At 46.3% G+C, this 72,089-nt stretch overlaps 1 protein-coding gene across 1 annotated transcript; it reads left to right on the top strand.

Annotated features, from left to right (window-relative positions):
• Window positions 1-18,093: 18,093 nt before the first annotated feature.
• On the top strand, window positions 18,094-51,964 carry LOC141271284 (interferon-induced protein with tetratricopeptide repeats 5-like). Its single transcript, XM_073681402.1, has 2 exons — window positions 18,094-18,286; window positions 50,250-51,964. Exons 1-2 carry the CDS (start codon window positions 18,282-18,284, stop codon window positions 51,694-51,696), a joined length of 1,452 nt encoding a protein of 483 aa, XP_073537503.1. The 5' UTR covers window positions 18,094-18,281; the 3' UTR covers window positions 51,697-51,964.
• The last annotated feature ends 20,125 nt before the right edge of the window (window positions 51,965-72,089 follow it).

Below are 72,089 nucleotides of genomic sequence, written 5' to 3' on the forward strand. Positions count from 1 at the left end.
CTGTCTTCCACACGGTCAAATCTTAGTAGCCATGAGTCTTGACCGCATACTCCTCCTCACCCTGATGCTCCTTCCTCCCACCATGCCGAGTGTCGTCAGACAGCAACTGATCCCACACTTGGACACTCTGAAGAGCTGTTCACTGATCCATTTCCAGATTTGTGCCCCTCGCATGCTCCGCTTGAAGTGGTGGAAGAGGAGATCCCATGTAGCGATGCCCAAATATTTGAACAGCCACAGCCACAGGAAGTTGACGCTGGCAATTTGTCACAAGAGGTGGACGATGACGAGACACAATTGCCAGGAAGTGAGGAGGAGGATCGTGGTGCGCAAGTGGAAGAGGAGGAGGTGCTGGATGATCTAGTAACTGACCCAACGTGGCAGGAGGACATGCAGAGCGAGGCCAGCAGCACACAGGGTGAGGGAGGCAGAGTACCCCAACAGGCAGGAAGAAGCAATGTGGTGGCCGCACACAGAAGGCAGGCAACAGTTCTCCATAACACCAACACGAGGGACGTTGCCAGTACAACCTGTAGGTCTTCCAGAGTCAGGAATTTTTTTAAAGACTCTGCTGATAACCCCCAAAAGGCCATTTGTACCACCTGCCATGCCAGCATCAGCAGGGGTGACAAAACTACCAGCCTGACCACCACCAGCATGATCAGGCACATGGCAGCAAAGCACCCGACTTTGTGGGGTGAACCCCAGGGTCCACGACCAATGTCAGCAGGTGTCACCACTGCTTCTTCCGCTGTTGTGCGTGCAATAGAACCCCCTGTTGTGTGTGCAAGGCAATCCCCTGTCCATACTGCATGCAAAGATGCCCCCTCCTCTCAGTCTTCACTTGTTATGGCAGTTTCTTAAAAAACAGCATCAACGTCCACATCCACGTCCCACCGCAGCGTTCACTTGTCCATATCCCAGAGCTTTGAACGAAAGCGCAAATTTGCAGCCAACGCCCCACAGGCCACAGTCCTAAATTCGCACATTTCACGACTGCTTGCGTTGGAAATGCTGCCTTTTAGGCTGGTGGAGACGGAATCCTTCCACAACCTTATGGCGGTGTCCGTCCCTCGATACTCGGTCCCCAGCCGACACTATTTTGCCCGGTGTGCCATCCCCGCACTACAAAAGCACGTGTCCCAAAACATCTGCCATGCCCTCAACAACGCAGTTACTGGGAGAGTCCACCTGACAACGGACACATGGACAAGTGCTTGTGGCCAGGGACGGTACATCTCCCTGACGGCACACTGGGTAAACATAGTGGAAGCCGGGACCCGGTCGGACCTTGGGATGGAACACATCCTCCCCACACCGAGGATTGCGGGCCCTATGTCAGTCAGAGTTGCCCACACAGTGTACAGCTCCTGCGCATCATCCTCCTCCTCCTCATGTTCAGCCTCCATCTCAGATATCACCACATCAGTTACAAACTGGAAGCAATGCAGTACTGCCTCCACCAAGCGGCAACAGGCTGTGCTGAAACTCATAAGCTTAGGTGAGAAACCTCAAACTGCTTGTGAGTTGTGGACAGCTGTGAAAGAGCAGGCAGATCTGTGGCGGCTCTGAGGCGAGGCCAGATCACACACATACCATGCCTGGCTCATGTGCTTAACCTCGTGGTTCAGCGGTTTCTTAAATCGTACCCCGAGTTGTCATTTCTGCTTGTCAAAGTACGCCACCTGTCAACTCATTTTCGCAAGTCAGCTACAGCTTCCGCCGCCCTTGCTGTGTTGCAGCAGCGTTTGCAGCTTCCGTCACACCGACTGGTGTGTGAGGTCCCCACACGTTGGAACTCTACCCTCCACATGTTGCAAAGGATTTGTGAGCAGAAGAGAGCAGTTGTGGAGTACCAGCTGCAACAAGGCCGTCGATATTCAGGTCAGACTCCACACATAAGACCTCAGGAGTGGACCTGGATGTCTGACATATGTACCATCCTGACAAACTTTGAGGAGGTCACCAAGATGGTGAGTGGCGATGACGCCATCATTAGCATCAGCATTCTACTTGTCTGTCTTTTGCAACGCTCTCTACAGAGAATTAAAGATGAGGCATTGCAGCCAGAGTATGATGAGATGGATCAAGAAGCCATAGTGGTCGATTACAGACAGCCCAGCCTCATCTCATCCCAACGTGCATTGGGGGACAATGAGGGAGAGGAGGAGGAGGAAGAACAGGAGCTTGTATCATGCGCTGTAGACGGTAGTACCTGTACAACTGTCATACCGTCGGTTCAGCATGGGTGGCCTGAGGACAGGGGGGAGGAGGAGGAGGAGGAGGAGAGCATGGTCAGTCGTCATCTTGGTGAGGACCCGGAAGTCTTGCCCGTTACCAGTCTGGCACGCATGGCTGACTTTATGTTATGCTGCCTTAACCGTGACCCTCGCGTTGTCAAAATGTTGGGTGATAGTCATTACAGGTTGGTGATACTTTTAGACCCCCGCTACAGGGAGAACTTTCACTCTCTTATTCCTGAGGTGGAGAGGTCTACAAAAATGGGGCAGTACCAGAAGGCCCTTGCTGCAGAACTGTTAAAAAAATTCCCATCTGAACACGCTAGCGGCAGAGGTCACAGTTCGTTGCCCAACCAAGGCGTACATGCGAGAGAGACGCAACTCCAATCCAGCAGAGGCAGGGGAACACTGTCAACGTTCTGGGACAGTTTTCTCAGACCCTCCCTTCGGACAAACCCTGCGGCGTGTGTTACTCTCACAAGGAGTGGAAAGTTTCAAAAGATGGTGAAGATGGTGAGGGAGTACCTTGCCGACCGTACCAGCGTCCTCCATGATTCCTCTGTGCCTTTTAATTATTGGGTATCCAAGCTGGACACTTAGAATGAACTCGCTCTGTATGCCTTGGAGGTCCTGGCCTGCCCTGCCGCTAGCGTGTTATCGGAGCGTGTTTTTAGTGCCGCTGGGGGAATTATAACTGATAAGCGCACTCGCCTGTCAACTGACAATGCTGACAAGCTGACCCTTATCAAAATGAACAAGGGCTGGATTGGACCAGACTTCTCATCACCACCAAATGACAGCAGAGTAACATAAAGTCAAATCCACTGCGTTATTTCGGGAGGTGTATTCACATGCACCGCTTCACACCCACACATGGATATACGCTTCCTCATTTCGGCTGTTTTATGTTCTTCTCCTTATCCTCAGCCTCCACCACCACTATACCACCAGGGTGACCGTGGTCCATGTTGCCATTATTGAAAGTTCCTCCGTCCTTATTTTTGTCAGCTTTTGCTTGGAAGACATAAGCAAAGACTGTGGGAGACCCACTCCCCAATAATGGGAATAATATTTTTAAGATGCTGTACTGTATGGCTCTTGTAGGGGGCATTAAAACCGTCTTGTTAAGCTACAGCGACCTCCACCACTTTTCCAAGGGGCATTAAAACCGTCTTGTTAAGCTACTGCGACCTCCACGTCTCTTCCGAGGGGCATTAAAAGCGTCTTGTTAAGCTACTGGGACCCCCACGTCTCTTCCGAGGGGCATTAAAACCGTCTTGTTAAGCTACTGCGACCTCCACGTCTCTTCCGAGGGGCATTAAATCCGTCTTGTTAAGCTACTGTGACCTCCACCACTTTTCCAAGGGGCATTACAACCGTCTTGTTAAGCTACTGCGACCTCCACGTCTCTTCCGAGGGGCATTAAAACCATCTTGTTAAGCTACTGTGACCTCCACGTCTCTTCCAAGGGGCATTAAAAGCGTCTTGTTAAGCTACTGGGACCTCCACGTCTCTTCCGAGGGGCATTAAAACCGTTTTGTTAAGCTACTGCGACCTCCACGTCTCTTCCGAGGGGCATTAAAACCGTCTTGTTAAGCTACTGTGACCTCCACCACTTTTCCAAGGGGCATTAAAACCGTCTTGTTAAGCTACTGCGACCTCCACGTCTCTTCCGAGGGGCATTAAAACCGTCTCGTTAAGCTACTGTGACCTCCACGTCTCTTCCGAGGGGCATTAAAAGCGTCTTGTTAAGCTACTGGGACCTCCGCGTCTCTTCCGAGGGGCATTAAAACCGTTTTGTTAAGCTACTGCGACCTTCACGTCTCTTCCAAGGGGCATTAAATCTGTCTTGTTAAGCTACTGGGACCTCCACGTCTCTTCCAAGGGGCATTAAAAGCGTCTTGTTAAACCACTCTGAACTCCACAGCTCTTCCAAGGGGCATTGAAATGTTGTTTTTAATTAACTCTAACCTCCACGACTCTTCGAACGGGCATTGCATTTCCTCCTAATTTTAGGCAGCTTTTACTTGGAAGGCATAAGCAAAGACTATGGGAGAACCACTCCCCAATAATGGGAATAATGTTTGTAATATGCTGTACTGCATGGCTCTTGTAAGGGGCATTGCAAGTTCCTCCGTCCTAATTTTTGGCAGCTTTTGCTTGGAAGGCATAAGCAAAGACTATGGAAGACCCACTCTCCAATAATGGGAATAATGTTTTTAAGATGCTGTACTGTATGGCTCTTGTAAGGGGCATTAAAACCGTCTTGTTAAGCTACTGCGACCTCCACCACTTTTCCAAGGGGCATTCAAACCGTCTTGTTAAGCTACTGTGACCTCCAGCACTTTTCCAAGGGGCATTAAAACTGTCTTGTTAAGCTACTGTGACCTCCAGCACTTTTCCAAGGGGCATTCAAACCATCTTCTTAAGCTACTGTGACCTCCACCACTTTTCCAAGGGGCATTAAAACCGTGTTGTTAAACTACTGCAACCTCCACGTCTCTTCCGAGGGGCATTAAAACCGTCTTGTTAAGCTATTGGGACCTCCACGTCTCTTCCGAGGGGTGTTACGGGTCCGGAATCTCTGTGCCGTGGTGCAAGGAGGGACCCAGAGGGGCGTGACTAAGTATCATCTCAGACCGACCCTGGTCGTACAGCGGCTAACGACTCCGTGACCAGGGAGGGACCGAGCCGAGGGACCAGGTGCTACTCTGGGGACGACCTTGTAAGAGAGCAGGTGGCTCCCACGGGTCAAATGACTGGGACTGACCGGTATAGCGGGTAGGCACGACAAGCAGGTAGAAATCTCTGGGTTAGCAGACGGGTGGTCACGGCAAGTGACAGCAGGAGCCTCCAGGTAGGCTATCAGGAGGTCTCGGCAAGTGACGGCCAAGCAGGCAGGAGTCTCTAGGGTTAGCCGACGGGTGGTCACGGCATATGACGGCAGAGCAGGCTGTAGTCTCAGGGTTAGCAGACGGGAGGTCACGGCAAGTGACAGCAGAGCAGGCTGAAGTCTCAGGGTTAGCCGACGGGTGGTCACGGCAAGTGACCGCAGAAGCCTCCAGGTAGGCTAGCTGGTAACAGGCAGGTAACAGGCGAGTGCTCCCAGGTGAGCAGGCTAGCAGGCACGGCAGGTAGCAGGCAGGTAACTGGCAGGTGCTTCCTGGTAAGCAGGCGGGCTTGGCCATAGACAGACTGGCGAGTAGAGCGGAACGCAGACTGTCGGGCTGGAGAGTAGTCAGGCTGGCGGACTGGAACAGTAATCAGGCAGGCAACGGGACTTGAGGGCTGAAGCAGAGGTAATATACTGTGCAACAACTTTTGCTCGGGCACCTCCATTTTGGAGGAGGTGCCTTATATATGGGAGGTCCTCCGGCAATTGGCCGGGGACTCCTTAGGACGGCGCGTGCATCCCCTTTAAGAGAGAGGGAGCGCGCGCGCCCTAAGCACAGTACCAGGGAAGCTGCGCGCGCCGACAGCAGCAGGAAGAGGAGTGCGGGACGACGCCGTGCGGGGAGCGGGGAGGTGAGAAGGACGGCGTCTCTGCCTGGCAGGGGGCAGAGGCGCCGATGCTACAAGGGGCATTAAAAGCGTCTTGTTAAACCACTCTGAACTCCACAGCTCTTCCAAGGGGCATTGAAATGTTGTTTTTAATTAACTCTAACCTCCACGACTCTTCAAACGGGCATTTCATTTCCTCCTAATTTTTGGCAGCTTTTGCTTGGAAGGCATAAGCAAAGACTATGGAAGACCCACTCCCCAATAATGGGAATAATGTTTGTAATATGCTGTACTGCATGGCTCTTGTAAGGGGCATTGCAAGTTCCTCCGTCCTAATTTTTGGAAGCTTTTGCTTGGAAGGCATAAGCAAATACTATGGGAGACCCACTCCCCAATAATGGGACTTATGCTTGTAATATGCTGTACTGCATGGCTCTTGTAAGGGGCATTGCAAGTTGCTCCGTCCTAATTTTTGGAAGCTTTTGCTTGGAAGGCATAAGCAAATACTATGGGAGACCCACTCCCCAGTAATGGGACTTATGTTTGTAACATGCTGTACTGCATGGCTCTTGTAAGGGGCATTGCAAGTTGCTCCATCCTAATTTTTGGAAGCTTTTGCTTGGAAGGCATAAGCAAATACTATGGGAGACCCACTCCCTAATAATGGGAATAATATTTTTAAGATGCTGTACTGTATGGCTCTTGTAAGGGGCATTAAAAGCGTCTTGTTAAGCTACTGTGACCTCCACGTCTGTTCCAAGGGGCATTCAAACCATCTTGTTAAGCTACTGGGACCCCCACGTCTTTTCCAAGGGGCATTAAAACCGTCTTGTTAAGCTACTGCGACCTCCACCACTTTTCCAAGGGGCATTAAAACCGTCTTGTTAAGCTACTGTGACCTCCACGTCTCTTCAAAGGGGCATTAAAAGTGTCTTCTTAAGCCACTCTGAACTCCACAGCTCTTCCAAGGGGCATTGAAATGTTGTTTTTAATTACCTCTAACCTCCACGACTCTTCCAACGGGCATTGCATTTCCTCCTAATTTTAGTCAGCTTTTGCTTTTCAATGCAAAGGCGAAAACTAAGGGAGACCCACTCCCCAATAATGGGTAGAAAGTTTTTAGTACGCTGTAATCCACGTCTGTTTCAAGGGGCATTGCAGCTCCTCATAATTTTTGGAAAGCCTTCCATTCACTGCTTAGGCTAAGAGTGTACAGAGACCCAGTTGCTATAAATGGAAAAAAAAGGTTTAGTTAAGGCCCTCTGACCTCCATGTCATTTCCAGGGGGCATTGGAGTGCCTCAAAATTTTTGGTTGGCATTGCACTCACTGTATGCCCTATAACTGTGTAGCCGAACCGCTCCTTTTGTTACAGAAACATATCCTACAAGACATATGTGGTTGACTGGCCTGATATTGATGTGAATGGTCCCTGTTCCTCCTGCTCTTTCTCCTTTGCCACTACCTCATCCATCATTTATCACCTGAAGCTTTGTTTTAACGGGAGTCATAGAACTGGAATAGTAGCAGGAAAACATCCAGCAATCCTCGGAGGAGGTAGGATATGCGCCAAAACGCTGACCACCTCAGGCCTAGCCGCTACTACATACGTGCGCTTGCATTCCAAGAAAACAAAGCAGATGCTAACTTGTATCATCATCATCATGGTCCTCACCTTGACACTCTCAACTCCCCTGATGGAGAAGCCAGGGCCCACCGGAGGAGTCTGGTTCTCTGGTGGGCTCGTCCAATGCAGCCCTAAAGCAGGCCGGGCTAAGAAAAGTGTGTGGGGGGATGTTCCAAGGAGAAATAGGGGCAGCTGGGGACCATTTATGGACACCCGGTTGCCCCCAGGCGGCTGGGGATCGTGTGTGGACACCCGGCCGCGGGGCGGCTGGGGACCAAGTATGGATACCCGGCCGCCCCCTGGCGGCTGGGGACCGAGTGTGGACACCCGGCCGCCGGGCGGCTGGGGACTGAGTATGGATTCCAGGCCGCCAACACAGCCATGACGTGGTGGCCAGATTCCGCCTCCACATGCTTAAAAGGCCCAATTTCAAGTGCAAGCAAGCAAGCAGTATGGTATTGCAGCCTGGGGGTGGGTGGGTGGCAGGCTGCATACTTGCTCTTGCATTGCAAGGAATGGGAGAGGTACAATTGAACACTGCCCTGGGACAAGGACTTGAACGGGGATAGTTGCAAGTCTGCAACGACAGGTGCAGGTTGGGAGGCATCTTCGCATGTACCATGAACAGGGGTTTGGCATGCACACACTACAGCGGAATAGGCTGTCTTTCCCACTAAATGCACTGGGGAGGGCACAGGTAATGTTTTGGTATACACGCTTAATCTTATGTATAAGGCACACCGGGACAAATAGGGGCGGCTGGGGACTGAGTATGGATACCTCGCTGCCGAAGCAGCCATGAGGTAGTGGCCAGCTTCGGCCTCCTCCAAACTAAAAGGCCACATTTCAAGTGCAAGCTAGCAGTATGGCATTGAAGCCTGGGGGTGGGTGGGTTGCAGGCTGCACACTTATATTGCATTAAAAGAAAACAAAGCAGATGCTAACTTCTATCATCATCATTATGCCCCTCATCTTGGCACTCTCAACTACCCTGATGGAGAAGCCAGGGCCCACCAGAGGAGTCCGGCTGCCCCCAGGCGGCTGGGGACCGTGTGTGGACACCCGGCCTCGGGGCGGCTGGGGACCGAGTATGTACACCCGGCCGCCCCCTGGCGGCTGGGGACCGAATGTGGGCACCCGGCCACCGGGCGGCTGGGGACTGAGTATGGATTCTAGGCCGCCAACACAGCCATGACTTGGTGGCCAGATTCCGCCTCCACATGACTGAAAGGCCCAATTTCAAGTGCAAGCAAGCAGTATGGTATTGCAGCCTGGGGGTGGGTGGGTGGTTGGCTGCATATTTGCACTTGCATTGCAAGGAATGGGGGAGGTACAATTGAACAGTGCCCTGGGACAAGAACTTGCACGGGGATAGTTGCAAGTCTGCATCTTCTGATGCGGCAAGGATGACTTCTGATGGGTACACTTTTAGGCAGTGACCTGGGTGTCAGAGATGCTTCCAGGGGTCTTCCCCATGCTGTTCCCATGTCTTTTCAGCACTGTATGCATGTGTCACACAGCACATGGCCAGATAAGGTTGTAAAATGTTAAAATGACATTTCCCGGTAAATGCATTTGTCACGGTTGAAAGCAATACAAAAGTGCAAAAACGCATAAAAAATGCTACTTGTGAACATAGCCCAAGGTGTGAAGGAGTATTTTTTGGGGGGGGGTTATTTATTTTACCTTATACACAAGTCTTCTTTACCCTGGAAAGGAAGTTCCTTAACATATTTCACAGGAAAGCAGTTTCAGTTTTGTTTTTGAACGTTTTATTAGGAGCCCTTAAAAGTGGCTTAATACCTCTGACCACGTTGTTGACAGCAGTGACCTGGGCGTCAGAAATGCTTCCTGGGGCGATCCCCATGCTGTCCCCATGTCATTTGAGCACTGTCACTATCGTTTTGGGCACTTGTTAGGCTTTTAAAAGACTGCCGAGGGAGCCGTGCCAAAAATGCTCAGGTCTCCCATAGACTAACATTGGGCTCGTTGCTCGGGTCGAGCACCCGAGTATCACGGCGAGCTTGGCCCGAGCTTCGAGCACCCGAGCATTTTAGTGCTCGATCAACACTAATAGATATATATATATAATGTGATACTGACATATATCATCTGCCAAGTCAAGTACCTGTTCTAATTTACTGCATGGGTGAGCAATATAATACCGATACATTTTTGAACAATCTTTTGAGGTTTATATACCATCAATATGTAACCAAGGACAAGTAATACTGTATGGATGATCAATATAATAACGATACTATTTTGAAGTGTTACATATCACAAAAATGTACCCCAGAACACGGAATACTGTATAGGTGACTAATTTAATCCAGAAACAATTTTCAATGCTTTTTGGGAGTGCTATATGGCACAGAAATGTACCCCACAGCACGGACTATTGTATGGGTAAGTACTTTAATGCAGCCCAAATTTTTCAACACGCTTTTGGAGTGTTATATAACACAAAAATGTACTACAAAGCAGGTAATATTGTATGGATGAGAAATTTAACCCAGGAAAATTTTTGAACGCTTTTTTGCAGAGTTAAACATCACAGAAATGTACCCCAGACCTCGTAATACTGTGCATTACAATGTTTTATAACAGCGATAAAAGTGAAAGTCCCACAGAGGAACTAAATAAAAAAGTAAAAATAAAGCAAAAAAAATTGGAAAAATATAAAAAAAAAAAATCAGAAAATAATAATAATAATAATATATATATATATATATACAGTACAGACCAAAAGTTTGGACACATCTTCTCATTTAAAGATTTTTCTGTATTTTCATGACTATGAAAATTGTATATTCACACTGAAGGCATCAAAACTATGAATTAACACATGTGGAATTATATAGTTAACAAAAAAGTGTGAAACAACTGAAAATATGTCTTATATTCTAGGTTCTTCAAAGTAGCCACCTTTTGCTTTGATGACTGCTTTGCGCACTCTTGGCATTCTCTTGATGAGCTTCAAGAGGTAGTCACCGGAAATGGTTTTCACTTCACTGGTGTGCCCTGTCAGGTTTAATAAGTGGGATTTCTTGCCTTATAAATGGGGTTGGGACCATCAATTGTGCTGTGCAGAAGTCAGGTGGATAGACTGTTAGAATTTGTATTATGACAAGAAAAAAGCAGCTAAATAAAGAAAAACGAGTGGCCATCATTACTTTAAGAAATGAAGGTCAGTCAGTGCGAAAAATTGGGAAAACTTTGAAAGTGTCCCCAAGTGCAGTTGCAAAAACCGTCAAGCGATCATTTGTAAAATGATCGCTGCATTTTACAAATGCAGCGATCACAAATATGTGTATTATTTTGTTTGTTTTATGTTTAATGGGGCAAAAGGGGGGTGATTTGAATTTTTTTATCTTTTTCCTTTTTTTAAAAACTTTTTTTTACTTTTTACTGTATTAAACCGTCCTCTTAGTGGACTTGAAGCTGTGATTGTCTCATTGCTTGTGCTATACATAGTAGCGCTTCAGCTCTGCTATGTATATGTGCAATCACGATCTCTTATGAACCCTGGGCACGGGCTGGCTTTCACAGGAGGATCGTAATGACAGGCATGAGGGTCATCAGCAGGACACTGGCTTTCATGTCAACCCACTGCTGATGGGCGTGTGGAATGATGCGTTCCCCTGCTAGTGTGTGTTAAATGCCGCTGTCAAAAATTGACAGCGGCATATAATGGGATTGTCTGGTCCAAACCAACAAATTTGCAGACACTCTGTGTGACTGTAGACTTATGACTCCCCCCAGCGCATGCACTGTGCACTGCGGGGATTTGCCGGTTTCAGGCCCGAGAACGAAGGGTATGTATGAGTTATACATACCCCCAGCTAGTGGGCGCCATCTTGCTCTCCATACATTTGTATTGAGCCAAGGACACGCCCCGTCTAGTGACATGGCCGTCTCGTGGGCATGGCCAACTAGAGGGAGTGGCCTCGCTCCATACAAGTGTATGGAAAGTGAGGCCGCGTCCACTCACCAGGGGTATGTATAACTCATACATACCGTTCATTCCCGGGTCTGAAACCAGCAAATCCCAGCAGTGGACAGTTCGTGCTCTGGGGAGATTCATAAGTCTGCAGTCACACAGTGTCATGGGTGTGTCAGAAGTGACAGACAGTCGCTCTTCAGTTGGTTGCAGGAGATCTCTATGTTTGAAATTACAGACATCTTCTTAGAGGCTGTCTCTAGGACCCAGCGGCTACCTTCCTCGGGCTAATTAACTCCCTGGCCTGGATGTATAAATACTTGGAGTGTTCTAGAAGCAGGTGCAAGTTATATTCATTACTACTGGTGAAGGCTTTAGCAAGAGCAGTACTTTATCCTCTCTGGAGCTTGAGGATATGTGCGCATTTGTCTGGAGTCGTCTAAAGCTAAGCAATTTCCCCCTGTTTGTCCTTCCTTGTTGTCTATAGTGTTTAGTGGTGATTGACTAGTGCTCATCTCCTCCCTTCCCTAGCCTGACCCAAATGTCAGAGAAAGACAGGGCGAGGTACGCGTGCGGTGATTGGTGAAGAGCCAATACTGGGACGTTAAGGGAGACAGGGTGATGCTAGATCAACCTTGAAGGTCTCTACTTCCACCTATTTCCCTAGAGTCTGGGCTCCCTTTCCCTCTTTCTTTTGTGTTGCAGTAAGTCTTTCCCACACCTTGCGTGACAGTTAACGCCGGCTGAGCACATTTTGAAAGGAAAAAAACTGACACTTTGTTTTTTTTTTCTGTGTTTTTAGGTGTGGACTTTTTTTTCCCTTTCTCCCTTGGTATGGGTTCAGTTGCAGAACTCGCTGAGCAGTTCCACTGTCTGTCTCTGGAGGTGAATGACCTCCACTGTAAGGTACAGCAGCAGCATCAGGGGTTACAGGTCGCCAATGTGGGGGTCTCTGCAGGTAGGCCTGTCCAGCCTGAACCCAAGGTTGCCCTCCCGGACAGGTTTTCAGGGGGTATGGACAAGTTTTTTGTATTCAAGGAGGCATGCAGACTGTATTTTAAACTTCATCCTTATGCCTTGGGAAATGAGGAGCAACGGGTTGGTATTGTGATCTCTCTACTGCAGGAAAATCCTCAGTCGTGTGCGTTTTCTTTCCACAGGACTTGGTTTGTCTTCAGTCTGTGGAGGGATTTTTCGGGACTCTGGCCCTCATCTATGATGACCCTGACCGAGTCGCCTTGGCTGAGTCTAGGCTACGTCGCCTTCAGCAGGGGAATCGGTCAGTGGAGACGTACAGTTCGGAATTCCATAGATAGGCAACGGATTCCAAATGGAATGACTCAGCCCTTAGAAGTCAATTTTGTGAGGGGCTTACTGAAAGGTTGAAAGATGCCTTGGCTGTATATGAAACCCCTCAGACATTGGAGGCTGCCATGCCGTTGGCCATACGTCTTGAAAGACACATTCAGGATAGACGGGTGAGACCACCTTCTCCGGGGCCTTCTTGTCGGGGTTGTGTACCTCTGCCGGGGGAGCAGTCTGGGGTTGAGCCAGTACTGGGGAAGGTGGAGGTACCCATGCAGTTAGGGGGTGTCTCTACATAATATATCTCCATGGGGATTTGCAGGAAAAAAGGCGTATTTCTTGTGGGAGAAAGGGACATTTTGTTGGGACCTGTCCTTCAATTCCAAACAAAAAGGAGTCTTGATTAACTCTTGGTAGTCTGGAGTTGGATAAACAAGGGGTGCATTTGTTACCAACCTGCAGTTCCCACTTTGTCCTGTCAGCAGAGGGTGCTAGAGAGCAAAATCAAGAAAATTTCTGTATTTGTTTACAGTGGAGCAGGAGTCAGCATGGTTGATGCTGAGTTTGTGAAAACTCATGGTCTAGCTTGCTATGCTTTAGCTGAACCTATTTCCATTTTTGCCATCGACTCGGCGCCACTTGCACAGAAAGCATTTACTCAGATTGTACATAATGTAAAACTGAGGATGAGGTCAGTTCATTGTGAAATAATCCCTTGCTATATCCTGGACAATCTTCCCACACCGATTGTTTTGGGTATTCCTTGGCTTGTTAAACATAATCCATTGGTGGATTGGCAAGACAGGGAGATTATTGAATGGGGAGATTATTGCCATGAGAACTGTTTCGATATTTCCCTTGCTACTGTCTGTACCAAAATATTTCCTGCTTTTCTGTCTGGTTTTAAGGACGTTTTTTTCTGAGATGGGGTGTCAGGATTTGCCTCCTCATCATTCTTATGACTGTCCTATTAACCTGACCCCTGGAGCTAAACTACTGAAGTCCAGACTGTATAATCTTTCTGGCCCTGAGAGACAAGCCATGAAGGATTTCATTGCGGAAAGTCTGGAGAAGGGACCTATCAGGCCCTCATCTTTGCCCGTGGCAGAAGGGTTCTTCTTTGTGAAGAAAAAAGATGGAGGTCTACGTCCCTGTTTAGATTTCCGGGAATTCAATCAAATTACCATCCATGATCCATACCCTCTCCCTCTGATTCCTGATTTGTTCAGCCAGGTTTTAGGAGCTAAGGTATTCTCCAAGTTGGACTTAAGGGGAGCCTACAATCTGGTTACAATCAGAGAAGGGGACGAATGGAAAACAGCGTTCAATACCCCGGAAGGACATTTCGAGAGTCTGGTTATGCCTTTTGGTTTTACCAATGCACCTGCGGTATTCCAGCATTTCATAAATGATATTTTCCATCATTTGGTGGGGAGGTTTGGGGTGGTCTATCTGGATGATATTTTGGTTTACTCACCTGATTTTGTGACACACCGGGGGCATGTTAAGCAGATGCTCCAGATATTAAGGGATAACAAACTTTATGCCCAACTGGAAAAATGCATTTTCGCTGTACAGGAGGTACAGTTTTTGGGGTACTTGCTGTCATCTTCGGGTTTTCGGATGGATCCGGAGAGGATCAGTGCAGTCCTTGATTGGGAACGTCATGAGAACCCAAAGGCTCTACGTTTTCTGGGCTTTACTAATTTTTATCGGAAATTCATTCAAAATTTCTCTGTTATTGTGAAACCCTTACTGACATGACTAAGAAGGGGTCTGATTTTTCCAAATGGTCGGATGCTTCCCTCCAGGCTTTTTCTTCCTTAAAGAATCATTTTGCAACTGCACCTATACTTAATGAACCCGATATTTCCCAACCCTTTGTTGTGGAGGTTGATGCGTCAGATGTCGGGGTTGGGGCTGTGTTGTCTCAGGGTCCGTCCCCTAGTAAATGGCGTCCATGCTCTTTCTTTTCAAAAAAATTGTGTTTAGCTGAGAGAAATTATGACGTGGGTAATAGGGAACTTTTGGCGATTAAAATGGCATTCGAAGAATGGTGACATTGGTTGCAGAGGGCTGTCCATCCTATTACTGTTATTACTGACCATAAGAACCTGTCATATCTCCAGTCAGCTAAACATCTTATCCCTAGGCTACCCAGGCGGTCCCTGCTTTTTACTAGGTTCAATTTTGTTGTCACTTTTCGTCCAGGGGTCAAAAATGTCAAGGCTGATGCTTTGTCCCGGAGCTTCCCTGGTGGTGGTGACCATGAGAACCCTGCCCCGATTTTACAGAAAGGGGTAGTCATTTCGGCACTGTATCCTGAACTGGAGGGTGAGGTGTTGGAGGCTCAGGGGGACGCCCCTGCCTCCTGCCCATCAGGAAGATTATTTGTATCATCTAATCTGTGCCGCAAAGTAATTAAGGAACATCATAACTCTGTGCTTGCTGGGCATCCACGTGGTAAGGCAGCCGTGGACCTCCTCTCTCATTGTTTTTGGTGGTTGGAGTTGCATCGGGATGTGATTGAACACATAGCTGCTTGTAGTATTTGCGCACGTTCTAAGGTTTCGCATACCCGTCCATCTGGTACTCTTCTTCCATTACCTATCCCTAGTAGGCCATGGACACACTTGTCCATGGATTTTATTTCTGACCTACAGGTTTCTGCAGGTAAAAAGGTGATTTTGGTGGTAGTAGATAGGTTCAGTAAAATGGTTCACTTTGTCGCATTGCCTGCACTTCCAAATGCCAAGACACTTGCTCAGGTGTTCATAAATGAGATCGTGAGGCTTCACAGGGTTCCCTCCGATGTGGTGTCAGATCGGGGGACCCAGTTTGTTTCCAAGTTCTGGAAGGCATTCTGTTCTCAACTGGGAGTGCAGCTGTCCTTTTCCTCTGCCTTCCACCTTCAGTTAAATGGACAGAATTTGGAGATAGATGCTGGGAAAGGAAGTTGTTTCTGCGCTCTCTGGAGTCACGACAAACCATTAGTATGGATAAAAATGTAGGTTTATTGTCTACGCGTTTCAGAGTCCACCGATTCCTTCCTCAGGACAACCATACATAATACAATTCACCTTACTTTCTGAGCTCAGAGTGAGGGGCTCCCAGCCCCGATGCAATGTCGTTCTGCTTGATTCGCTGCCTCCTGTTCCACAGGCAGTGAAGTCTGAACCTAGAATTCCCTTCACTCAAACCAGTGTGTTTTTTTTTTAATTAAAGGACAATATAAATAAAATTAACATTATTTAGAACAAAAAAAGGTTATGTATGGTTGTCCGGAGGAAGGAGTCGTTGGACTCTGAAACGCGTAGACAATAAACTAACATTTTTATCCATACTAATGGTTTGTCGTGACTCCAGAGAGTGCAGAAACAACTTCCTTTCCCAGCATCTATCTCTGATATATCCATAGGAAGCTGCAGCATTTGGAGTCCAGGCTTTATAGGTGTTGTGTCCCACACAACCCTACTAGGTGAGCAGTTTTTAATACTTCTATGTAACATTTATTATTGGATAAGACCCTATTGTGCTCTTGCATTTTTCCATAAATCAGAATTTGGAAACCTACCTCAGGTGTTTTGTCTCCGAAAATCAGGAGGATTAGGCATCCTACTCACCGCTGGTAGAATTTGCCATTAATAATCATTGTCAAGAATCCACTGGCAGGTCACCGTTCTTCGGTGCATACGGTTATCACCCACAGTTTGGTACCTTTAGTGGGGGAGGAGCTTCAGGAGTTCCTGAGGAGGAACGGTTTGCTCCGTTGCTCTCCTCGGTATGGCAGGGTGCTCTGAGTAATTTAAAGATCATGGGAGACAGGTATAAACGTATGGCTGACAGAAAATGCTTGCCAGGTCTGGACCTGAATGTGAATGACTTTATGTGGTTGTCTACCAGGAATATAAGATTGAAAGTTCCTTCTTGGAAGCTGGGACCTAGGTTTATTGGTCCCTATAAAATAACCGCCGTCATTAACCCAGCAGCGTTACGTCTTGAACTTCCTCAGGCCCTTAAGGTCCACAATGTGTTCCACGGGTCCTTACTCAAAAAGTATGTGGAACCTCTTGAGCCCTCACCTCTACCACCGCCCCCAGTAATGGTTGATGGAAATCTGGAGTTCCAGATTTCGAGGATTGTAGATTCTCATCTCCAACGTCGTTCTCTACAATACTTGGTGCACTGGAAAGGCTATGGTCCAGAGGAGAGGATGTGGGTTTCAGCATCAGAGGTGAACGCTCCCAGGTTGGTTCGCTCATTCCACACCTCTTATCCTGAGAAACCCGGTCCTGAGTGTCTGGAGGCCACTCGTAGAGGGGGGGGGTACTGTCATGGGTGTGTCAGAAATGACAGACAGTCGCACTGCAGTTGGTTGCAGGAGTTCTCTACATTTGTCATTACAGACATCTTCTTAGAGGCTGCCTCTAGGACCCAGCGGCTACCTTCCTCTGGCTAATTAACTCCCTGGCCTGGGTGTATAAATACCTGGTGTGTTCTAGAAGCAGGTGCTGGCGATATTCATTACTACTGGTGAAGGCTTTAGCAAGAGCAGTACTTTGTCCTCTATGGAGCTTGAGGACGCGTGCGCATTTGTCTGGAGTCATCTAAAGCTAAGCAATTTCCCCCTGTTTGTCCTTCCTTGTTGTCTATAGTGTTTAGCGGTGATCGCCTAGTGCTCATCTCCTCCCTTCCCTAGCCTGAGCCAAATGCCAGAGAAAGACAGGGCAAGGTACGCGTGCGGCGATTGGTGAAGAGCCAATACAGGGATGTTAGGGGAGACAGGGTGATGCTAGATCAACCTAGAAGGTCTCCACTTCCCCACCTTTCCTTAGAGTGACTGTAGACTTATCAGTTTGGACTGGACAACCTCTTTAACAGGTTAACAGCTGGGAGTGGAGCGACGCTCCATCCATGGCTGTTAAAGGCTGTTTTCATCAGCCATCAGCTGCTAGGAATGATGAGGGCTCGGTGTTTAAGTGCATCAAAGGCATGGAAAAGACATATGACGTACCTGTACGTCATATGTTCTTAAGGGGTTAAATAACTTTCCTTGGGACAAACCAGGCGGCTGCACCACTGTCTAAAAGACTCAGTGTGGATATAGCCATAGTAGGTGCTGGTCAGTTTTGTTTTGTTTTTTTTTAAGTCTGCAGGTTGATATTGTGTTAAGATTGCGAGCACTCGCGGTGGGTCCTCTCTCCTCTTGTACCTGTAGCTGACTGGTATTGTTCAAGATTATTGTAATTATAATTGTTTTTGTTACGTATACCCCTTTCACATGTAAAGTACCATGGAATAAATGGTGCTATAATAACAAATAATAAACAATAATAATAATATAGTTATGTAATATGGCATTGTTCCAAGACAAGACTAAGATCATACAAAAAGTAAGAGTTAGCCATTAAATCACTGCAAGAATGAATACCCGCACTATCCTCAGTTTAGAACTAGCAGTTAGTTTCGTTTCCAGTCTTTGCTGAATAACATCAGTCTGTTTCTATTTCTGTGTCTGAGCAGTTTCGTTTCTCCCTCCTCTCCTCCTCTTACCAGTGAGGTTGTGCTCCCATCCAAGAACTATCGGCTTTAGAAGCATCAGAGCAGAATCCCTTCATTGGAAAAAGAAAACTTCCTCATCAATTCACAAAGTGACAACAAACAGAATGAGGTAAACTCTGTCACACTTCCCTGATTGTTTTCTTTATTAACTCCCAAGATGCTGTAGGTAAATGAAATGCTAATGGAATTGTGCTTTGTATTTTTCTTAAATCTTATTCAATGTTAACTTTCAGGAATCATATTTGGAAGATATTTTTGCCATGATTATAGAGTTTAGGTCCAGGTTAGTGAAGAATAGATTTTCTGCTTAAAAAAAAAACGACATTATTCAAGAAATTGTAGATTGGTGACAATAGACGGAGCTGTGTTGGTTATGAATCACTTGCCCTTGATATTTATGGAATGTGGAAAGCAGAAGCTAGGCACTAGTCTGGTAACATTTAACCCCTTCTCGCTGTATCCATTTTCTGTTTTGATTATTCTTTCTTTTATTCATCTCTGCTTTTATATATTTGTGTTGTCATAGCCATAAGAGGGCATATTTATTTATTAAACCATTTTATTTAAGATATATTATACTGAAAATAGAAAAAAAAAATCATTGTGAGGTGCAATAGAGGTCAAGGCAATCCATCCCCGGACCGCGATCATGCCATTGGCGCACCTAGGGGAGTGGAATAACGCTCATTGTGCCAGCGTATATTAAATGCAACTTTCAGAGATTGACAGTGGCATTTAGCATGTTACCAGCCATGGGTGGAGCTCCTCTCCACCTGCAGCTGTTAAACGCATATGATGGCTGATTAAATCTGACTGCGGGGTCTGCGCTGGTCTCTGCAATCCAGGTACCTTGACACCGCTCTCTCCTCTGTGTTTCCGGCTCGTTATTACTGATCTGAGCCAGCAACACAGTTTGCACACTGTCACTGTGCACATCACACAATGACAGTGCACAGGCACAAAGTAGGGACTAGCCCCTGATGACGCTTCACTTCAGGGAGAGGGCAAGCGCTGTGACAGTGACCGCAGCCTCTGCCCCTTGCTCTAACGCTTTGTTTGAGTGTCCAAGCATGCACTGAGATTCTTAAACAAAGCGTCCTCACACAGAAAGTAGGGAAAAAATACAATAGCTATTAGATAGTGTAGAGAGGGAATGATGGGGAATTTTCAATGCAAGTACCGTATTTTTCGGACTATAAGACGCACCGGACCATAAGATGCACCTAGGAGGAAATTAGGAAAAAAAATTTAAGCAAAAAATGTGGTCATGATGCCCTGTTATGGGGGAGGGGGTCTGCTGCTGATACTGGTATTGGGGTAATGTCCCCCAATTCTATTAATATCCTCCATCCTGGCATGTATGGCCCCTCCTTCCTGGTATAAGTGGCCCCCATCCCATCCTGGTATGCATGGCACCCCTTTATCCTCCATCCTGGTATGCATGGCACCCCTTTATACCCCATCTTGTTATGCATGGCTCCCTTGAGCCCCCATCCTGGTATGCATGGCACCCTCTGAGCCCCCATCCTGGTATGCTTGCCACCCTCTGAGCCCCCATCCTGGTATGTATGGCACCTTCTGAGCCCCCATCCTGGTATGCATGGCACCCCTCTGAGCCCCCATCCTGGTATGTATGGCACCCCTCTGAGCCCCCTTCCTGGTATGCATGGCACCCTCTGAGCCCCCATAACGCTGCCTACAAAAAAAAATAAACAATCATACTCACCTCCTGTCTCTTCCAGAGCTGTCCCGCTCTGCTGCCGACACTCTCACTGTGTGAGCCGCGCATGGCAGGGCACGATGGCGTCCCTGTCATGCGCCCTCACACAGTGTGAGATGCTGTGCTGGAATAGTCACTGCTCCCCACGCACAGAGTCCCGGCTTGGGGAGCAGTGACCAGTCAGTCTGTTCAATAGCCGGCACACTGTACCGCAGCGCGGCTCCTGCTGCCGCACTGTGGTCAGTGTGCCTGCTATTAAAGACCATGGATATTCACTACAACCCATGGAAGTGGGTTGCAGCGAATATTCATGAGCTTTAATAGTGGGCACACTAACCATAGAGCGGCAGCAGGAGCCATGCTGCTGCTCCAGTGTGCCGGCTATTAAGAGAAATGAATATTCATTGCTCTCCACGCCCATGGACGTGGGGAGCAGGGAATATTCATTTTCTTTAGTAGCGGGCACAGCTAAGCTGCAGCAGGCGGCTGCTGCCTCCTGTGCCCCGATGATCCCCGTTGCCGCTCCTTCACACCCACCACCATGCAGCCATACAATAATATAGTATTCGGACTATAAGACGCACCCCCCACTTTCCTCCAAAATTTTGGAGGAAAAAAGTGCGTATTATAGTCCGAAAAATACGGTATATTAAAGAATAGTAGAGATGAGCGTTGTTCTACTCGAACTGTTCGCCAATCTCAAATTCGAGCTGTTTTGGGCGGTGTTCGAGCCGTTCGGCGAACACGAACAATTTGAGAAAAATTCGGCTGTTCGAGGTTATGTTCGATAACTGTTCGTGCACCAAAATCATAACTGGATTTTTTCTCAGTAATGATGAAAATTAATGTTAATACGCAGTTTGAGTGTACAGCGGGGTGGGGGGAGGGGCAGGGGATAGATCTCTGCAGGAACAATGAAGATCTCCATTTTTTTTTTTTCTTTCCCGCATTTACAGTGGGGAGGTACAATCTGTCAGCCTATCAGCAGCGCACACACGGAGCGAAGTGCTTTTTTTCACACAAGCAAGGGCATGTGTCATTGGCAGTGTATGTCACATGTCCTTGCCCTATAAGACCAAGCCATTTTCCCCGTCGCCACCATTTTCTCACTGCTGCAGCTGCGTGTTAGACGGCACCGCTGTTGCTGTGTGCGCTATACCTTGTTAATTTCAAGCCAATTTTCGCACAAATCTACAGATAGCTTGGGAGTAGGGAATAGTTGTGATTGCAGTCCTTTTAAGGACTAGGTTACAGCATTTACTATGACTTTTATCAGGCAGGTCTGTGCTCTTAAATAGATAGATTGTGGTAGTAAAGACTAATTGTAATTGGAGTCCTTTTCAGGACTAGGTTACATCAGTTCCTATCAGTTTTTGCCAAGCAGGTCTGTGCCAGTGCTGTGCAAGTTTTTTTCACAGCATTTGGCTGAATCTAGCAAAGCTAATCCTTTTTGGCCTATTGCAGAGTGTGTTAGTCAGTGGAGTAGCCTATCTGTGTTGCAAGATATACCACCTGTGTATAGAATACCAATTTTTTTACTGCACCTAGTGAAGTAAAATCTTTTGGGCATAGCATCATTCTATTAGTCCATCTATACTGACCTCCATCAGGTTGCAAATTGAATATAATTTTTTTCTGCATCTAGCTCTGAAAAAATATTGGGCTTCTAGCTGTGTGTGGGACTTGTTGTATTAGTCCATCTATACTGACCTCCATCAGGTTGCAAACTGAATATATTTTTTTCTGCATCTACCTCTGAAAAAATATTGGGCTTCTAGCTGTGTGTGGGACTTGTTCTATTAATCCATCTATACTGACCTCCATCAGGTTGCAAACTGAATATATTTTTTCTGCATCTACCTCTGAAAAAATATTGGGCTTCTAGCTGTGTGTGGGACTTGTTCTATTAATCCATCTATACAGACCTCCATCAGGTTGCAAACTGAATATATTTTTTTCTGCATCTACCTCTGAAAAAATATTGGGCTTCTAGCTGTGTGTGGGACTTGTTGTATTAGTCCATCTATACTGACCTCCATCAGGTTGCAAACTGAATATATTTTTTTCTGCATCTACCTCTGAAAAAATATTGGGCTTCTAGCTGTGTGTGGGACTTGTTCTATTAATCCATCTATACAGACCTCCATCAGGTTGCAAACTGAATATCTTTTTTTCTGCATCTACCTCTGAAAAAATATTGGGCTTCTAGCTGTGTGTGGGACTTGTTGTATTAGTCCATCTATACTGACCTCCATCAGGTTGCAAACTGAATATATTTTTTTCTGCATCTACCTCTGAAAAAATATTGGGCTTCTAGCTGTGTGTGGGACTTATTCTATTAATCCATCTATACTGACCTCCATCAGGTTGCAAACTGAATATATTTTTTTCTGCATCTACCTCTGAAAAAATATGTGGCCTTCTAGCAGTGTGTGGGACTTTCTCTATTAGTCCATCTATACTGACCTCCATCAGGTTGCAAATTAAAAATAATTTTTATCTGCATCTACAGTACCTCTGAAAAAATATTTGGGCTTCTAGCTGTGTGTGGGACTTGTTCTATTAGTCCATCTATACTGACCTCCATCAGGTTGCAAATTGAATATAATTTTTATCTGCATCTAGCTCTGAAAAAATATTGGGCTTCTAGCTGTGTGTGGGACTTGTTGTATTAGTCCATCTATACTGACCTCCATCAGGTTGCAAACTGAATATATTTTTTTCTGCATCTACCTCTGAAAAAATATTGGGCTTCTAGCTGTGTGTGGGACTTGTTCTATTAATCCATCTATACAGACCTCCATCAGGTTGCAAACTGAATATATTTTTTTCTGCATCTACCTCTGTAAAAATATTGGGCTTCTAGCTGTGTGTGGGACTTGTTGTATTAGTCCATCTATACTGACCTCCATCAGGTTGCAAACTGAATATATTTTTTTCTGCATCTACCTCTGAAAAAATATTGGGCTTCTAGCTGTGTGTGGGACTTATTCTATTAATCCATCTATACAGACCTCCATCAGGTTGCAAACTGAATATATTTTTTTCTGCATCTACCTCTGAAAAAATATGTGGCCTTCTAGCAGTGTGTGGGACTTTCTCTATTAGTTCATCTATACTGACCTCCATCAGGTTGCAAATTAAAAATAATTTTTATCTGCATCTACAGTACCTCTGAAAAAATATTTGGGCTTCTAGCTGTGTGTGGGACTTGTTCTATTAGTCCATCTATACTGACCTCCATCAGGTTGCAAATTGAATATAATTTTTATCTGCATCTAGCTCTGAAAAAATATTTGGCCTTCTAGCAGTGTGTGGGACTTTCTCTATTAGTCCATCTATACTGACCTCCATCAGGTTGCAAATTGAATATAATTTTTATCTGCATCTAGCTCTGAAAAAATATTTGGCCTTCTAGCAGTGTGTGGGACTTTCTCTATTAGTCCATCTATACTGACCTCCATCAGGTTGCAAATTCAAAATAATTTTTATCTGCATCTACCTCTGAAAAAATATTTGGGCTTCTAGCTGTGTGTGGGACTTGTTCTATTACTCCATCTATACTGACCTCCATCAGGTTGCAAACTCAATATATTTTTTTCTGCATCTACCTCTGAAAAAATATTGGGCTTCTAGCTGTGTGTGGGACTTGTTGTATTAGTCCATCTATACTGACCTCCATCAGGTTGCAAATTAAAAATAATTTTTATCTGCATCTACAGTACCTCTGAAAAAATATTTGGGCTTCTAGCTGTGTGTGGGACTTGTTCTATTAGTCCATCTATACTGACCTCCATCAGGTTGCAAATTAAAAATAATTTTTATCTGCATCTACCTCTGAAAAAATATTTGGGCTTCTAGCTGTGTGTGAGACTTGTTCTATTAATCCATCTATACAGACCTCCATCAGGTTGCAAACTGAATATCATTTTTTTCTGCATCTAGCTCTGAAAAAATATTTGGCCTTCTAGCAGTGTGTGGGACTTGTTCTATTAGTCCACCTATACTGACCTCCATCAGGTTGCAAATTCAAAATAATTTTTTGTCTGCATCTAGCTCTGAAAAAATATTTGGCCTTCTAGCAGTGTGTGGGACTTTCTCTATTAGTCCATCTATACTGACCTCCATCAGGTTGCAAACTGAATATATTTTTTTTCTGCATCTACCTCTGAAAAAATATTGGGCTTGTAGCTGTGTGTGGGACTTGTTCTATTAATCCATCTATACAGACCTCCATCAGGTTGCAAACTGAATACAATTTTTTTCTGCATCTACCTCTGAAAAAATATTTGGGCTTCTAGCTGTGTGTGGGACTTGTTCTAGGTTGCAAATTGAATATAATTTTTTTCTGCATCTAACCCAGCCAATAGTTTTGGCCTAATACCACAGTTTGGCCACTCAGCTCTGCTCGGTTCCCATCCATTGTTTTTTTGTGCAAACAACTCCAGAGTTGTGAATTAGTTAACCACCAAAATGAGTGGAAAAAGGCCTGCTGCTGGTGGAAAGGGGAATAGGCGTGTTGGGAAGGGAAAAAAAGGTTGTGTTATTGGGGTAGGTGTTAAAGCAACAGTAACATCTGCAGAAGAAAGACCATCTTCCAGCCAAACTAAAATGTCTACTTCTTTTAGCGGACAATGTGATAAGATCCCTTTCTTACGGCCACGCCAATCGCTACAAATTCCAGATGAGGCACAAAAACAGCAGGTGCTTCAACGGATATCAAGTGCTCCTTTAAGTGGGCTCTCCTCCACATCAACTTCAACATCACAAATACTCCAGTCCTCAAAGGTGTCACCCCAATCGCACTTGCTTCCTCACAGCTCCCAAATCTCCAGCTGCCCGTCTGAGTATGAGGTAGAACAGATGGTTGAGTCTGCAGAGCTGTTTACTCATACTATAGCCTGGGAATCAGAGGTCGACTCCAGCGCTTCTGTGAATCCAGACGAGGAAATGATCTGCACTGATGCCCAGAATCTTTATGAGTCGGATCCAGGACCAGACGCAGAAGGTTCTGACCATAATGTAGACCCTCATTCCCAAACTGTAACTCCTGTTGGTGGAGACAATGAGGAAGACGATGATAAGACTCAAATACCTGATTGGAGCGACAACTTTAGTTTTTTGTCAGGGCAGGAACAGGTTGGCTCTGAGGACGACGGGTGTGATAACGCACAGGGTGATGATGATGAGGTTGGAGATCCCACTTACTGTCAACCCACAGTCAGCCAAGAGATGAGGTCAGCAGAGGAGGTGGAGGAAGATGCTAGTGACGACGAGGTCAGGTTGCGCCTTCCTGGACAGAGACGTAGTACTGGAAGCACGTCAACAACTGCATCCTCAAACACAACTCTGCCTCTCACCACAAGTCGTGGTGGCTCTTCAGGTCGCATGGGTGCTAAGCCTTGCATAGCCTGGGCATTTTTTCAGATCGATAAAGATGACCCAACTCGTGTTATCTGTAACATTTGTCAGCAAAAGCTAAGTAGAGGCCAAAAAATACATAGTTTGAGTACTTCATGCATGAACCGGCACATGGACATGAAGCATAAGTTGCAGTGGGAAGCTCAGTGTGCTACAATGCGGCCTAGCCGGCCGGGCCAACCACCGTCTGCCATATCTTGTGCATCCGCGGCCTCTTCATCCTCTGTGACTGGGGGGACAGCAGTCACACCTGTTTTGGGGCGCAGACCTGCCACCTCTTTACCCGCAACAGCCAGCGTGATTGGCAGGTCATCATTTTCTTTGGAGGTGGTAACACCAGCTGGTGTTGAGCGCTGTCCGACATCGATAGCACCACCTTTGGATCAAGGCAACCTAACATGTCCGCCTGCATCTTCCTCACAGACCGGTAGTTTGCCGGGGACACCCTTATCAACCCCGTCTAAGCACAATAGCCAGCCCTCGGTCCCTCAGATGTGGACAAGTAAAAGACCATTTCCTCCTAGCCATGAGAAAGCTAAGAGGTTGAATTTCACCATCTGCAAGCTCTTGGCTACAGAAATGCTGCCTTTCCGCCTGGTGGACACAGAGGATTTTCGAGACCTTATGTCCGTCGCAGTGCCCCAGTACCAGATGCCCAGTCGGCACTACTTCTCAAAGAAAGGTGTGCCTGCGCTCCACCAGCATGTCGCACACAACATCACCGCTTCTTTGAGAAACTCTGTGTGTGACGGTGCATTTCACCACAGACACTTGGACGAGTAGGCATGGACAGGGGCGTTACATGTCGCTGACTGGGCACTGGGTAACTATGGTGACAGCAGGACAAGGGGCTGCTGTCCAAGTCTTGCCGTCCCCACGAGTTGTGCGTCAATCCTCTTTATGTCAAAGTTCCTCCACTGCTTCTGCCTCCTCAACCTCCTCTCGGTCTTCCACCTGCACCCAAAGCCTGTCTGGTTATGCCACAAGCTTTCTAACTGCGCAGAAGGGATCCTGCACACCTCCTTACTATGCTGGCAGTAGGGCTCAACGTCATCAGGCGGTTTTTACATTGAAATGTCTGGGAAATGTGAGTCACACAGCTGAGGAGTTGTGGTCAGCTCTGGAGAACCAATTTCATGAATGGTTGTCTCCACTGGACCTGAAACCAGGGAAGGCCGTGTGCGACAATGCTGCAAACCTGGGTGCGGCCCTTTGCCGGGGCAATGTCACACACGTGCCTTGTATGGCTCACGTGTTGAACCTGGTTGTCCAGCAATTTTTAGCCCACTATCCCAGACTAGATGGCCTTCTGCAGAGGGCACGGTCGCTGTGTGCTCACTTCCGCCGTTCGCATCCCGCAGCTCAGCGACTTACATCTCTACAGAAGTCGTTGGGCCTGCCACTTCACCGGCTAAAATGCGATGTGCCTACCCGGTGGAATTCAACTCTGCACATGTTGCAGCGACTGTGGCAGCACCGACAAGCCCTGGTGCAATACGTTCTGACGTATAGCCTGGGCCAACGAGATCCAGAGGTGGGGCAAATCACGCTGGAGGAGTGGTCTCAGATCAGGGACCTATGCACCCTTCTGCACAGTTTTGAAATGGCGACGAAGATGTTTAGTGCTGACGATGCCATTATCAGCATGACTATTCCGGTGATTTACATGCTGGAGCACATGTTAAACAGAATTCGGAGTCAGGTGGTGGCACAAGAGGAGGTGGAGGAAGTAGAGGAGGAGGAGTTGTATGCGGAAGGGCTAACATCTGCAAGGTCCAGACGGTCGGCAGCACCAAGGCGGCAGGCATGTGAGGGTGGGGAGATGGTTTTACCAGGGCGCATGGTAGCAGCCAAACTAGTGAGGAAGGTGCAGGAGCCCAGGAAGAAGTGGAGGACGAACTGATGGAAGACTCATCAGATGAGGGAGACCTTGATCACATTTCTGTTGTGCGAGGTTGGGGGGAGAGGACAGAGGAAGGAAGCATGATTGTTACCTCGCCACCAACACAACAGGGACTTGGTGCTCCTGGATGCGCAACAGACATGAGTGCCTTCTTGCTGCACTACCTGCAACATGACCCTCGAATTGTGAGAATTCGAAATAATCCTGACTACTGGGTTGCCACACTGTTAGATCCCCGGTACAAAAGTAAATTTGCAGAAATTATTCCTGCCATAGAAAGGGATGCACGCATGCAGGAGTATCAGCAGAGACTGTTGCAGAATCTTACATGTGCTTTTCCACAAAATACCAGTGGTGCACGTAGTGAATCTCACAGTTCCAACTTGCCAACCGTGGGACCGTCAAGTGTTCAGCACTCAAACCGTAACAGAACCACAGTATCTGCTGGTAACATCAATTTTGCGGAATCATTTCACCACTTTTTTAGCCCATCCTTTGCAAGGCCACAGGAGACAAGAAGTCTGACACATAGTCAACGCCTAGAGACGATGGTACAGGAGTATCTCCAAGTAAACATTGAAGCCATGACTGTGTCACTGGACCCTTGCTCTTTTTGGGCTTCCAATCTGGATAAATGGCCGGAGCTAGCCACTTACGCCTTGGAGATCTTGTCATGCCCCGCAGCCAGCGTTCTGTCTGAACGTGTGTTCAGCGCTGCTGGTGGTGTGCTGACAGATAAGCGCACGCGGCTCTCCACTGATAATGTAGACAGACTCACGTTCATAAAGATGAACAAATCATGGATCCGAAACGACTTTTCTACCCCTATGTCATCCTGGGGAGAGTAAAAGCTTGATGATTGGTTAAAATCACCCTACCAACCGTTTTAAGCTTTCAAATTACTAATCATGTTTATCTGTATCTTGGCTGGAAAATAATTTGGGCTTTGTAGCAGTGTGCAGCACTGATTCTATTAGGCCATCTATAATAAGCTCCACCAGATTTAAAATTACTAATCATGTTTATCTGTATCTTGACTGGAAAATAATTTGGGCTTTGTAGCAGTGTGCAGCACTGATCCTATTAGGCCATCTATACTAAAGCTTCACCAGATTTAAAATTAATAATAATTTTTAGCTGCATCTAGCCCGGAAAATAATTTTGGGGCTCCGAGATGCGCAAGACACATAAGTGCCTTCTTGCTGCACTACCTGCAGCATGACCCTCATATTGTCAGAATTCGAAGTAATCATGACTACTGGGTTGCCACACTCTTAGATCCCCCAAACTTTTGATCAACCTTTTCATTTTTAATAAAGACCAAAAAAATGGTCATTTTTGAAATTATAAGCATTAGCAGGTTGTTAGAAACTGAAATCAAACAGTTTTCAACTCAAAACTTTATTCTAGGTGATGTTACATTTTCACATAGGACCCCTTGTTCGAAAGGAGCTTCTGAACTCTCTCGTCCATTGAATTTGTCAGGTTTTGGATGGTTTCTGCTTCAATTGTTTTGCATGAGGACAGAATACCCTCCCAGAGCTGTTGCTTAGATGTGAACTGCCTCCCGCCATCATAGACACTCCTTTTAATGATGCTCCAAAGGTTCTGAATGGGGTAGAGGTCAGGGGAGCATGGGGGTCACACCATAAGTTTGTCCCCTTTTATGCCCATATCAGCCAGAGATGCAGATGTTTTATGTGCAGCATGAGATGGTGCATTATCATGCAAAAAAATGATCTTGCTGTGAAATACACGGTTCTTCTTCTTGAACCATGGCAGGAAGTGCTGTTTGAGAAAATCCACATACATTATGGAGTTCATCTTTAGCGCCTTCAGGGATCCTAAAGGGGCCGACAATCTCTCTCCCCATGATTCCAGCCCAAAACATTACTCCACCTCCTTGTTGGCGCTGTAGCCGTGTTTGCGTGGGGTGTCCATCAACCAGCCATCCTCCACTCCATCCATCTGGACCATCGAGCGCTGCACGGCACTCATCCGTGAACAAAGCAGTTTTGAAATCAGTCTTCATGTAATGTTTGGCCCACTGGAGCCGTTTCTGCTTGTGTGAAGTGGATAGAGGAGGTCGACAGGATGGCGTATGCACAGCTGCAAACCTCTGAAGGACCCTGCATCTTGTTGTTCGGGGGACTTTGGATGCACCAGCAGCTTCAAAAACTTGTCTGCTGCTATGACAAGGCTTTTTTTGCCACTGCTCTTTCAACCTGACGTAATTGCCTGTAGGAAAGAGTCCTCAATTTGCCCTTATCAGCACGCACACGTGTGTACTGTGAATCAGCTACATACTTCTTGATTGCCAAGACACTTCATCCTGATCATCGCACAATGTTGATTGTAGTCATGCCTTGACCTAAACACTCCACAATTTGTTGCTTCTCAGCAGCCGACACATCCTTTTTCTTTCCCATTTTGGCAGAAAATGTAGGCTGCTTAATAATGTGAGACAGCCTTCTTAAGTAGTCTTGCCTTTCATTGGACACACCTGCCAAACTAATTAGCACAGGTGTCTGCAATTGCTTACAGTGATATAAAGAGCCCTGACACACATCACCATCAATGAGTTTAACTGACAAACAAACAAATTCTTCCCTTATCACTCCTAAACACTTTTTGCATAATAATTTGGAACACAGTGTACATGTGCTTTTCCACAAAACACCAGTGGTTCACGTAGTGAATCTTACAGTTCTAACTTGCCAACCGTGGTCTGTATGGAGTTGTTCAATAAAGGGCCCAAAATTAAGATAACATAGATGGGAGAGGTCTCTATGAATAGGAATTCCTAAGTATTTGATACCCTGTGAGGGCCAGGCAAAGGGAAAGTTGGACTGGATGGAATCCTATATGGATTTGGGGAGGGAGACATCGAGGGCCTCAGACTTCGCTGCATTGATTTTAAAATTTGACCATGTAACAAAGTGATCTATTTCAGCCATAACAGCATGGATGGATATATGTGATTGAGTGATATATACTAGGACATCATCAGCAAATAGAGAGCACTTGTACTCGGTGCCTCCCACCTCAATCCACCTAATATTGGGGTTATGGCGAATTGATGAGAGCAGGTGCTCCGTCACTAGGATGTATAAGAGAGGGGACAGAGAACATCCCTGCCTTGTCCCATTGGTGATTGTGAAAGGTGATGAAAATGTTCTGACGCGCCCCCTGGGCCTTGGGACACCCGGAGCCGGACGCTTTTTGGTGGATGCTGGTGGTTGTAGTCTCCGTGGCGGCGACCCGGTTCCGTGGCTCAGGGCGGTCAAACCAGTGGCGGAACTATTTATGTGGTTTTGATGTTTAAATGTCCGACTACGCCACCCGTGGATTGCAGTCAGAGTGAACCGCCGCTCCAGGGCAGACCGCTGAGGCTGGTGTTGTGGGTGCAGCAGAGCGTAGCATAACTCCCCACGGGAGGAGTATAGCCTCAGGGCAGTGTATGCGGAGGATGGGGGTGATGGTGCAGGGCAGCAGCAGTAATGACACGGAGTCAGTGATGCAGTCCAGGGCCTTTACTCACAGTTCTTATTATCCAGACCACGTCTGCAGGTAACGGCTGCCCACGTCGTACTGTGCTCACCAGGTGAGGGGCTCAGACAACTCCCAGATAACTTTGGAGCGCTTCACAGGATCCCCTTTGTGTGTCCTTTGTCTGGCCTTTCTTACCAACCCTTCTGTCCGGCTGCCTCGGGCCTCCTCTTGGTAAACTTGGCGCCAGTTTCCCTGACCCTATGTGGTGCCTTCCTAGCGGGTGTAGCGAGGGGCTGCGCCACATAAAATGTCACAGCCTCCTGTTTCTAGCTGAGGGTCGTTTCCTGCCTCCACTAGTTTCGGGGACCGGTCTCCCCCTTTGGCCTGACCCCTCCACGCAGGTGGATTCGGGCGTGCGGTGGCGACTCGCCCGTCCGCACCCCAGGGATCCCTTCGTTCCTCGTTCCTGGAGCCTTCTCCGCTCCTCTTCCTTCCTTCTCCCTCTTCCAGGCCTGGGCCTCTGTTACTAGGCCCGCCTCCGGAGCAGAGCTCATGCAGAGCCCCTGCTCCCTGCCACTTCTGCTCAGACTTCTCTGCACTGAACTAAGATGGTGCCCACCTTTTATACTCCCTTCTCAATGCACCCAGGAACTGCTTCCTCCCTGCTCCTGCACTACAGGGTTCCCCTTCCTCAGTGTTCCCTCCCCCCACTCCAGCCAGGGACAGGGACTGTCGTGCCCATCTCAGGGGCATATTGGTCGCCCTGCCCCACGGCAATGTGGTGTAATACATGCAGGTGTCGGGTCCTGATCCACACTCCATCCTTACCTGAGAGTGAGATATCACACCTCTGGGTGAGGTGCAATACCTCTGTAGCAACCGAGCCCTCAGGGTGCTACAGTTCCATTTATCTTCAGCCTAGGTGACGTATTGCGATACAGGGCCGTGATTTTGGCTATAAAAGGGTCCCCTAGACCCCTACCCCAAGCTTTTTAAGAGAATCATATATGGCGTGCCAGGAGACTCTATGGAATGCTTTCTCAGCATCCAACGAGAGTATCTAATTACAAATTTTTAACTGCATCTAGCCCAGGAAATACTTTGTGCCTAGTAGCAGTGTCTGCTAGTCAGCGGATTATCCCGGCTGTTAAGCAAGCTACACCACCTGTAGTTTGGACACTTAATTTTTTCAAAGGAAATGCTTCGGGACCACGGGATACTCAGTGAAGAGCATCAGGAGGCACCCCAAGGCATAGGGGCTGGGACTGGCAATAGGATGCCTTGCGGTGGACAGCCGAGCTCGATCCTTATAAAAGCTTTTTAACTGCAGCAGCTTTAGTGGACGCTACTGGAGCTGGAATTACGCGGCTGCTGGCATGAGACTTGCCCTCCAATAGATCCTTGTAAATGGATTTAAAGTGTATTCATTCAAATTAGAGAGACAATTTAAATTAAAAAGCTTAGAGCTGCCTCCACCACAGTAGGGCTCGCTCGACCCACCAGCGGACAGGCACCAGTATTGGGAGAGGGGGGCTGGCCGTCAGGGTTCACCGCGGCTCTGGCACAAACCCGGCGACGCGGAGGTGGCACGGGCAGGAGCGGACTGAACGTGTCGGCTTCTCACTTTTTGGATTTTAGAAGGGCATGACATGCCTATATCTGTCTCTCCCCCTCCTTTTACTCCTCCACCTCTTTTCTTTTCGCATGACTATATGTACTTGTCACTTTTCCATGTGTTAGTTGTGTCTTCTGAGCAGTTTGTCAGCTTTTGGACACCTTTGAAGGTGTTTTCTATGTGTTTCTATGTGTTTTTGTTTGCCTGCCATTGGTTTTAACGGTGTTCGAAGGTGTTCGACGAACAGTTCGACGAACAGTTCGGCGAACACACGGGTGTTCGACGAACCGAACCGAACTCGAACACTACGGGGGTGGCTCAACACTAAAGAATAGTTTTGATTACGGCATCAAATAAATAAGAATTTAGATTAAAATTTCTTTGAACTCCGGACCACCCCTTTAATTAGGTGCATTTCATGCTGTGTCTACACCAGAACTAGAAATCGGCTGTCACACACTGACAAAGGTTTGCTCCATAGTTTAAGGTGCAATCTGTAGTTATCTGTACTAAATGTGTCAGCAGTGGTGTAACTAGAGACTGATGGGTCCTGATGCAAGATTTGGAATGGACTCCCCCCTCCCTTCCCGAATAAATGATATATTAATTTCTATATATAAATATATATTTATATATATATATATATATATATATATATATATATATATATATATATATATATACACGTGCATCTCCCTAAATTAGAATATCATCAAAAAGTTAATTTATTTCACTTCTTCAATGCAAAAGCGAAACTCATATATTATCTAGTGTCATTATAAACAGAGTGATCTATTTCAAGTGTTTATTTCTGTTAATGTTGATGATTATGGCTTACAGCCAATGAAAACACAAAAGTCATTATCTCAGTAAATTAGAATGCTTCATAACACCTTGAAAAATTATTTTAAAATCCTAAATGTTGGCCTACTGAAATGTATGTTCAGTAAATGCACTCAATACTTGGTCGAGGCTCCTTTTGCATCAATTACTGCATCAATGCGGCGTGGCATGGAGGTGATCAGCCTGTGGCACTGCTGACTTGTTATGGAAGCCCAGGTTGCTTTGATAGCAGCCTTCAGCTCGTCTGCATTGTTGGTTCTGGTGTCTCTCATCTTCCTCTTGACAATACCCTATAGATTCTCTATGGGGTTAAGGTCAGGCGAGTTTGCTGGCCAATAAAGCATAGTGATACTGTTATTTTTAAACCAGGTATTGGTACTTTTGGCAGTGTGGACAGGGGCCAAGTCCTGCTGGAGAATGACATTTCCATCTCCAAAAAGCTTGTCGGCAGAGAGAAGCATGAAGTGCTCTAAAATTTCCTGGTAGACGGCTGCACTGACTTTGGTCTTCATAAAATACAGTGGACCTACACCAGCAGATGACATGGCTCCCCAAACCATCACTGATTGTGGAAACTTCACACGAGACCTCAAGCTGCTTGGATTGTGGCCTCTCCACTCTTCCTCCAGACTCTGGGACCTTGCGGAGTGTATCACTGACTTCCTTCTGGACATCTGTCAAGTCTTCCCCATGATTGTGGAGCCTACAGAAACAGACTAAGGAACCTTTTTAAAATGCTTAGGAAGCATTTGCAGGTGTTTTTTGTTAATTATTTTAATTTACTGAGATAATGACTTTTGTGTTTTCATTGGCTGTAAGCCATAATCATCAACATTAACAGAAATGAACACTTGAAATAGATCTCTATATAATATATGAGTTTCACTTTTTGTATTGAAGAACTGAAATAAATTCAATTTTGATGATATTCTAACTTAGTGAGATGCACCTGTATATATACATATGTCCCTTATCCCAGCCCTGTCCTGGTATATATCCCCCATCCTGGTATATACAGTATGTCCCCCGTTTTGCCGGTGTTCTTTAATGTATAGAAGAAAATGAACCATTATACTTACCAGGGGCATACATAGAAGTCATGGGGCTCCATAGCAGAAGTATAATGCACTCATCATTGTCCTCCATATAGTATAATGCAACCCATAGTCATCCATATAATATACTGCACAGCTCATAGTCATCCATGTAGTATAATGCATATAATGCACAGCCCATAGTCATCCATAGTAGTATAACTATAGTAGCATAGTAGTATAATAGTAGTGTAACGCACCCCCATAGTCAATTATAAACTATAATGCACCCCGTAGTCATCCATAAAGTATAATGCACCCCATAGTCATCCATAAAGTATAATGCACCCTCATAATCATACATAGTAGTATAATGCACCCCCAAAGTCATCCATTGTAGAATAATGTATCCCATAGTCCTCCATAAAGTATAATGCTCCCCTATAATCATCCATAGTAGTATAATGCACCCTCATAATCATCCATAGTAGTATAATACACCACATAGTCATCCTATAAAGTATAATGCACAGTACTCCATATAATATAATGCACCCCTATAGTAATCCATATAATATAATGCACCCTCATAGTTATCCATAGTAGCATGACCACTGATTTATTTATTTTTTTGAATAAATAAACCCCTTTTTTCGCTCCTGCGCCACTTGCATCATTTTGTGAAGCCAGCAGGACTCGGCATGTGACGTCACTGCCATGCGACCTGTCATGTGCACGCCGACGTCAGCTGGTGGCCTGTTATTGGCTGTCAGCGTGTATTGTGGTGCCTAACTTTGTCTCTGTCCTGCGCTGGATGACCTTGTGGTAGGGCCTTCTCTTGGAGTGCACGCTCCCGACTTACGGGGCCTATGTGTCTCCTGGCTCTGGTACGTATCAGCACTTTAGCAATCCTGGGACCTGTAGTTCTCCAGGGATTCCGGTTTATTTTACTGGGTCGTGGAGATCCCGGCAAGCTTCGGACCCGGTGTCCGGTAACTTCTTCTTAGGGGTGAGCTAGTAAGGCTCCTCTGCCCCCTATGAACTAACTCTCTACTCCTTCGCCTTCGGCCTACTCGAGCCCTCAATAGGCCACTTACACAAACGGCAACGTGCTGCGTTTCACCGATCTTATGGCGCCGGCACACCTAAAGCTCACCTCTCTGAGCTGCAACTGAGTCTAGAACTGGATAAGCTCCACTGCAGGGTAGGATACAGGAGCTGGAACAGGCATTTGTCCTCTGAGGTAACACGTCTCAGACTGCACTGGACTCACTGCTAATCCAGACTCTCACTGCAACTCACACTAGACTAACGGCTGCCTGGCTTCACCTTCCCTTATATATCTCCCTAAGGAGCTCCCTCTGGTGGTCTGAGCTGGAAGGTGGAGATGTGTGAATGGTTATGGGGGCCTCTTGTGGAGGAATCCTTCAATACACCCTTCTGGGTCTGTGATGTCAAGCACAGCTGGGCTTCACACTAACAGGTCCCCAAATGTAAATTATTGCTCACCCATACTGTATCAAGGAGTCCTGCGTCCCCCCATGTCAACGTGTCAAAGTGCAGCCCTGACACGTGTTTCGATAGATGCTTTTTCCGGGGGGCATTATTTTCTGGTTTAAATTTGTATATGGAGTAGAAGGCCCTTTCTTAACTATGTTGACGTCCTGGTTGTGTCCTTTTATTTATTATTTTTGTGTGTCAGACATTGTGGGACTTTCCTTCCACAAAGCTTTCTGAATATTTTTCAAAACTGTCATGAGCGTCAGACAAAGTTTAAAAAATCAAAAATTATAGAATAAAAATTATGTGCGGTATAATTTGCGACTTTTTATGTTTTAATAAATTTATCCCTCAGGCTCAACTGACAATATCACCCATCACAATATTATTAGCTTAAATACAATGACTCTCTAACACATGATTAACACATGATGAGCTTAGATACATAGGCTCAACATCACACATAATAGACTTACATTGGCTAAGCAACAAAGCATCAGCTATCATGAGATGGGTTACTTGGGTGCAGCAGGATACTATCAAGCAAGAGAGGCTTAGATACACCAGCTCAGATATATTTATGACAACACTAGATACCCAGATTCAACGGTACAATATTTTTCACATGATTGGCTTAGTTATCTAGACTTACAATCAAAGCATAAAAATGATAGACTTAATATAACGGATAAGTAGCCCAGTGCGATTAGATACAAGCTCATCTGCTGCTAATTAAAGGCCCCAAAATCTGTCACTACAATGCCTACTATCCTGGAGCACACAAGCATGGAATCTGGATGTGTGGTCTTTGTGCACACAGGGCGCCGAGCTGCCAGTCACAAGATGGCTGCTCTCATGAACAGTTACATAGTAACATAGGTTGAATAAAGACTTGGTCCATCAAGTTCAACCTGTCTCATCATAAGATAATGACTGGATTTACTGTCACTCTATCATTTATTTCATGTTTACAGACTGCCTGATGGATTATAACATATAATATAATATATTCTTCTCAATGATAAAAGGACCTCTTTAAAGGAGATTCCAACATTTAGAATCGTGGACCCCAAAAAGAGTTAATACCTTCCCTCAGTCCAGCCCCCCCCTGATGCTGCGGTGTCTATGTGAAAAGTAGAAAAGACATAAAATCAAGCTCATGATTGAGACGTTTAGGCGATAATGTTTTGATGCTGTAGGATTCACGTTTTTTTAGATGGAGGATACGGTTACCTTCTCATCTGCCACAGGAGATCTGTTTGAGTACTTGGAATTGTAATTGGCTAATACAGTGACTGAAATGAAATGATCTGGGATTGGTAATATGGTCATGGCACTTGTGATGGTAGATTCATGCTGTGAAATGCAGTCTCTGTCATACTGGGGCGTTCCTCAAGCTTACCCAAGATTGCATAGTCAACGCATATGATGGCGTACTCAAAAGAAAAGAACCGTGCTCTGGTGGGGTCTGCAATTATAGTACGGGTCAGTATGAGTAAGAGTCAGTTTGACAGCCGACAATTGTAGAGTTCACAGAGAGAAGAAAAGATCAATTTCTGAAAGATGGCCTAATGTTTTCAATATTGGAAATCTGAACGCAGATGCGTGTATGGATAAGGTAGGACTTCTAAGGATGAAGCAATGTGGGAAGCCGGCAGGGTTGGTTCAGTTAGCATTTTATATGATAGGTCAATTAGTACAGAACAGTGTCACATCAGATTAGTCCATTTGTTAAAATAAGAAAGAAAAAACTGAGTAAAATCTGATAAAATCAAATAAGACACTCAAAAGCATCAAACTAAAGGCCCCATCACACTTAGCGATGCTGCAACGATCCCGACAACGATACGACCTGTCAGGGATCGTTGCTGCGTCGCTATGTGGTCACTGGTGAGCTGTCAAACAGGCAGGCTCACCAACGATCAGGGGAGCAGCGACATAGTGGAAAGAATCTTTCCACGATGTGCTGCTCCTGGTTATGAGCCTGCTGAAGCAGGAGCAGGCTGGTAACCATGGTAAACATCGGGTTACTAGGGGCACGCGCGCACCTAGTAACCCATTGTTTATCATGGTTACCACTCTGCTACAGTGAGCGGGAGGTTACCGCTCACTTTAGCAGGCTCGTAACCATGATAAACAACAGGTTACTAGGTGCGCGTGTGCCCCTAGTAACCCGATGTTTACCATGGTTACCAGCCTGTTCGCTGCTCCCGCTGGTCACACACAGCGATGTGTGCTGACCAGCGGGAGGGCAACGACCAAAAAATGGTCCAGGACACTTTGCAGCGATCAGCGACCTCACAGCAGGGGCCTGATCGCTGCAAAGTGTCACACATAGCGACATCGCTGGTGAGGTCGCTGGTGAGTCACCAAAACCGTGACACAGCAGCGATCTCGCTAGCGATCTCGCTATGTGAGACGGGGGCTTAAGACCAACGATTCTACACAATGGGAAGATGTTAGTGATGTATGAATGAAGTGATACATGTTTAATAATTTACACTGAAAAAGGTGTCTATGTAATGGAAATGTACTGAAAACATGCAGTGTACTGTATAGGAAACCTATTTTTATATTAACCATCAGAGAAGAAAATCCACCACACTCACCAAATATTATAAATCCAATCCAGAATTTATTGGACAAGGAAAAACATGAACAGACACAGGTGAACAGATATAGTGGTCAGCCCATGGCTGCTTCACACTCAGATGGTGTTTTCTCAGGACATTACAGTCATGATTCCACCTTTTTGTGTGTCTGGATGCAGTGAATTACTGTCCGCCATCCAATCTAGAGCAGGGGCATGATGAGCTGTCAGTATGGTGATGGACAGCTCAGCTGCCCAGTTGGATGCTGGGGCGTACTGAGCTGTCAGTGTCTTGAATGATAGTTTAACCGTCCAATTGGAGTTAGGGTGTTGCCCTCTTAACTCCATGTGTCTCCTGTTAGGATAATTACCTGGCTCTCTGCCTCAGACTGGTGCCAATTGTTGCTTCTTGCTCACAGGTTTATGTTTGCCTTGTTGCTCTGTGCTCTGATCTACTGCTGCCTGACCTAGGACTGCTCTATGACAATCCGCTTTCTTTAATCCTTTGCTTGGTCCACTGTCTTCCTGGTATTTTGACCCCTGGGCCGTGACTTAACTATTCTTTTGTATCACCCCTCTGTCTATGACATACCCTCCTGGCTTTTGACCTCAGACCGTTTGATTACCCAGCTTTGTGGCTTGTCAATGAGTTGTGACTAGCATCACAATTACACTTTGTGTTGAGTTGTAATATTTTGCTTTGCTTGCTTCATTATATTTATTAAAGAAGACCTGTCACCAGGTTAAAAGTCCTCAGTTTTTGCACTTATTTTATTCCCACTGAGTATTCTATTCTGTTTTTTCATTTGTTTGTTATTAAATACATTGTAGAGCGTGAGAGATGTGGGACTTTTTATTTAGTTCTAAAATTTGTGATCTAGGGTAATTTTGTAAAGTGGACTACAGACACGCCCCAGAGAATCCTGGTAAACACCATAAAAATTAGTACTAAATAAAAAGCCCCACATCTCTAGACCCATGTGGTGAATTTAAAAAAAAAAAGAAAAAATGTAAAAGCAGGAATAAAACAATAGCAAAAACTAACCAGTTTTGACCAAAATCTTTTAAGATTTTTTTGACTGATCATTATGTGATAGTATTTGGATTTTTTGTTTATCGCACTTTATGCAACTCTGCCACATGGAGTATTTGTTCACATGATGTGGAATGTCTTTTTTCCATTATCCAGTGATTAGGGCTGGAATTTTATGTACTTTTCTGGGCTTTTTTAAAGGGGTTATCTCACAATGTATTGTTTTTGGCTAAAGCTTATTTAGACCTGAAAAAGACAGCCACATGCCCTTATAAACGTACTGAATTTTTTTTGGACTATAAGACGCCCTGGACTGTAAGATGCACCCCAAATTTTTGGGTGGAAAATAGGAAAAAAAAAATTTTTTATAAGATGGGGGTCGTCTTATAGTCCGAATAGGTATCTTACCTGGGGGGGCGGTGGAGTGGGGGTCACAGGAGGCATGGTCCCTCAGGAAGCCGGAGGTGGCAGAAGTGGAGCAATGCTGCGGGCCCTGGATGGGAGAAAGGGGTGTCCCAGGAGCGGGGGGTTGAGGTGTTGGTCGAGTGGGATCGCAAGTAGCAGGAACCCAGCGGCGGCAGCAAAAGCGGTGAAATGCTGTGGGGCCGGTGATGACGGTCAAACACAGCGGCGTGCATTGCCTTTCCAGCAGCCGCTGCCATCTTCATGAAGCCGTGATCTACAGGGAAATGGCTGCTCGAGCCGGCGCATGCATAGACTGGGATCTTGGTGACCATCTTCCTGAAGCCATGGGCCTCAGGGAAATGGCCACTGAGATCCCAGCCTGCACATGCGCCGGCTCGGACAGCCATTTCCCTGTAGATCACGGCTTCAGGGAGATGGCAGCAGCTGCCGGAAAAGCAGTGCACGCCACTCTGCTTGACCGCCAACACCGGCCCCACAGCATTTCACCGCTTCTGCTGCTGCCACCGGGCTGAGGGAGGAACCCACGCTTCCTGCGATCCTGCTCCACCACCACCACAACTTCCCGGTAAGCTACGTTCAGGCCATAGGATGCACCCCCCATTTTCCTCACAAATATGGAGGGAAAAAAGTGTCTTTTTTGGTCCCAAAAATACGGTACTTAATGTTTCCCTCTATCTCTCTCATGTTTTTATTTTCCTATGATACAGTTTTTTTATTGACTAAATAGGGCCATTCTACTGCTCTGCTCTCCATGATCACCCTGCATCTCCTCAAAGTTGTAAGCACCTCCCTGTCCTCGTCTGTGTGTCGCTCACAAAGCCACTACACTATTACATCTTCTATGAACATAGTGACAACAGTACTGATGATTAGTGATGGGCGAGAACTAAAATGCTCGGGTGCTCGATGCTCGGGTCAAGCAAATTGGAATACTCGGGTGCTCGACCCGAGCAACGAGCCCAATGTAAGTCTATGGGAAACTCAAGCATTTTTCAGGCGGCTCGCCCCGGCGGTCTGCAGTGGGCCTAAAAATTGCGCAAATCGATGGGAACAGAGCTCAAATGACATGGGAACAGCATGAGGAAGACCACTGGAAGCATTTCTGACTCACAGGTCACTGCTGTCAACAACTTTGTCAGAGGTATTACGCACCTTTTACGGACTCACAATAAAACATACAAAAACTAATCCAAAATGGATTTTCCTGGGAATATGTTAATAAGGCAAAATAAATAACCAAAACCAAAAATACTCCTCCACGCCTTGGGCTATGTTCACACGTAGCGTTTTTGATGCGTTTTTGCACTTTTGCATTGCTTTCAACCAAGACAAATGCATTAGCTGGGAAATGTCATTTTAACATTTTACAACCTTATCTGGCCATGTGGTGTGTGACACATCATCAGACACATGCATACAGTGCTCTGAAAAAACATGGGAACAGCATGAGGAAGACCTCTGGAAGCATCTCTGACTCCCAGGTCACTGCCTAAAAGTGTGCCCATCATAAGTGATCCTTGGCGCATGCGAAGATGCCTCCTGCCATGCACCTGTCGTTGCAGACTAGCAACAATCACCATCCACGTCCTTGTCCCAGTGCAGCGTTCAGTTGTCCCTACCCCATTCCTTGGAATGCAAGCGCAAGTATGCAGCCAGCCACCCACCCACCCACCCACAGGCTACAATACTATACTGCCAAATTTTGGACAGCTGCTTGCACTTGAAATGTGGCCTTTTAGGCTGGTGGAGGCGGAAGCTGTCCACAATCTTATGGCGGTGGCGACCGGGTATCCATACTCGGTCCCCAGCCGCTACTATTTGTCCTGGTGTTGTCTCCGCCTTCCACAAGCACGGGTCCCACAACATTACCCGTGCCCTCTCCAGTGCTCTAACTGGGAAGGACCGCATACCCACAAACACGTGGTCAAGTGAATGTAGCCAGGGATTGTACGGAGCCAGTCCACAGTTTTTTTGCTGAGTTGTATTTCACCACAGCCATATTGTTTAGCTTGGTGAAAGGACTTGGGAAACCATATCTACTCCAGCTGTCATTTCTCCCAGGAAGTCCTCTAAAGCTGCTTTCACTTGAAGTGTGGCCTTTTAGGCTCGTGGAGGCGGAAGCTTTTCATAACCTTATGCCAGCGGAGGCCGGGTGTCCATGCTCTGTCCCCAGCCGCCACTATTTCTCCGGGTATCGTCTCCTCCTTCCACAAGCACGGGTCCCACAACATTACTGGGAAGGACTGCCTACTCACAAACATATGGACAGCTCATTGTGGCCAGGGACGGTACGGAGCCAGTCCACAGCTTTTTTTTGCTGAGAGTTGTATTTCACCACAGCCATATTCTTTAGCTCGGTGAAAGGTCTGGCATAGAGGGAAACCGTATCTACTCTGGGTGTCATTTCTCCCAGGAAGTTCTCTAATGCAGCTTGTTGCAGAAGCAATGGCAGCCCATCCAACATCAACTCGCACTTGTCGGTGGTGCTTTGACACACAAACATCTTTCTTTGGGCATTTAATTTCATGACTACAGAGTTGGGCAATGGCCTGATCTGCAATGCAGTTTGAGAAATAACATGCATAAGCACGTCCGATCTACATTAAAAAAGCAGCCATAGAGTGTCCGGGAACCTTCCCCCACACTTTTCTTACCCAGGGCTGCTTCTCAGCAGGGTTGGACGGGCCCACCAGAAAACCGGAGACTTCTCCGGTGGGCCCTGACTTCTTCTTCAGGAGAGTTCATAGTGCCGAGGAGAGGCCATGATGATGATAGAGGCCACCATCTGCTTAATTTTCTGTTACTTGGAATGCAAGCGCAAGTATGCAGCCAGCCACCCACCCACCCACTTACGCACAGGCCGCAATACTAAACTGCTGGATTTCTGGGCAGCTGCTTGCACTTGAAATATGGCCTTTTAGGCTCGTGGAGGCGGAAGCTTTTCACAACCTCATGCCTCGTGTCCATACTCGGTCCCCAGCCGCCACTATTTCTCCCGGTGTTGTTTCCGCCTTCTACAAGCGCGGGTCCCTGAACATTACTGCTGGTACTTTTCTGTGGGAATCTGCTTGCCTCCTACCAGCCTGGAATATTTCCAGTAAACTATGGTACGACTCCATGGTATTAGCACTGCCCCCAGTACCAGTAGCGAAGCCATCCCCAATTTCCTTCTCAGGAATTTTATTTGGTAGACTGAGTGGCTGCCCAAATACATTAGTTTCTCATAAAGGAGCTGAAGATAGAGTGGCAGTAGGTGCAAGTTTCTCCAGCCTGTTAGATATCAGAGGGTGAATGGCAGCACATTGGATCAGTGGTTAGCACTGAAGCCTTGCAGCGCTGGGATCCTGGGTTCAAATCCCAACAAGGACAACATCTGCAATGATTTTGTATGTTCTCCCCGTGTTTGCGTGGGTTTCCACCTCAGTAAAAAAGCAGCAATAGAACCTTACCACACACTTTTCTTAGCCAGGACTGCTTCTCCGCAGGGTTGGACGGTCCCACCAGGAGAGTTCATGATAGTGCTAACTTTGAAGCTGCTATGGGGCTGTTGAGCGAGGGAGAAAGGTGAGCCCTCAGCATCAAATCCTCTGGTGGGCCCAATGTTTTTCAATCTGAAACAGCTTCTCAGTGAGAGTTGTATTTCACCACAGTCATATTCTTTAGCTCAGTGAAAGGACTGGCATAGAGGGAAACCATATCTACTCCGGCTGTCATTTCTCAGTCACCAGGTTCCGCCCATTGTCACACATGACCATACCTGGCAGTATGTTCAGCTGTGAGAGCCACAGATCAGGCTGCTGTGTTACAGCTTTCAACAACTCTGCAGCGCTGGGCGGTTCCATTGCAAAGGAGCAAGTGTGCTATACAGTTATAGGGTATGCAGTGAGTCTAACGGCTGACCAAATTTAGGAAAAACCCCACCAACAATTTAAAGACACATAGAGCAGGGCCACAGTAATGAGTACGACATGTTCCCATTAGAAAGGAGAGGGTCTGCTATACCATTATAAGGTATGCAGTGAGTCCAATGGCTGACCAAATTTAGGAAAAATCCCACTAAGAATTTAAAGACACATAGAGCAGGGCCACAGTAACGACAAATTCCCATTAGAAAGGAGAGGGTCTCCCATAGTGTTGGCATATGCAGTGAATGCAAGGGCTGCCAAAAATTGGGAGGCACTCCAATGCCCCATGGAAGAGACGTACAGGGCCTCATGAAAAAATGTTCCCATTATTAGGAAGTGGGTCTCCCATAGTGTTGGCCTATGCAGTGAATGCAAGGGCTACCAAAAATTGGGAGGCACTCCAATGCCCCTTGGAAGAGACTTAGAGGGCCTCATAATAAAGTGTTCCCATTAGAAAGGAGCGGGTCTCCTATACTTGTAACGCCCACACACTAAGTGTATGTGCTGACAAACATTTACCCCTGGGGGATATACATGAACATACTGTATAAAAATGTTTTTTTACGGGCATCATAAACACCCTTTAAAAAAATTATGTGGGTGTTGCATCACGGACCACGGTCACCCTGGTGATATGGTGGTGGAAGATGAGGAGAAGGAGGAGGACAAGAGCAAGTAGCCAAAATCAGGAAGTGTATACCCATGTGTGGGTGAGAAAAGGTGCATGGTAATACACCTCCCAAAAAAAGACACTGGATTTGAGTTTGTTACGCTGCTATCATTCAGTGGTGTTGAGAAGTCTGGCCCAATCCAGCCCTTGTTCATTTTAATAAGAGTCAGCCTGTCAGAATTTTCAGTTCACAGGCGGATGCGCTTATCAGTTATAATTCCACCAGCGACAATAAAAACCAGCTCTGATAAAACGCTAGCGGTAGGGCAGGCCATGACCTCCAAGGCATAGAGAGCCAGTTCATTCCACGTATCCAGCTTGGATACCCAATAATTATAAGTCACAGAGGAATCACGGAGGACGTTGGTACGGTCGGCAAGGTACTCCCTCAGCATCTTCCCAAACTTTGCACTCCTTGTGAGAGTACCCCGCGCCTCAGTGACTGTGCGATGGGAGGGGCTGAGAAAATTCTCCCAGAACTTTGACAGTGTTCCCCTGCCTCTGCTGGATTGAAGTTGTGTCTCTCACGCCTGTACTCCTTGGTTGTCCAACGAAGTGTGCCCTCTGCCGCTAGCGTTTTCAGATGGGAATTTTTTTAATAGTTCTGCAACAAGGGCCTTCTGGTACTTCCCAATTTTGTAGAGCTGTCCGCCTCAGGAAGTAGAGATATAAAGTTCTCCTTGTAATGTGGGTCTAGAAGTGTCACCAACCAGTAATGACTGTCACCCAAAATTTTGAGAACGCGAGGGTCATGGGAAAGGCAGCGTAACATAAACTCAGCCATGCATACCAGACTGCAAACAGGCATGACTTCCATGTCTGACCATGCTCTCCTCCTCCTCTCTGTTCTCTGGCCATCCACGCTGAACAGACGGTATGACAGTTGTGCAGGTAGTACCGTCTATAGCGCATGAAACTAGCTCCTTTTCTTCCTCCTCCTCTTCCTCATTGTCACCCAATCCACGTTGGGATGAGATGAGGCTGGGCTGTGTGTAATCACCCTGCATGGTTCCTTGCTCCATCTCATTGCGCTCCGCTTGCAATGCATCCTCTTTGATTGTGAGCAGAGAGTGTTTCAGAAGACAGAGAAGCAGGATGGTGACGCTAATTATGGCGTCATCGCTGTTCACCATCTTGGTGGAGTCCTCAAAATTTTGAAGGATGGTACATATATCTGACATCCATGTCCACTCCTGAGGTCTTATGTGTGGAGTCTGAACTGAATACCGATGGCCTTGTTAATGCTGGTACTCAACAACTGCCCTCTTCTGCTCACAAATCCTTCCCAACATCTGCAGTGTAGAGTTCCAACACGTGGGGACCTCACATACTAGTCTGTCAGCCGGAAGCTGCAAACGCTGCTGAGACACGGCAAGGGCGGCGGAAGCTGTAGCTGACTTTCTAAAATGGGCACACAGGCGGTGTACTTTAACAAGCAGATCCGGCAGCTCCAGGTAGGATTTGAGAAACCGCTGAACCACGAGGTTAAGCACATGGGGCAGGCATGGTACGTGTGTGAGCTCGCCTCGCCTCAGATCCGCCAGCAGGTTCCGGCCATTGTCACACACGGCCATGTTTGGCTGCAGGTTCAGCAGTGTGAGCCACAGATCTGCCTGCTCTTTCAGAGCTGTCCACAACTCTTCAGCATTGTGCGGTTTGTCACCTAAGCATATTAGCTTCAGCACAGCCTGTTGCCGCTTGGCCGAGGCAGTGCTTCCAGCTTGTGACTGATGTGGTCATTTCGGAGATGGATGCTGAAGAGGAGGAGGAGGCTGAGGAGGATGAGGTGCAGGAGCTGTAGACCATGGGGGCAACCCTGATTGACCTAGGGCCCGCAATCCTTGGCGTCAGGAGGACGTGTTCCGTCCCAAGGTCTGACTGGGTCCCGGCTTCCACTATGTTAAGCCAGTGTGCCGTCAGCGAGATGTACCATCCCTGCCCACAAGCACTTGTCCACGTGTCCGTGGTTAGGTGGACTTTCCCGGTAACTGCGTTGTTGAGGGCACGGCTAATGTTTTGGGACACGTGCTTGTGTAATGCGGGGACGGCACACCGGGAGATATAGTTGCGGCTGGGGACTGAGTACCGAGGAACGGCCCCCGTCGTCAGGTTGCGGAATGCTTCCGTCTCCACGAGCCTAAAATGCAACATTTCTAGCGCAAGCAGTTGCGAAATGTGGGAATTTAGTAGTGTGACCTGTGGGGCGTTGGCTGCGTATTTGCGCTTGCGTTCCAAGGACTGGGGTATGGACAACTGAACGCTGCGCTGGGACAAGGACGTGGACGTGCTTCCTGATGCTGCTACTTGAGAGTGTGCAATGACTGGTGCAAGGCATGAGGCATCTTCGCATGCACCATGGACAGGGGATTGGCTTGTATGCACAACAGCGGAAGAAGCAGTGGTGCCACCCGCAGACACTGTTCCTGGACCCTGGGATTCGGCCCACAAAGTCGGGTGCCTGATCATGCTGGTGGTGGTCAAGCTGGTCGTTTTACCACCCCTGCTGATGCTGGCCTGGCAGGTGGTGCAAATGACCTTTTTGGGGTTATCGGCAGAGTCTTTAAAAAACAACCAGACTCGGGAAGACCTAACAGTTATACTGGCAACTTCCTTCGTGTTGGTGTTACGGGGAACGGTTGCCTGCCTTCTTTCTGCGGCTACCACACTGCTTCTTCCAGGCTGCTGGGGTGCTCTGCCTGCGTCCCCCCTGTGTGCTGCTGTCCTCACTCTGCGGTCCCCTATTAATTGGGACAGGAAGGTCGAGCGAGAAGATGTGGGTGTTTGTTGTGGCACAATTTCAGCTTGCCCACGGCCTCGGCCTCTGCATGCACCATCATCACCATCACGTCCAGTTCCCCGTCCCTTGCCACGTGCCTTGCCCATTTTAAATGGAGCACAATATCTTCCATGCTCACTACAAATGACTGAATTTGGAGCGAACTTATATGTGATTCTGACTCGCCCCCAGGGGCCTTACTATTCGGTTTAGTATATCTCGGTGGCTGGCCCAGGGCGGTCAGTGCACAAAGGGGTATCAATTACTAATAACAGTTCAGAGAATTCGTGGTATCTGGTGAAGTCCACCAGCGCTGCAACAGTCCTCTGAGGCAGGTGTCAAGGCAGCTAAAGATGGTACAGCTCCCCACAGGTGGAGCGGGCCTCAGGGCAGTGTAGATAGGTAGATGGTGGAAGGTGCGCTGGGCATTGTAGTGCAGGGGAAGAACGATGGCGCAGTAACTGACAGAGACAGGGGGTTTCGCTTCGTTACCTTTACTGGTACAGCTGTTAGATACGGTCCAGGGTACTCCAGGTGAAGAGCGCACTTTTGGACTTCTCCCCAGGGAGCGGGTATAAGGCCTCCTGATCCATATCTGCCTCTGTGTAAGCTTCTGGCCAGCCTGCAACTGAGCCTAGCTTATGTGTCCTGCTTTTACTCCACCTGTTGCTCTGAAGTAGGACCTCCGGTTGGTAACCACTTTCCCTGGACGTCGGGGCCTTCGTGGTTCCTGGTCCTGTATGTGTCTAGCTTCAGGTTTGCCAGGGACTTGTAGTCCTCCTGGGATTCCCGTTATCCCTACTGGGTGTAAAGGGTCCCTGTAGGCTCAGACCCGGTGTCCGGTATATATACTGGGGTGAGCCTGGTATGCTCCTCTGCCCCCTTTTATCACTCCTTCCTTCCTCTCGCCTTCGGCCACGCTCGGGGCCCTCACAAGGCTTCAGTGCTGCTGGAGGCCTAGCTTGCCTCACACAGCAGCCTGCGTGCTTCTCTCACTCTAAACTCTAATCTGAGCTGCCTGGCTCCACCTTCCCTTTATATATCCCTATCAGGGCTCCCTCTGCTGGTCTGAGGTGGAAGGTGGAGGTGTTTGCATGTAGTGAGGGCCTCTTGTGGAGAAATCCATCCATGCACCCTTCTGGATTCTGTGGCACCATGCGCAGCAGGGCGCCACAATCCGTGTGATGGAGAAACCACAGTTTTAAATACCTGGCCTGTAGGTAACTATTTTGAACAGCAAACTGTTGTCAATTACTTTACTGACACACTGAAACAAATTTTTAATGGAGGTCAGAAATGGCAGTATTTTCTGAAAACGTATATGTGATCCATGTGACGGAGAAACCACAGTTTTAAATACCTGGCCTGTAGGTGACTATTTTGAACAGCAAACTGGTGTCAATTGCTTCACTGACACACTGAAACAAATTTTTAATGGAGGTCAGAAATGGCAGTATTTTCTGAAAACGTATATGTGGTCCGTGTGACGGAGAAAACACAGTTTTAAATAGCTGGATTTTTAGCGCTGTAATATGGAAAGGACCTGGCTGTGTTCTGCAGTGCCAACAAGCAAATGGCGCAGAAAAACTGTGTTCTCTGGTTTACTTTTTAAGCAAATAATGAGGATTAAGATCCCAAAAAAAATTATTCCTGGCCCCTGAGACCTGGACCTATTTCAAGAAATATCTAACAGCAGCAGAAGGCAGAATTGGAATGGAGCCTCTTGTGCTATATGCACTGCAGTCTGCTGTATACACTGCCTGCCTATATACACTGTCTGCCTGATATCTCTGCAGATGGATTAGTCCTCAGAAGGACTGTTTATTGAGATGGATATGTGTCTCTAATATAGATTGGTACACCTACACTAACTAGAAACAAGCAAATCTCTCCCTGATACAGCAGCAACTCTCCCTACACTATCTGATCCGGAGTGACTGTGACGAGCATGATATATATATATATATATCTGATATAGACCTGATGACTCTGTGCGGCCGACCAATCACTGTAATGCCACAACCAACATGGCTATGGCATTACAGTGAGTGGCAGGCAATCCCTGCATGTTCATTGGCTCTCTAAAGAGCGCCAGACATGCAGAGAAGAGACCCGAGCTCCCGCCAAGCAACCCCGGAAATACTCGGTGAGCGACGAGCATCTCGAGCAGTGAGATGCTCGGGTGAGCACCGAGCAGTAGCGAGCATGCTCACTCATCTCTACTGATGATTAATGAGAAAAATTACTATCTACAATTATAGCCTAGATGCCTGATGTCAACTTCTGTATCTCTTGTAAATCATTTATACCTAATGTACTTTTCTCATTGATGGTTCTGGTGCTTTTCCTACTGTCCATGCTTGGCTGCAGCTGTTGTTATACAGCCGAGAGGCAAACAGTCAGTGTTGGGCAGTGGCTTGTATAGAATTAGGCCACATTCACACATTCAGTATTTGGTCAGTATTTTCCATCAGTATTTGTAATCCAAAACCAGGAGTGGGTGATAAATACAGAAGTGGTGACGTGTTTCTATTATATGTTTCCTCTAATTGATCCGCTCCTGGTTTTGGCTTACAAATACTGATGGAAAATACTGACCAAATACTGAACATGTGAATGTGGCCTTACATGGTTGTCCTCACCATGCATGCTCACCCCATGCAGTGTGGACAGGAAAGATTTGTGTTATCTGCTAAGGAGCAACAAAGCGTGAATGCTCGAGCAGGGAGAAAATAACTACTAAAGGACATGCAATAAAAAAGGGAACTAATAACTACTTGCCATGGATTGCTTCAAGGGGTGAGTATAAGAAAATAGTATATTTTACATGTAAGACCCACTGAGCCCCATCCATGAGAATGCACCAGTTTTAAACTGATCTATTTTGCATGTGTTTTGTGATATTTATGTGATAGATACAGTATACAGTATTTCTTTTTGGCTACATTTTTACCCACATATGTTTGATTTGCACTCCAGTATTACTGGTGCCCACCTCAAAATTGTTTGTTTCACATACTTTATATGCTGGCACATGTTAGGGACTGATGTATATTGTATATGATTGTACATTTTTTGTGTATATGTTCTCACTTTTTAAATCAATTATTAATACCAATCCACTCTCCTATTTTTTTATCACAGTCGGTCATCAAAAGAAGCATTAAAGCCGCGTTTACTACAACTTAAATGTCAATTTACTTGGAATCTTCTTCTAAAGAACACAGACCCTGATGAATTAGAAGACAGATTGCATTACCAATTGGAATTTCTTGTCACCAAGAACAAATACATGGTGTACAATTTCCTGGCCTATGCGATGCATCTGAAAAAGGACTACACAGAAGCTATTGCCAATTTAGAGAAGGCAGAAGAAACAATTAACGAGAACAATCCGGATGGGGCTGATCAAAAATATTTGGTGACGTATGGAAATTATGCATGGGTGTATTACTACATGAAGCAGTATGAAGATTCTCAGAAATATATAGATAAAGTAGAGCAGATTTATAAAGAACTGAAAGGTCTACAAGACATAGCAGCAATCTATGGGGAAAAAGGCTGGTCACTGCTAAAATTTTGTGGAAAATATTATGAAGAAGCAAAACAATGTTTTGAGAAGGCTTTAGAGCTAGAGCCAGAAGATCCTGAGTGGATCACGGGATATGCAACAGTGGTCTATAGACTGGAAGGTTTCAATGGCAGAAAATGTGCTGCTTCAGATTGCAAATCTTTAGAGTTATTGAAAAATGCAGTAGAGAAGAATCCAAAAGATGCCGTCGTGAAGGCACTGCTTGCATTAAAGCTGCAAGACCTAGACAGAACTGGTGAGGGAAAAAGATATATAGCAGAAGCCTTAGAACAAGCCCCAAACCTTCCATATTTGCTCCGATATGTTGCAAAGTTTTACAGAAGAGGTAAGATGGTAGATGAGGCCTTGCACGTCCTTAAAACTGCAATAGATCTCATCCCAACTTCTGGATTTCTACATCATCAGATTGGATTATGTTACAGGAAAAAGTATTTCGCATACAAAAAAGGGTTTGGAATCAGGAACCCTTATAATAGACAAAGGCACTCGGCAGAATTAGATGACCTCATCCAAAACGCCCTCTTTCATTTTGAGAAGACGGTGGAGCACAAGAAAACATTTGTGTATGCAAATGTAGATTTAGCCAATATGTATAGTGAAGCAAAGGAATATCAAAAGGCAGAAGAGAGATTTAAAACTGTTTTGGCATTTATCAATCTTACAGATGAGGAGAAGCAGCAGATCTATGACAATTATGGACGGTTTAAAGAATACTGTATGAGGTCTGAATCTGAAGCCATCGACTGCTATAAAAAAAGCTTGCAGATCACTGTACCCTCACAAGACAGGGAATCCAGTGAAAAGTCTCTAAGAAGAATTTCTTCAAAGAAGATTAAGAAAAATATTCGTGATGCTAAGGGTTACGCTTTGCTTGGCTTTGTCCATAAGACTAATGGGGAAAGATATGATGCAATTGATTGCTATGAAAAAGCCTTGAAATATGATCCTTACAATGAGGAATATGTGAGTGAGCTGTGTGAGCTAAAGCTGATGATATGAAAAATGAGAAGTAGAAAAGTGATCTTTTATGTGCTTTTTTTCCTTTCATAAATTTGTAGAACACAGGCCACGCAGCGCGCATGGAGAAAATACATAGGCTCTGGTTGAACTATATCTAATTTACATCTTTAACTGCCTTAGGATTGATATTTAGCTATTTTTAGATTTAGGTTTGTAGCTATAAGTACTCTTCATATTAATTTTGTACAATGTATAGTATAGCAATTACATCCACCAGACTATCAAATAATAATTAAACTATAGAAAAACATGTATGGTATATAGTTACATATTACATGATACAACAATTGTGTACTTCTCAATCCTAGTAATAAAGTCTTTAAAATGATTAATATTGATTGGTCAAAATATATGTTATTATATTCCAGTATTGTAATTATTGTATTATTGGCAATGAAAATAATGCTACAATTTTACCCACATGGTACTGTGATATAACAGCTTTATAGAAGTGGAAAGAGGGCAAACCAAAGCTAAGAGCTTACATTAGGAAACCTGCTGACTAGAGAGCCCATCAGCTAGGATTAGCAACCCATCAACAGGTCACTATGGATCACACAGTCTAAGGGGTTAAACATCCAGGATCAAATTTATTTCCGATCACACCTGCAGCAGTAGTAAGGTCTGTCGACTACAGCATTTATAAAATAATATATGCAAATTATTTCTTCAGAAAGGCAGAGGACTGGAACTCTAGTGCATCCGATCAGAAGTATCAATCCTAAAAGTCAATAAGTCGCATGGCAAGGCTCATCGAAGGGTCCCTACTGACTTTTAGGTTGTTACTTCCAATAAAGTTCTAGTATTCTTCCTCTCTGAAGAGACAATTTGCATATTTAATTTCCCAAAGGAGCATTGCATGGCCTATAAGTCTCCTTACGCCAGCTTGGCACTCTCCATAATAAGAGATGTTACCTCTTATATAATATAAACACCAAGAAATGGTAACTTTGCATACCATAAAATCTTAAAAGGGGTAAGTTTCTTTTAAACATTTACCAAAATGCCACCCATGAGAGTGGATATGTGGTAACTTAGACTACTACTGCAAGGATAAACTGCCTGCTGTGATATTATGAAAACAGCGTGGAAACTAAAATAAAAATGGAGGTGGAGACTTTACAGGCAAAGAAAGCGGTAACCTTTTAGTCCTGTCCTATTTTACCCTATGCTTCCAGGGATGAGAAACTCCTGCAACCATAAATAAACGCTTATAATAAAAAATGTAGCCCATAGGCACTAACTGACATACAGAAACTAGTAGACCATGCATGGGAATGTTCATCTTGCATTGTAGATCACATTGTTGACATGGCATCATTGACAGTGAAGGTTGGAGTCATGCATTATTGACAGCATTCATGCTGAAGCTTTCAGGAACCATATAATTGCCAGTGTTCTTCATTAAATAGCTAACGGTACCAGTGTGGGTGACTAAACTGACACCAAAGGTAAGGAGATCATCAGGGGTGACAAAGGAGTAAAAACATGGTCTATAAAATATTATGTGCAATTACACATTGGTAGCCTTGTTGTCCCATCCAATTTCTGGTTAGCCTTTTGCTGGACTGTTCATCATTCTGCTACCATGAAGTGCCCCCATAACTCTGGTAGGCAATAAGGATAGATTCCAATTATACAAGATTGTCCTGCTGGGTAACATCAGCTAATCACACATGCTATCACCATATTGCCAAATTTTAAAGGTTTTCACCATCAGTAGTTATTTTTCCCAATTGACTATCGCGTAGTTCCGTAGAAATCAGGGACGAACATTTAGAAAAACCTTGTCATCATTGGGCAAGTGAGAATCCCATGGAGAATATTTTAAAAATAAGCGGCCCTAAAGTCAATGACATGTGGCGCTCGTGTCGAAGTCAATGTCTCTGGCATTGCTTTCACTCGTGCAGAAAACAATTACAGCAAATAAATAAAAATGTAAAATCACACTTGGGTGGTTCTATCAATGCAATAACAAATGCAGCAGAATAGAAGGCATTAAACACCTACCCTAACTGACTGCAAACTGTTGAACTCTGCTAGAGATGAGCAAATAAATTCAAGTGGAATTGAATTCTACTCAAATTTTACAAAAATCCTTATTTGCCAAAATGCAGATTTTTTGTATTTTGCTTCTGTGCGGATTCAGCATGATGAGGCCATCAAGAGGTTAGGAAAGAAATAAAAGAAAAACCTTATATTCACCTCTCTAACCCTCTGCTACTCATCACCACACAACTTTTTTGAACCCATGCGTAGAACCCTCCCGCGTCTAGCAAGACCAGAACTCTAGCGACTGGGGCCCTGGGGATTTCAATGCTGTCAGACAAGTAGTCGTGAGGAGCAGAGGGGACAAAGAGATAAGTGGTGAGGAGAGCATAAAGATTTTTGTTATTTTTTACATATTATGGTTATTATGCTCTGTGGTCTAGAGAGACCCTAGAGAGTAATAAGGGACACTACATTTGTAGCGAAGAATGTAATGTCCCTTACATCGAACTTTGCTGGAAAAACATGCGAACAAGCGAATTTGAATTTTGCCTGATTCACTCATCTCTAAACTCTGCATTCCAATAAATGAATATACAAGAATGGTTGATTTCAATATTCAGACCTTTGGGTGCCAGAGTGTCCAGCTCATATATCCAGCAGTTCTCAATGCGCGACATCTGTTAAATGAAATCTCCACCTCGCTAACTTTTTCACAATCTGTATGCCCCAGATTTATGAACTGCTAAACAAACCTGTATGTTTACTAGCATAATGTCTAGATAAAGGGTGTCTTTTGAAATTCCTTAGATATACTGCGCATATATTCACTAAATCTTTTGTACAACTGACCTTTAGTTCGACTTGCGTATATTTTGTTACAGGGCAAATTATACAGTATATAACTCTGTTCTACCAGTTATTTAATAATTTATTAAATAGTTACATAGTTTATAAGGCCGAAAAAAGACAAGCGTCCATCCAGTTCAGCCTATTTCTTGTGCACTGCAGCTATTCCGCAGCGTTGATCCAGGGGAAGGCAAAAAAAAACATGTGGTATAGGCCAATTTACATCATTGAGGAAAAATTCACTTCCCGACTCCAATCTGGCAGTCAGATTAAATCCCTGGATTAATTAACTATCACTAAGCATAAGATGTAATTTTATTGTTCTCAAGAAAGGCGTCCAGGCCTCTCTTGAACTCATTAAGTGAGTTGGACATCACCACTTGACAGCATTCATGCTGAAGCTTTCAGGAACCATATAATTGCCAGTGTTCTTCATTAAATAGCTAACGGTACCAGTGTGGGTGACTAAACTGACACCAAAGGTAAGGAGATCATCAGGGGTGACAAAGGAGTAAAAACATGGTCTATAAAATATTATGTGCAATTACACATTGGTAGCCTTGTTGTCCCAGCCAATTTCTGGTTAGCCTTTTGCTGGACTGTTCATCATTCTGCTACCATGAAGTGCCCCCATAACTCTGGTAGGCAATAAGGATAGATTCCAATTATACAAGATTGTCCTGCTGGGTAACATCAGCTAATCACACATGCTATCACCATATTGCCAAATTTTAAAGGTTTTCACCATCAGTAGTTATTTTTCCCAATTGACTATCGCGTAGTTCCGTAGAAATCAGGGACGAACATTTAGAAAAACCTTGTCATCATTGGGCAAGTGAGAATCCCGTGGAGAATATTTTAAAAATAAGCGGCCCTAAAGTCAATGACATGTGGCGCTCGTGTCGAAGTCAATGTCTCTGGCATTGCTTTCACTCGTGCAGAAAAGAATTACAGCATATAAATAAAAATGTAAAATCACACTTGGGTGGTTCTATCAATGCAATAACAAATGCAGCAGAATAGAAGGCATTAAACACCTACCCTAACTGACTGCAAACTGTTGAACTCTGCTAGAGATGAGCAAATAAATTCAAGTGGAATTGAATTCTACTCAAATTTTACAAAAATCCTTATTTGCCAAAATGCAGATTTTTTGTATTTTGCATCTGTGCGGATTCAGCATGATGAGGCCATCAAGAGGTTAGGAAAGAAATAAAAGAAAAACCTTATATTCACCTCTCTAATCCTCTGCTACTCATCACCACACAACTTTTTTGAACCCATGCGTAGAACCCTCCCGCGTCTAGCAAGACCAGAACTCTAGCGACTGGGGCCCTGGGGATTTCAATGCTGTCAGACAAGTAGTCGTGAGGAGCAGAGGGGACAAAGAGATAAGTGGTGAGGAGAGCATAAAGATTTTTGTTATTTTTTACATATTATGGTTATTATGCTCTGTGGTCTAGAGAGACCTTAGAGAGTAATAAGGGACACTACATTTGCAGCGAAGAATGTAATGTCCCTTACATCGAATTTTGCTGGAAAAACATGCGAACAAGCGAATTTGAATTTTGCCTGATTCACTCATCTCTAAACTCTGCATTCCAATAAATGAATATACAAGAATGGTTGATTTCAATATTCAGACCTTTGGGTGCCAGAGTGTCCAGCTCATATATCCAGCAGTTCTCAATGCGCGACATCTGTTAAATGAAATCTCCACCTCGCTAACTTTTTCACAATCTGTATGCCCCAGATTTATGAACTGCTAAACAAGCCTGTATGTTTACTAGCATAATGTCAAGATAAAGGGTGTCTTTTGAAATTCCTTAGATATACTGCGCATATATTCACTAAATCTTTTGTACAACTGACCTTTAGTTCAACTTGCGTATATTTTGTTACAGGGCAAATTATACAGTATATAACTCTGTTCTACCAGTTATTTAATAATTTATTAAATAGTTACATAGTTTATAAGGCCGAAAAAAGACAAGCGTCCATCCAGTTCAGCCTATTTCTTGTGCACTGCAGCTATTCCGCAGCGTTGATCCAGGGGAAGGCAAAAAAAAACATGTGGTATAGGCCAATTTACATCATTGAGGAAAAATTCACTTCCCGACTCCAATCTGGCAGTCAGATTAAATCCCTGGATTAATTAACTATCACTAAGCATAAGATGTAATTTTATTGTTCTCAAGAAAGGCGTCCAGGCCTCTCTTGAACTCATTAAGTGAGTTGGACATCACCACTTGACAGCATTCATGCTGAAGCTTTCAGGAACCATATAATTGCCAGTGTTCTTCATTAAATAGCTAACGGTACCAGTGTGGGTGACTAAACTGACACCAAAGGTAAGGAGATCATCAGGGGTGACAAAGGAGTAAAAACATGGTCTATAAAATATTATGTGCAATTACACATTGGTAGCCTTGTTGTCCCAGCCAATTTCTGGTTAGCCTTTTGCTGGACTGTTCATCATTCTGCTACCATGAAGTGCCCCCATAACTCTGGTAGGCAATAAGGATAGATTCCAATTATACAAGATTGTCCTGCTGGGTAACATCAGCTAATCACACATGCTATCACCATATTGCCAAATTTTAAAGGTTTTCACCATCAGTAGTTATTTTTCCCAATTGACTATCGCGTAGTTCCGTAGAAATCAGGGACGAACATTTAGAAAAACCTTGTCATCATTGGGCAAGTGAGAATCCCGTGGAGAATATTTTAAAAATAAGCGGCCCTAAAGTCAATGACATGTGGCGCTCGTGTCGAAGTCAATGTCTCTGGCATTGCTTTCACTCGTGCAGAAAACAATTACAGCAAATAAATAAAAATGTAAAATCACACTTGGGTGGTTCTATCAATGCAATAACAAATGCAGCAGAATAGAATGTATTAAACACCTACCCTAACTGACTGCAAACTGTTGAACTCTGCTAGAGATGAGCAAATAAATTCAAGTGGAATTGAATTCTACTCAAATTTTGCAAAAATCCTTATTTGCCAAAATACAGATTTTTTGTAATTTGCTTTTGTGCGGATTCAGCATGATGAGGCCATCAAGAGGTTAGGAAAGAAATAAAAGAAAAACCTTATATTCACCTCTCTAACCCTCTGCTACTCATCACCACACAACTTTTTTGAACCCATGCGTAGAACCCTCCTGCGTCTAGCAAGACCAGAACTCTAGCGACTGGGGCCCTGGGGATTTCAATGCTGTCAGACAAGTAGTCGTGAGGAGCAGAGGGGACAAAGAGATAAGTGGTGAGGAGAGCATAAAGATTTTTGTTATTTTTTACATATTATGGTTATTATACTCTGTGGTCTAGAGAGACCCTAGAGAGTAATAAGGGACACTACATTTGCAGCGAAGAATGTAATGTCCCTTACATCGAATTTTGCTGGAAAAACATGCGAACAAGCGAATTTGAATTTTGCCTGATTCACTCATCTCTAAACTCTGCATTCCAATAAATGAATATACAAGAATGGTTGATTTCAATATTCAGACCTTTGGGTGCCAGAGTGTCCAGCTCATATATCCAGCAGTTCTCAATGCGCGACATCTGTTAAATGAAATCTCCACCTCGCTAACTTTTTCACAATCTGTATGCCCCAGATTTATGAACTGCTAAACAAACCTGTATGTTTACTAGCATAATGTCTAGATAAAGGGTGTCTTTTGAAATCCCTTAGATATACTGCGCATATATTCACTAAATCTTTTGTACAACTGACCTTTAGTTCGACTTGCGTATATTTTGTTACAGGGCAAATTATACAGTATATAACTCTGTTCTACCAGTTATTTAATAATTTATTAAATAGTTACATAGTTTATAAGGCCGAAAAAAGACAAGCGTCCATCCAGTTCAGCCTATTTCTTGTGCACTGCAGCTATTCCGCAGCGTTGATCCAGGGGAAGGCAAAAAAAAACCATGTGGTATAGGCCAATTTACATCATTGAGGAAAAATTCACTTCCCGACTCCAATCTGGCAGTCAGATTAAATCCCTGGATTAATTAACTATCACTAAGCATAAGATGTAATTTTATTGTTCTCAAGAAAGGCGTCCAGGCCTCTCTTGAACTCATTAAGTGAGTTGGACATCACCACTTCCTCTCCCAGAGAGTTCCAGAGTCTCACGGCTCTGACCGTAAAGAATCCCCTTCTATGCTGGTGCAGGAACCTCCATCCCTCCAGATGCATAGTGTGCCCCCTCGTCTTTGTCACCATCCTTGGTATAAACAGGTCATGGGAGAGATCTCTGTACTGCCCCATGATGTATTTATACATGTTTATGAAGTCTCCCCTAAGCCTTCTCTTTTCCAACGTAAATAGGCCTAATTTTGACAACCGCTCTGAGTATTCTAGTCCCTCCATTCCCTTTACTACCTTAGTCGCCCTCCTTTGTACCCTCTCTAGCTCCAATATGTCTTTCCTGAGCACTGGAGCCCAGAACTGTGCACAATATTCTAAGTGCGGCGTTACCAGGGCTTTATACAGAGGAAGAACAATGTTCTCATCATATGCCCCTATTCCTCTTCTGATGCATGCCATGACTCTATTTGCCTTTGCAGCTGCTGCCTCACACTGGGCACTCCACTTTAATTTGCTGTTAACCAAGACGCCCAGGTCCTTCTCCATGTCAGATTTCCCCAGCGGTTTCCCATTTAACATGTATGGGTGACTGCTGTTTTTCTTTCCCATGTGCATGACCTTACATTTATCGTCATTGAACCCCATTTGCCATTTTTTGGCCCAACTCCCCAATTTATCTAAATCCTCCTGTAGCTGTGCCCTATCCTCATCTGTATTAACTACTTTACAAAGTATAGTATAATCTGCAAATATTGCTATTTTACTATGCAACCCTTCCACTAGATCATTAATAAATATATTAAGTAATATAGGGCCCAAGACAGACCCCTGAGGCACCCCGCTAGTAACCCTGACACACCCTGAGCTTACTTCATTGATAACCACCCTCTGCTTTCTATCACTCAGCCAGCTATTTACCCACTTGCACACATTATCCCCCAGACCAAGCATTCTCATTTTATATACCAACCTTTTGTGTGGCACGGTATCAAACGCTTTGGAGAAGTCAAGGTATACAACATCCACTGACTCTCCCCGGTCCAGCTGTGAGCTCACCTCCTCGTAGAAGGCGATCAGGTTTGTTTGGCAGGAGCGATCCCTCATGAATCCATGTTGATATGGAGTTAGACAGTTATTATCATTAAGATATTCTACAATAGCATCTCTAAGAAATCCTTCAAACAATTTACCCACAACAGACGTTAAGCTTACTGGTCTATAGTTCCCAGGGTCACTTTTAGACCCCTTTTTGAATATTGGTACCACATTTGCTTGGCGTCAGGCTAGTGGGACAGTCCCTGTCCATAAAAAGTGCTTGAATATAAGATACAGCGGCCTGTCTATCACATTACTTAATTCTTTTAGTACCCGTGGGTGTATGTCATCTGGGCCTGATGACTTGTCTATTTTGATATTATTTAGGCGTTTCTGAACTTCCTCCTGGGTTAGGTGGGTGATATTTAGCGGAGGGTTTACTTTATCACTCTGCATTTCCTCCAATAAATTGTTTTCTTTTGTGAAAACAGTGGAGAAGAAGCTATTGAGTAGGTTTGCTTTACCCTCATCGCCCTCTATGATATTATCCAGGTTATTTTTCAATGGGCCAACTCCATCAGTTTTAATCCTTTTACTGTTTATATAGTTAAAGAACAGTTTGGGATTCGTTTTACTTTCCTTGACAATTAGTCTCTCTGTCTCCTCTTTTGCTATTCTTATTTGTTTCTTACGGATTTTGTTTTTTTCCCTATAAGATATTAGCGCTTCCTCGCTGCCTTCTTGTTTAAGTTTACCGAAAGCCCTTTTTTTGTTTTTCATTGCCCTCTTGACTTCCTTATTTAGCCACATTGGCTTCCTCCTATTCCTAGCCCTTTTATTCCCATAAGGTATGTACTTTCTACAGTGACTATGTAGGACTGTTTTGAAAATTTCCCATTTTCTATCCGTGCTCCTATTACTGAAGATACTATCCCAGTCTATAAGGTGAAGGGCATCTCTTAGCTGATCAAACTTTGCCCTCCTGAAGTTCAGTGTTTTTGTGACTCCTTTGCTGGGCAACCTACTGTAGCACATGTGGAATTGTATAATGTTGTGGTCACTATTTCCCAGGTGCCCCCCGACCTGCACCTCAGTTATTCTGTCTGGCCTGTTAGTTAATATTAAGTCTAAAAGGGCCGTCCCTCTAGTTGGTTCCTGCACAAGTTGTGACAAATAATTGTCTTTGATAATTGACAGAAACCTGTTTCCTTTCTGAGATCTACAGCTTTCGGTTTCCCAGTCTATATCGGGGTAGTTGAAGTCCCCCATAATAATCACCTCGTTATTTTTTGCTACTTCGTCTATTTGTCTCATTAATAGACTTTCCGTGGCTTCTGCTATATTTGGTGGTTTATAACAGACTCCTATGATAATTTTATTATTGTTTTTTGCCCCATGTATCTCCACCCATACCTGCGCATCCAGTTCTTTTACTTTCTTCCCCAATGCTTCAAAGTCCTTGCAGATTGTCGGTAGGTCCTTCCTTGCCGTATCATTGGTGCCAACATGTATCAGAAGAAATGGGTGGACATCCTTGGAACTGATGAGCTTCGGTATCCTATCGGTAACATCATTGATCTTCGCACCTGGGAGGCAGCATACTTCTCTTGTGGTTATGTCCGGTCTGCAGATAGCTGCTTCTGTTCCTCTCAGTAGTGAGTCTCCCACCACCACCACTCTTCTTCCCTTCTTGGCTGTCCTTTTTCTTGTCGCTTCTGGGTGTTTCTGGGTGCTCTTTTCTTTTTTGCTTGCTGGCAGTGCCTCATCCTTAGGTGTGCCATCTTCCTCCTCCACAAGTCCTTGGAATCTGTTTCTCAGTTGGGTGGTTGGTGGTGTCTCCATGGTCTTCTTGCTTCTTTTGGTCACTTGCCTCCACTTGTCTGCCTCTGGAAGTTCTCTGATGCTTCCTTCACTTTCCGTGACCAGTAGTTACACTTCTGTTCTGTCCAGGAAGTCTTAATTTTCCTTGATGAGTTTTAATGTCGCAATTCTTTCTTCCAGTCCCCGCACCTTTTCTTCTAAAAGAGCCAGTAGTCTACAATTCTGGCAGGTGAAGTTGGTTTCATCTTCTGGTCGATCTGTGAACATGTAGCACATGGTGCAGCTCACCATGTAGGTTGTCACATCTGCCATGCTGCTCCTTGTCCCTGCTGACTTGATGTCTGTCTTTTTTCTTGTGATACCCTAGGATAAACAAATTAAACAAATTTGCGCGCCGTCAGGCGATGCTTTCCAAGCAGCTGGTCCCGGCTGTACCCAACGATCTTCTAGCTGAGGGAGACTCTTCGCTTTTCCCAGAAGGCACCTGGAATATGCAAATTGTCCTCTTCAAGCTTCAATCCCTGGTTTGGCGATGCTTTCCAAGCAGCTGGTCCCGGCTGTACCCAACGATCTTCTAGCTGAGGGAGACTCTTCACTTTTCCCAGAAGGCACCTGGAATATGCAAATTGTCCTTTTCAAGCTTCAATCCCTGGTTTGGCTAGGCTTTCCAAGCAGCAGGTCCCGGCTGTACCCAACAATCTTCTAGCTGAGGGAGACTCTTCGCTTTTCCCAGAAGGCACCTGGAATATGCAAATTGTCCTCTTCAAGCTTCAATCCCTGGTTTGGCTAGGCTTTCCAAGCAGCTGGTCCCGGCTGTACCCAACGATCTTCAAGCTGAGGAAGACTATTCGCTTTTCCCAGAAGGCACCTGGAATATGCAAATTGTCCTCTTCAAGCTTCAATCCCTGGTTTGGCGATGCTTTCCAAGCAGCTGGTCCCGGCTGTACCCAACGATCTTCTAGCTGAGGGAGACTCTTCGCTTTTCCCAGAAGGCACCTGGAATATGCAAATTGTCCTCTTCAAGCTTCAATCCCTGGTATTGTGAAACTCATATTCCCTCATTATTACAAAATTAATCAATTGTATTTTTTTTCTTGTGACTTACAACATACACACACTGCATTTCATTTTTTACACTGGAAAAAAATCTGTCATATTTAAAAATGGTAAAGTCCCCTTCTCCAATTTATTGGCAAACTTATTTTGAACTGTTGGCGGTATTAAATTCCCAATATTACGTGCTTTTCTGAAAATAAACTCAGGTTACTTAGGTAGGAGTTCCCCAATTATCTTCTCATCATCATCATTGACGACAAATCTATTCCTGCTAATAGTGACCTACCTGGAGAAATATCTGCCTCGTCATTTGGAGTAAACTGTTTACCCAAAGCTCAAAAAGATCAGACTCAACACTCCCTGCTAGTTAAAGAGATATGATAGAAGGAGCCTGGATTTGGATAGAGAAAGTGGGGACAGAGGCACAACATGTCCACTCTAGAAGATCTGAGATGCCTGGGAGCCTTCTCTGTGATGACGTTGATGACATTTCTGTGAGGGGTTGCCATGACTAGATGATTAATTTCAGGAGCCTTCACTAGAGGATGACCGTATTGACTCAGATGAGAAGGAGATATCGCAGGTATGTCCCACTACTATATGGCACCTGTCATGACAGAAGTGAGAATCACTGTCTTGACACTTGTGGCTACTCTCATGACTGCAGCTCTTCTAGGAGAAGAAGGCTTGTCTGGTGGAATACAGAGTAGCGTTTGAACAGGAGACTGGAGTCTGCTGCATCACAGGAGTGGGTATACCAGCCATGTGAGTCAGCCAGCTCCTTCAACCTGTGCCCAGGACCCAAATCAGCAGTATTTGCCATTATTACAGGTAAGCTTTTCAGGTAAAGAAAACAGAGAGTGAAATCCTCTATGCCCTGTCATATAAAACTTGTAAGACCTCTCTCCTATCATAGCTTTAAAAAAGGGTGCTGCTAACTCATAAAAAATTGACCCCAGCCTTGTTCGCTAAGGCTATGTGCCCACGATGCAGAAATGCTCCGGATTTTTTCCTGAGCGTTTCTGCATCTCCCTGGCAGAAAAAACGCATGCGGATTGTACATGCATTTTTCCTGCCAGAGACAAGCGGAAGTGAAGCGTTCTTCACATGCATTTCTGCATGCGATTTGTCAAGTGCTTTCCAAGCGATTTTAGCATCACTTGGAAAGTGCTTGACAACTTGGTCACACTATATAAATCCATGCAACCAGCATGGATTTATAGAGTGTGACCGAAAGAATGTTAAAAAATAAAAAATAAATCTATATTTACCTTCTGATGGCCCCCGGAGTCTTTACCCGATGCGTCCTGGCTTGCCGGCAGCTCGCGGTACACTGAAGGACCTGCAGACGTCAGCGTCACGTCACATGACTAAATGACGTCAGCGCAGGTCATGAGAGGACGAGCACACCGGGGGCCATCAGAAGGTAAATATAACATTTATTTCTTATTTTATTCTTTTTTTTACAGGTTCTATGGTACCCGGGTCCAGAGGAGAGTCTCCTCCTCTCCAGACCGGATACCATCCGCACATTGAAATGCATGGAATGCACATCTACATATGCAGTGATGCGGATTCCAAGCGTTCCAATGCAAGTCAATGGCGGCGAAAACGCAGCGCTTCCGCAAAATAATTGGTAGTGCTGCGTTTGCGCAATGATAATCCGCAGCGGAAATTTCCACAGCATGTGCACAGGACATGCAGATTATTATTGGGGAACATGGCAGGCCTTCTACCAAGCGTTTTTTAAGCGTTTCTGTTTTTTAAGCGTTTCTGCAGCAGAATTGCCCCTGCGGAAACGCTTAAAAAACGCATCATGGGCACACAGCCTTATATTAGCTTTTATCAAACTTAAAATGAACCTGAGATGCTCAGAGATACTATCTGAATGCAGATTTAGGATTAATTTGCAAGTAAATAGTGTTAAAGGGACTCTGTCAGCACAGAATGATGGGAGGGAGGGTCAGCCTGAGCACCAGTGTAATAGGTGATGGAGACATTTTGTATTATAGAGAGGTAAACCACAACAGGAATCCTCTAATACTGTTTCATTTTACTCTTAAGCCACATTCACAGGCTGTGCATTTGCAAGTAGAGTACAAAATAATTGAAGTAGGGTTTTGCAGAAAATCTACTGTAGATTATCTGCATTTTTGGCTTGAAGAATTTTTCAGCATCTTTGACCTAATACAATGCAAAAGATCAAATCTGTAGCTAATCCTACTGCAAAATGTACATATGACCCATGTATTATTTGCTATCCATTAATCCATTTTTTCATAGCTGCTAATGACGCGCCCCTGGGCCTGTGTCGCGCTGCGCTGCGCATGCGGGAGCTTACCCGGAGCCGGATCTGTGGAGGGTTGTAGTCTCGTGGCGGTGACCCGGTCCGTGCCCAGGGAGTCAAACTAGACGGCAGTCCATTAGTAGTAAATGGTTGATGACTACGCCACCCGCTGAGTGCAGCCAGGGGGCTGCTGCTGCAGGGCAGACCGCTGAGGCCGATGGTGGGATTGTGCAGCGTGATAGTATAACCCCCAACGGGAGGGGTATGGCCTCAGGGCAGCCGACGTGGATGATGGGGGTAGCAGGAACCACTCAGAGACGGTACGGTGTAGTTCAGGGTCTTTACTGGTAACAACAAAAGACCCTCCCGGAGTACTTGCTAGCGGATGGGGCCTGGTCAGTCCTTGAGCAGATGGGATCTCCCCTGGCCAGGCGTAGTTGTAGGCCTCCCAAACTGACTGTACTCTTCTGGCTACCTTGCTAGGAGCTGATGTAAGTAGCCCACGTCCCTGAGTGTACCGTGTGGTGCTCACCCGTATGGCCGGTGACTCGGGGCCTTCTAATGGCTTCCGCTCCACGATGGCGGTGCTGGTCCCACGCGTGTGACCGTGCCTTCGGGCTTCTGGGCCAGAGGACCTGAAATCCCCTGCCTGACGGATTCTGCTGCTGGGCAGGAATTAGTCCCCACAGCCTCGGACTCCGGGTCCGGTCAAAAGTCTTCTTAGTCAGGGCGAACTCTGCAGCTGCCAGCCCCTGACTCCTTGTAACTGCTGTTTCTTCCTATGCTGTCTCTACTTCTTCTCTTCTTCTACTCACTCACCCTGCCTCAGCCCCAGGTTTATATAGGGGAAGTTCTTCCCCTCCCAAGACTGGGCAGGAGGTGTGGCATGCACAGGATCCCTGACTAAAGGACCTCCCACCTGCTCTCAGACATAACATTACGTTACTGTGGCAACCAGACCCCTGGGGTGTCACATTCCCCCCTAGTAAAATTTAGTACTCCGGGACTAAACACATTTAGAAAACATAACAAGGCAAAACATTAATAATACAATAAGAAAACACATAAAGATGGTTACGGCGTGTCCGCAACCGGGTGCAGTCTCTGAAGAAAGCAAGGTGTCCATTTCACCAACACAGGGAGACGTAACCAGGTAGGGGTCTGTTCTACCCCGAGTCCTTGACAGTCTTTAGTCCATCCTGGGTTACGCTCCAACTATATACAAGGATTCCCGGTAAATCCACCAAGGATTCCTAAAAACAACTAGAAATACAAAATTACACACAAGCAACTATAGACAGGTAAACATTATAAAATAGCTTAAACATTTAGATCCTCCAACGTGCGGGTAACTGGCCTCTAGTGGCCCTAGTGGACCTACGGAGCTGACTGTCTGGCCCTGAACTACAGGGTGTAGGAGCTGTCAAGGGTAAACTGGGCAGCTGTCTACCGGCTCTTTGTCTCACTAGGGGTACGGCAGGCTCACTATAAGCAGAGGGTTGATTCACCTGTTCTACTTGTGTGGAGTCTTCTGCCTCCTGGACCGGCTGTTCTTCCAGCTCTACCCGTTGCTCCGTAGGTTCTTGGGATGATGGTTGGAGGAAGGTGAGTACGGGTACCACAACTGCACCATTGACTTGAGTCCAAGACCGAGGGAAGTCCCCGAGCACGGTACTAACCATATCTTCCCTTTCTCCCACGGGTCGATGGTCTTCTTGTTCCTCTTCAGGGTTCCTCAGTTGTTCGGGACACTTCTTCAGGTGGTCCCGGGATACAATGGCTGTGGTTTCCCCTCCGTCTTTACTGATGGTACAGACCTTCGGGTTCTCGTGGCTTGAGGGCAGTACGGTGTACGGGTCCTTCTCCCACTGGTCATCCAACTTGTGGAGCCGTCTTTTCCTCTTCAAGACCTGCTCTCCGGGTACCAGGGGAACAGCGGGAGCATACTGGTTGTAAGTCTTCTCTTGTCTTTCCCTAGCCTGACAGAGACTTCGCTCCACGCTCTCCTGTACTCTCCGGTACTGCTGCTGCCTCTCTGTGTCCCAGTCTGTTTCTGGTGAAGTGTCCTCAGGTGTCAGGACTCCCATTTCCAGGTCAACAGGTAACTTACCAGGTCTCGCCCTCATTAGGTAAGCCGGGGTACAGTTGGTGGAACCTACCGGGATGTGGTTGTATAGGTCCACCAGATCGGGCAACTTCTCAGGCCACAGACTGCGTTCTTCCAGGGGCAATGTTTTTAGAAGATCCATTACCACCTGGTTCATTTTTTCACAAAGTCCATTAGTTTGCGGATGGTAGGGTGTCGTCCTTATCTTCCGGCAGCCATACAGATTGCAGAATTCCTGGAAGACCTCCGCTTCAAAGGCAGGTCCCTGGTCCGTCAGCACTTGGTCCGGGTACCCGTGTGGACGGCAGAAGTGCTGCTGGAAGGCCCTAGCTGCTGTTTGAGCCGTTAAGTCCTTGACGGGGACGACAACCAAGAACCGGGAGTAATGATCCACGATGGTTAACGCGTAGACGTAGCCACTTCTGCTTGGGGTCAGTTTTACATGATCCAAGGCTACCAGTTCCAACGGTTGCCGGGTGACGATGGACTGCAGGGGAGTCTTCTGGCTGGCCCGGTCCTTCCTTCTCAGATTGCACGGGCCACAGTCTCTGCACCACTTCTCGATGGTTCCCCTCATGCCTACCCAGTGGAACCGCTCGCGCAGCAGGAACTCCAGCTTTTTCCACCCGAAGTGTCCAGCTCCGTCGTGGTATGCCTCCATCACCATGGCTGCGTCTCTTCGGGGCACCACTACTTTCCAGAGTAGTTCATGCGTCCGGGAGTTGACCATTCTGCGGCACAACTTCCCCTTGTAAAGGAATAGTCGACTCTTCTCCGCCCATAGTTGTTTGGCTTCCTCCGGAGCGTCTGGTTCAAGGCGAGCCTCCGGCCGAGTCAGCATCTCCTTCACCAGTCGGACGGCAGGGTCGCTGTCTTGCGTTTCCGCCCAGTTGTAGTGGGGTAAGGGGTTCAACGTAGCAGCCTGCTTACCCCTTACCCGGTGGGAATACTGGATAGTCCCATGACGGTGGAACGCAGGGAGTTCAACTTCTTCCAGTCCCTCCGGATCTTCTCCTTCGTCCGGCAGGTTGGGCATCCTGGACAGGGCGTCCGCGTTAGTATTGGAGCGTCCTGCCCGGTATTTGATTGTGAACTCGTAGTTGGACAGACGGGCCATCCACCTCTGCTCCAGGGCACCGAGTCTTGCCGTGTCCAGGTGTGTCAACGGGTTGTTATCCGTGTATACGGTGAACCGGGAAGAAGCGAGGTAATGCCTAAAGCGCTCGGTGACTGCCCATACCACGGCCAGGAACTCTAGCTTAAATGAGCTGTAATTTTCGGGGTTCCTTTCGGTGGGTCGCAGTTTTCGGCTGGCATAGGAGATTACTCGTTCTCTCCCCTGCTGAATCTGGGACAGTACGGCTCCTAGCCCGATGTTACTGGCGTCGGTGTAGAGGATGAAGGGCTGGCTATAGTCCGGGTACGCCAAGATTTCATCCCCCGTGAGGGCCATCTTCAGCTGGCGGAAGGACTCTTCTTCTAGCTTTTCCCATTTGAAGGGCGGCTTCTGGTTCTTGGCCTTCCGGGACTGGCCTATCAGGAGGTCCTGCATAGGTGCTGCCTTTTTGGTGAAACCGGGAATAAACCTTCGGTAGTAGCCTACCAACCCTAGGAACTGCCGCACTTCTTTTACGCTGGAGGGGCTTGGCCATCCCTTAATTGCGGTGATCTTATCGGGGTCGGGAGCCACTCCGTCAGCGCTCACCACGTGTCCCAGGTATTGCACCTTTGGTTTCAGGAGGTGACACTTGGAGGGTTTCACCTTTAGGCCGTAACTCGCCAGAGCTTCGAACACCTCCGCCAGGTGTTTCAGGTGGTCCTCATAAGTTTTGGAGTATACGATGACATCGTCCAGGTACAACAGGACCGTCTCGAAGTTTCTGTGGCCCAGACAGCACTCCATTAATCGTTGGAAGGTTCCTGGGGCGTTGCAGAGTCCGAACGGCATGCAGGTGAACTCGCTAAGTCCCATCGGGGTGGTGAATGCGGTCTTCTCCCGGTCCGCCTCTGCTACAGGAACCTGCCAGTACCCGCTAGTGAGATCCAAGGTAGAGAAGAAGTTAGCAGATCTTAAAGCAGCCAATGACTCCTCTATCCTTGGTAAGGGGTACGCATCCTTGTGTGTGATACGGTTGATTTTCCGGTAATCTACACACATCCTCATGGTGTTGTCTTTCTTTTTGACTAAAACTAGTGGGGCTGCCCAGGGGCTACAGCTATCCCGGATTACCCCAGCCTCCTTCATGTCTCTAAGCATCCCCTTGGCGTGTTGGTAATGTGCAGGGGGTACGGGTCGATACCTCTCTTTTATGGGAGGATGATCTCCCGTGGGGATGCGGTGTTCTACCCCCTTGACTCGCCCGAAGTCTAACGGGTGTTTACTAAACACTCTCTCATACTCTTGAACCACCCGATAGACTCCTTGTTTCTGATGTGAGGGAGTGGAGTCAGTACCCAGATGTAGTTGCTGACACCAGTCCTCCATGTCTTTCTTAGAGCCGTTACCTTCCTCCGGGTGAGATGGAGGCAAGGGTTCCACAGATTGTATAGAATTTTGATTAGTGGTATATAATTTGGCTAGCGTGGCATACCGGGGCAGGTACACTTCCCTCTCCCCGATATTTATTATGCGAACGGGCACCCTCCCATGGCGTACATTGACCACCCCCCGTGCTGTCAAAATGGTGGGCCTACTGTCTGAGTAAACTGGTTCTACCATTGCCTGGTAATCTCTACCTCTCAGACCAATAGCTGCCCGGCACCAAATCATCATTTCACTTTTTGGGGGCATGGCAATAGGAAAAGGGTCACACATTCTTACGCTACCAATCTCACCGCCGGAGAGTTCCACTTGTTGCCGTTGCATCAGTGCCCGGATCTCTTTCTGGAGCACCCGCTGCTCGCCGGAGCTGGCGTTCTTGGCAACCTGCTGTAAAAGGAAAATCACCTCTGCAAGACAATTTTCAATTACGTTAGTTCCTAGAGTTATTTTTGGGTGACTCTCATGTTTATCAATATCTACAATGATCAGTCCCTGTGCGGCCAGTTCGACTCTACCGATTTTGAGGGTCACCTCTTTAAATCCGATCTGTGGCACGGGCTGGCCATTGCTGGCGATGATACTCAAGTCGTCGTCAGGGTAGCGGGTAATATCCGAGTCATTCCAGTACTGCTTGAAGAGCACGTACGGGATGGTGGTGACCTGTGACCCGGTATCCAGTAGGGCACTCATGGGAATGCCATCCAGTACCACAGGCAAGACTGGACGTCCTCCCACATATCTGTCGCGCCAGTTCGATGGGCCTGGTGATCTTTTTCCTGGGGGTTGGCCCTCTACCCCAGGTTGTGCCCGTTTAAAGAACAGTACCTTTCCATATGTCCGGGTTGATTGCAGCGGCGGCAGGTGGGTCGTCCGTCCTCGCTGTATCGGTCACTGGGTCTTCCTCTGGCCGGTGGGGTCCTCCTTGGTCGACGCCACGGGATGTCCTCCGGTCCGGATGCCAGCTGGATCTTCCCTGGGGTGGAAACCTGTAAAGACTGCACAGTTCGGGTTAGCGCAGCAACGCTCTTAACTAGCTCTTGGACCTGATGGTGTAGGTCTGGAGCCGGGTCATTGTCCAAAGCCTGCGCATGAGCTCCCACAGGCCCTGTCGACAAGGGCGCCGCCTCCTGGTGGTAAGTGATAGCTGGGCGCCTGTGGGTCACAACGCCACCCGGTGCTGGTTCTCGGAGCACCCGGATAGCTCTATCCTTGAACTGTGCAAAGTCCAGATGGGGATCCTGTAAGGCCATTGCCCGCAACTGGGTTCGGTGGGCATTGCAATATAAACCCTCTATAAATTGTTCAGTCAACAGCCTGTCCTCGTTTCCCACCCCATCAGGGTCGGTCTGCTTTATGGCCCTCAGGGCCTCTTGTAGGTTTAGTGCATAGTCCCTTATACTCTCATGCGCTCGCTGCTTGCACCCGTAGAATCTAAGCTTGATCTCGGCTGAGGTGCGGGTATCGAAGGTGTCCCTCAGCCGGGTTAGTATCTCTGCGACAGTCCTCCTCCCAGGTGGCCAAGATTTTACTTCTCTTTTGGCTGCCCCGGTTAGTTGGGCCACCAGGATGCTCACTTTTTGCTCTTCTGTGAGGGGGTACACCTGGAAGAGGCTATCCAGCTTTTCTCTAAAGTCATGCAGGGTATGTGACTCCCCTGAGTACTGGGGTAGCCAAGCTGCTCCCGGGATATAGGGCATGGTGAAGGGCATAACTGCAGCAGCGGTAGCGCTGGCGGGGGTTGAGGCAGTGAAGCTCTCCTCCGTATCCGACATCTTCCTCCCCCCTAGTGGACCGTGGCCTACCTTGCGATGATCCTCTTCCGTAGGCCGCGGCTCCGCAGTGGATCGTCAGGGTTGAGGACCTTCCGTCGCGCTCCTGTGACGTCGGCGTCTGCTGGGCTCCTTCCAGGACCTTACGCAACGTCCGGACGTGAGGCGGGGCTTCAGTTCTCGCGCGCTTTCGGAGTCCACGCCCCTCTTCTTCCCGCGTGGCGTCATCAAGATGGCGTCCAATGGCGGGAAAACTCCACGGATGGCGGGAAGAAGGTCGAAGATGGCGCCGGATGGCGGGAAAACTTCGCGGATGGCGGGAAGAAGGTAGAAGATGGCGCCGGATGGCGGGAAACCTCCACGGATAGCGGGAATCTTCACCACTGGTAAGTTTGAACAGTCTTTGCTTTTCAGGCACGCAGTACCCGGTGGTTGCGGGCACGAAATCCTGCCGACTACGCCAAAGTTGACGCGCCCCTGGGCCTGTGTCGCGCTGCGCTGCGCATGCGGGAGCTTACCCGGAGCCGGATCTGTGGAGGGTTGTAGTCTCGTGGCGGTGACCCGGTCCGTGCCCAGGGAGTCAAACTAGACGGCAGTCCATTAGTAGTAAATGGTTGATGACTACGCCACCCGTTAAGTGCAGCCAGGGGGCTGCTGCTGCAGGGCAGACCGCTGAGGCCGATGGTGGGATTGTGCAGCGTGATAGTATAACCCCCAACGGGAGGGGTATGGCCTCAGGGCAGCCGACGTGGATGATGGGGGTAGCAGGAACCACTCAGAGACGGTACGGTGTAGTTCAGGGTCTTTACTGGT

Source organism: Phyllobates terribilis, unplaced genomic scaffold (genome assembly GCF_046119375.1).
Source record: "Phyllobates terribilis strain yellow unplaced genomic scaffold, ASM4611937v1 Scaffold_5__5_contigs__length_657084704, whole genome shotgun sequence".
In the NCBI taxonomy this organism is placed as follows: Eukaryota; Metazoa; Chordata; class Amphibia; order Anura; family Dendrobatidae; genus Phyllobates; species Phyllobates terribilis.